This window comes from Jaculus jaculus, chromosome 6 (assembly GCF_020740685.1).
Source record: "Jaculus jaculus isolate mJacJac1 chromosome 6, mJacJac1.mat.Y.cur, whole genome shotgun sequence".
NCBI classification, from domain to species: domain Eukaryota; kingdom Metazoa; phylum Chordata; class Mammalia; order Rodentia; family Dipodidae; genus Jaculus; species Jaculus jaculus.
Genome location: NC_059107.1, coordinates 7,888,642 through 7,960,730, shown reverse-complemented (window position 1 = coordinate 7,960,730; position 72,089 = coordinate 7,888,642).

The window sequence follows — 72,089 nt, the reverse complement described above, 5'->3', positions numbered from 1 at the left end:
CATTTTCATACAAATGACATACTTTGGTATTTTTGTGCCTGAAAAAGTTCCAGTGTGTATATATATGTGATATATTATTTATCCAAATAAAGAACAGTTTATAACTATTAGAGATCAAATAATAAAACGAATACTTGGGCTGGAGAGATCATTTAGCAGTTAAGGCTCTTGCCTGCAAAGCCAAAGGACCCAGGTTCGATTCCCCAGGACCCATGTAAGCCAGGGGTGTAAAATGGCACATGCATCTGGAGTTTGTTTACAGTGGCTGGAGGCTCTGTCTTGCTCATTCTTTGTCTCTATCTGCCTCTTCTCTCAAATTAAAAAAAAAAAAAAAAACAACTAAATAAACATAATAAAAAAATGTTACTATGGCTTTGGGAAAAGGAAATTTATTTATGGCCGACTGGTTTGTCTAACAAAGATCACTTAGGAAAAGAGAATCCTCTGGCCTGTATGAGTGAGATAAGCCCACCAGATACCTCCATAATTGCATGTCCCTTCTCTTTGTGACCTTTTCCTACTAGCGGCCTCCTACAAGCTATGAGCATATTAGCAATATTGCCTCTGGGAATGATGGAAAGAGAGCTCTTCTCTGTTTTTTTTTTTTTTTTTTCATGAAGAGTTTTCTCAAGCTCTGACAACTTTTGCAAGAAGGCCTACCTTGAAAGGAGAAACTAGACATTTCAGACCACATTTGCTGGATTTCAACATTAATTTGTGCCCTGGGGGCACCAATTCCTACAGACAACTTTCATGCTATTTAAAAAGCCACAGGGAGTCCTTGTAAGAAAATCTTACAGACCAAAAAATCGTAATTGAGGTAGGTCATCGCTGGTAAGAGTTGTGATGAAGGAGGTGTCCTCTCATCTTCTCCTGCATGGAGGACAGACGTCTGCAAACAGCCTCAGCTGACATCTGTAGAGAGCCACCTCACCCAAGGTCACGCTCCTCCTTGGTGATGAGAACTGGGATATAAAACTCATTTGTTATCCATATCAGTGGCTCGTTCTGGTTCCTGTATGACTGTGGTGATGTTGCCTCTGCTTCCAGGTCCCTCTTCTCTCGGTCCAGTGTTTCCTACTCTTTTCTTTCCCAGGCAGGCTCATTCCAAAGGAACTCCCCAGTAAGTATCCCTCACGTCCAATAATTGGAATGTACATTCCAGAAAAATGCAACCTGTAGAAGATGTCTACTACGTGGTTAGTAGAAAATAAGTGCATGCTTGCACGCTTGCACATGCACATGCGTGCACACACACACACACACACACACACACACACACACACCCCATGGTACTCAATGGCAGAAAATTCTGAATTTCAGGACTATCTGGGCCTCAATCTCACATCTCTCAATGATAGTCCTTTTGCATACAAAATAAAATACAGATTTTATATCCTGATGTATGTGTAACATAAAATACGAAACTGCTTGTCTCATGGGGTAACATAAAAAAAGATGGTAAAAATGTTATGATCATGATAGGATGGTTAGTAAAGCCCAAGACATGGTGATGATGACAGTATTGGACCCTCCTGGTTTATTTCTTTAACCCCTGAGCAAGAACTCTGTAGATTGCCATTTATAAGTGTAACCCATGACACTCTTGAATACTCTGGAGAAACATTTGGAAGAAGCTCTTAATAATCACTGACCTTGGAAAATATGAAAGTGGCATCTCTTTCCAGATGCATCAGCATAAGCATGATTGTTGAAACTGTGGATGCCAGGGCCTTCATTGTAATCACTCTTCGTTTGCATTCATGGGCACAGCTTCGCACGTTTTCATCTCAAAATTGAGATTTCTCTGCAAAGAGAGAAATGCAGAGGGTTACTGTTCAATGTGCAGTTTTAATTTTGTATTTTCATTCTCTTCTCGAAGATGTCACAAAGAACAAAACCAGAGTTTGAAAAAAACTGGATAAACATGCACTTTATAGTTCTGTAAGGGAGTTGAAGGCCAGAGCAGAAGATTAGGCATTTCCATCTGGTTTAAGGGATCTTGAGTTTAGGACTAGACACAGCTAATGCAAAGAAGTCTGTCAGCTCACAGCCTTCCTCTCATGTTTGTTCTCCGTCCTTAGATCAGGCACAATGTAGAAAATACTTTGCTTATGAAAAGCAGAATTCAAGCCAGGTGTGGTGGCTCACACTTGTATTCCCAGCATTTGGATGGGGCAGGGGGAGTGATTTGAATTCCAGGCCATTCTGGGCTACAGAGTGAGTTCTAGGCCAGCCTGTTTTTTTTTTTTTATTTATTTTTTATTTATTTATTTTTTTTTTTTAAGGAAACAAAAACAAACAGTAAAAGTTGGCTTTATTTCCTATTTTCTGGGATGTACCCATAGTGTTTTTGTTAACATCATTGTCATGGTGTCAATACTCAATGCATTTGTTGACTAGCTCACACATAAATGAATAGATGCATGAATGAATGACTGAAAGCATTGCTCTGTGCTCTCTGGCTGACAGACAAACTGACTCAGGCATAGAGCGATGCTGGGACCTTGCACTTTTCAAATGCCTCCCCTGGGCATCGCCTCTTCTACCCAGGACATGTGTACTTCAGGTTCTTAGTGCTTTAACCCTGTCTTCCTTACCTGGATGCGTTCTTCAAACACATTTTATTTTTTTATAGTTAATTGAAAACCCACACTAGAGAATGAGGCATCCATCATTAGTGGTATCATGGATTTATAGAGCTGACTGCTCATGAAATCAGCATGTGACTCTGGTTGTAGGTGACAACCAGAAGTCTCCCACATCCATCCAGTCCTGTACCAGCCACTTCCCCCACTCTAGTCCTCACAGGAATCACGCTTTTTCTACTTTGAACTGTGCACACACATGGAAAAAGATCATGTATTCTTTTGTGCATGGCTTGTTTTACTCAGTATGCTTGTGAAATTCATCTCATTGTTGAGTATAGGAATAGCTATTCATTTTTCATTCCTGGATGCCTTCCATTCTATAAAGATACTGCAATATATTTATCCATTCAACTGTTGAGGAGTATTACACAGTTGTTTATTTTCCCCCATTTTTTTTTTTTACCCAGTAGAATTAACACTTTTTTTTATTAGTTTTCTATTCAGCAAATACAGACAGTTTGGTACCATTATTAGGCTCATCCATGGCCTACTACCTCCCCATTGTCCCCTCCTTGTTGATGTATATGGGTCATGCATTGTGGAGTTAGTCCACAGTTATTGGTATGATAAATGTCTCTGCACATCATGACCCAACATGTGGCTCTGATGTTCTTTCCTCCCCCTCTTCCGCAAAATTTCCCTGAGCCATGTTGGGTTCATTTTTGGTCTGTTTCAGTGATGAGGTGTTGGGGGCCTCTGAGGCTCTGGCTCTCTGGTTGGGTAGGACTTGATTTTTCTCTATGTTGGTCTCCTTCTTCCTTGTGCTGGTATCTGGTTCATCAGGAAAACAGCACCCTTTCTTGTTTCGCCAATCTTCCTTAGTTTCAGTCAGGGCCCTTTTGAGGTATGATGCAGTGGCTCTCTCTTTAGGATCTGCATCTATCTGAAAAAGAGAAGCAGATTCTCCAACGGAGAGTAAGTTAGCACCAGCACAAATGAGATAACCCTTACTTTTTTTATAGAGAGTTTAATAGGTATAGGCCCTCTTGTAGCCCATGGTTGATGGTAGCTTGATATTAGAGAGTGGGCTTATGTTTGGATATGGTTCTGACTTGTTTCCCAGTTCCAGCTATGGGTCCCGTACCATTGAGGGGATCAGTCAGCCAAATCAAGAGCAGTTGGTTCCCCACCATGGCTGTGTGCCACTATTGCACTTGTGTGGGCAGGAGGCCCTGGGGCACACATACTCACATTTTCCCCCTGTCTCTGCCTTGTTCTCCTTGCCTCTCAAATAAATAATAATATTTTTAAAAAATGTTTATTAGAGAATAATTAATATCAGGTTAGTACAAGATACAGTTGGAAGAAAACAGACACACTGTGGGGTTTGAAGACACAGAGCCTACGAGCTGAACTTGGAACATGAGGAGACATTTAATCCACAGACACAACAAATGCACCCTGAGTCATCTGAACATGTGCCTCACAGGAGGGCGGGCTGGGATATATGTAGTCACTACCTCAGTTGTTTGTGCGCATCACATCAGGATATGGCTTACAAATGCTGAGGAGACTGCTACAGGCACGCATTGTCAATCAAATCAGAAACCTATTTGCCACACTCAGGCGGCAAGGACTTCTGGGCTTCCATTTAATACTGCTTGCACTGACACAGCCCAATGGAGGAGCACAATGAGACACTTGCTAGCTTAGCGATGTGAGAAAAGTTGCCAATTGCAAATACTTTGTAGTTGCTCTCTTGAAATTTGAAGCTGTCCTCTCATCCTTCACATTAGTGTGACCCTTCAGAGCTTCCAAGAGCACTATGCATGGTTTCATGTCATCCTTTTACCAGGCCGCACCACTTGGGGCCAAACTCAAAGACTCCATGTCTCAGGCAACAGCGCTGACTGGCATGGTCACAGTCCCGAGCGAGCACATATCCGAGCTGAGTTCCAAGCCTTAGACACCTCATTCACAACTAGCTGAACTGGGGGCTGATTTCCCAGGCAGGTCTTACCCTCCTCCTCTACAATCCAATGCTTCTAATTATTCTCAACTTCAGCATAAGCACATGTTCCTTTGCTTTATTCTAATTCACATTCATCCTATTTAGTTCAGTTACTGAGCTGCAGAACCACCTTTGAGGAGAATAGATGCTTCACTAATCGCAGGTGCCTTTCTATCTTTTGTCTGAGGTGATGGTGAAATATTGAATTAATTGATCCCAGAATACCCAGTAATAGGAGAATAAAGATGTTTTGTCAACCTAAGCCACACACCGACAACCTCAGTTTATAAGTTAGCAATTTATGTCTTCTATTGCCTTGAATCCCTTAAACTGATTTTCCAGACTCTCATACAGAGGCTGGCTTGGGATTATTCTGCGTTCCTGCTGATTATAGTGTGTGTAGTGTGGCATTTTTAGAAAGGCACACTCAAGTTGGAATGGATTATGTTTAAAGGAAGAAATAAACATGGGGTGTCGTGCCTCCCTGCTGGAGGAATTGTCAGCCATCTCTGTCTTTGTTACAGATCCTAAACTACATCCCTTCCTGAGTTGGGACCAAGCTCCTTCAATCTCGAGCCACCTTCCTCTATCCCTGACATCCAATGAACACCACCCACTTCATCAGAAGCAGGTTTCCATCTTTCATTCTCTTCCCCCTTCAGTTCACTTAGCTCAACTATTGAGCTTCAAAATGATCTTTGAGAAGAACTGAAGCTGATTGGGTGCGGGCCATCTCCTGTCTTTCTTCTTGGGTGCCATCTGCGTGGGTGGCAGAGTAATGTGTGCAGCTATTCATCCAAATTCCACTTGTCAAATCTTTGAGGGAATATTTTAGTTGATCAAAGGTGACTAGTCCTTCCCCACAGAATTGAGAGCCCTTCTCTCTCCAGTCAGATGACTTACTTCTCAGGACCTTTTAGGTGCATTTTGACTTCTGATCATATTTTGTTTTACTTTGAGCCACACATTAAAATTTGCCTTTCTCAATTGTTTTCAACATAGAAAGCTTTCCTCTAAAAGTGGTTTTAAGCTATTGACACTGGGGATATAATAGATTTCAATTGCAGATCTCATAATGCCCTGTGTGGTGCTGGGCTTAGGTTTTTTTAATTCTTTGTTTCCAGTGAAGAAATTAAACCTAGTAAGTTTCTTATAGCTTGGCCACTTTGCCCTAAAACTCTTTGGATTCACTGTCTTGTCTCGGTTTCCTTGTCTAAAAAATGGGGATTATAATTGTACCTAACTCTGAGAAGATTTTTTTTTATGGCAGCCTGATTATATTAATTCATGCCAACTTCTAGGTAACATGGTGACTATCATAGACTAAGTCATCAGGAAAGATCATGTATAGTATATATGTTTAATATATGTGTAATTGTGATATAAGCATGCTATGATTAATATTTGAAAGAAAATCACCTCTATTGTGATGCTCACCCCAGAAAATAGCACGATAACTTCACTCTACATGAATTGGCTATAACTCGGCAATGACACCTTCACTTCTACTTTCTCTAGAATAGGGACCTTTATAATTACTCACAAGTCAGCTAGCTACTAAAGACTATAGAAGTTGTTCTCTTCCAAGGTGTTGGGCTAGGACTTAACCCTAGGATCACTGTGTTCTAATCCTGGAATTTCTTCATGCTTTGATGACTTCCCTTTAGAAAGAAAAAATCTTTTAATTTAGTTTTTTTTTGCCATGGAGGAAGAAGAAACATCAATTTTAGCAAATTTTGGATTTGCCATTTTTTGTAGACCAAACTGACTAAATAAATGAATACATATAAATAAACATTACGTGTTTACATGATAAGCATGAAAGGGGATGGGTAAATATATAATTGAGACAAGGCTCATTATTAAATGCAATTGTTTGAGTATTTTACTTACAGAGAGCGAGACTGATTAGGGCTAGGACTTGAATAGAAAGCCACTGTGCTGGTGCCGCTCTGGACCTCGCTGTGCTGCATGCGGCAGTGCAAATGTGTTTCTCATCTGAAAGTTGGTACAGTGGTGACATCTCCCTGCATCATCGTGGAGACGGTAAATGCAATGACGCATGAGGATACATCCAGAAAACAGTCACTGTCATTAGCAAAATAAGACCAAGGTCCAAGTCATTTAATCACCCAGAAAATTCGACTCCCTCAACATTGTACTGGCCTGTTGTTCAGGCTGAGCAGAAAGCAACATGCTCAATTTACAAAAACATGACCTAAGGGTCCAACAAATTCAAATCAATGACTTGAACTATATGTCTCTAAGGGTGGGGTTTTTGTGGGGGGGTTGTTTTGTTCTTGTTGCTTTTTAAAGGATTTTTTTTTTCATTTTGCCCATAAAAATAAGAAGAGCTTCTTTTGTATATATCTTGGTCTGTCTTCTGTGGAAATAACAACATATCATCAGCTGGTTCAGTTGTAAAGAAAAGAGGTTTATACTTAAGTGTGTTCCTGCAGCTGGAATGTTGAGGGACAGCATCTGGCCATGGTCTTCTTATGGGCAGAGGTGCAGAATGTGCAGGGTGTCACGTGGCAAAAGACGGAGAATGTGTGTCTCTGTTCATCGTCATCTCTCCTTCCAGTGGGACCGGGATTCAGTCATGAGGACTGCATACATATGACCCCGTCCGATCCTACGCCCTATCTTCTTCTGACTTCTAAACCAAATTCTTTTTTAAAAAACTTTTTTTGTTTGAGAGAGAGAGAGAGAACAAGTGTGCCAGGACCTCCAGCCACTGCAAACGAACTCCAGACGTGTGTGCCCCCTTGTGCATCTAGCTAACGTGGGTCCTGGGGAATTGAGCCTCGAACTGGGGTTCTTAGGCTTCACAGGCGAGCGCTTAACCTCTAAGCCATCTCTCCAGCCCTAAACCACATTCTTAAGTTTCCATCCTCTTAAGACCACAGAATGGGAATTGAGCTTTAGCATATGAAACCTTGAGGAATACCTTCAAACTATAACCAGACCATAGAAATACACAGGTAAGTGTGCTGAGGAAACTTGAAACTGAGCTCAATTGTTGTTTATTGAGGATCAGTCACAAACAATGATTAAAATAATAGCAAATTTCTGGTAATGATTTGGAAAATAGCATTTGATTTTCTAGCATTCATCAAGCTTCTCAACACTGGAGAATCAAATGGAGCCTGTGTAGAGTAGATAATAACTCAGACATTAGTTTAAGGCATAATCCCCTCTAGCCTCACCTTATCACTGTAATGGAATGCTTGTTTGTGTCTGTGGAATACACACACACACACACACACACACACACATACACACACATTTATATGAAGGCTGGGGGATGTATAACCCTTGTGTATTATTCTGACTGACCTAAAAATCTCCCACTAGACAATACCTATTAAAGATTCTCACCTCTTGCCCTCTCCACACTGAAAACCATGAGCCCTTGAGGGACATACTTCAACCACTTTAATCATAATATCATGATAATACTTGAAAGTTATGAAGCATTTAATAAGTTTTTGATAGTTTTCTTCTGTTACACCTAGGATATTATTTTATCTTATTTTTGCCATTACCTAGTGGATGGATATACAGCATGCTTAGTTTGTCCAATAAATCTGCTTGAGTTCTAAAGATTTACAGAAATGTGACATCTATTAAGACCATTATTAATCTTCCTCTTCCAAACCATCTATCTTAGTCAGTGATTTTTTTTTCTGCTGCTGCTGTAACACAGCACCTGAGATTGGACAATTTATAAAAGTGAAGTATTTGTTCAGCCTACAGTCTAGAAACATGGACATTTGAGACCAGACAGTTAAGTATAGTGATGGTCTCATGATATTTCTAAATATGATAGAAGTTCAAAGAAATGAGAGGTCATACAAGTGTGAGTGAAATTTTAGGGATAGGGGCACAGAGGTCAGGATTTCAGGCAGAATATCTAGTTTAGATATGGGTTATTCACACCAAGAGCTTTTTTGAGGTATTAACTTGTTTTCTGGGTATGTTTCCCAACATCCTTCATGTTGAAACATCAGCTCTTCACTGTGGCAAGTGTTGCAAGGGGAAGGTGCTTGGTCCACAGGGAAGGATGCTTATGAATGGATTATTGATTTTCCCAAAGGACTGGGTTACTGTCATGAGAATTTACAAAATGCAAGTTAATGTTTTCTCAGAAAAGCTCTTGGTGTGAATAACCTATATATAAACTAGATATTCTTCCTGAACCCCTGACCTCTGTGACCCCATCCCTAAAATTTCAATGTTTTCAATTCCCCTAAGGGATATTGGACAATACTTCTGAGAGTAATGAACCTAGAGACATGAGGAATGCAAAGTAGATGAGAGGAAATTAAACATATTAAGAAGAGAACTTGGGGCTGCAGAATTGGCTTAGTGGTTAAGGTGCTTGCTTGCAAAGCCAAAGGACCTAGGTTCGATTCTCCAGGACCTACGTAAGACAGATGCACAAGGGAACACACACATCTAGAGTTCATTTTCAATGGTTGGAGGCCCTGGCCCACACATTTTTCTCTCTCTATCTCTCCCTGCCTATTTCTGTATCTCTCTCTCAAATGAATAAGTAAATTTTTTTTTTTTAAAGAAGAGAACTTGGAAAAATCTTGGATGTGTGTGCTAAAGTAGAAAATATTTTTAAAATGGAGAGACTCATCTAATGAGTATCAGCTATGGTAGATTTATGCACAATAAAATGCAGCATTTGACAGAGTCTTGACAGAGTCTTGCTACTCTGCATTTCAAGTTTGTAAGAAACTAATAATTTTCTTCCCAAATTCATTTACTCATTGGTAAGAAAAGCATTATCCAGTACTCCAGCTTTTATAGTTTTGAGGTTTCTTTGTTCTATGTTTAAAATAAAATTGCTTTCTAGGGTAAAGGTTTCACAGATCTAGGGGATTCTTTGAGTGTGGTTCAATATTTGAGGATGTCAGGTCTGGAAGTATCCTTGGGGATCATACTAGAGGTCATTCCCAATATGGGGAACCTAGACACTGAAGTGACTTATAGCTAGAAACCAGGTTCTCTACAATTGTATTGTAAGCTTTCAGCTTATAAAGTCTTATGCTTGGGGGAGCAATGCAGGTATCCACGCACTTGTCATGACTGAGGGACCTAATCTGCACCCCTGTCAGTGTTTCTTTGATGTGTGGGACGTCAGTGTTCCTCCTGTCAGGTACTAGTTGGTCATGCAGAGTGATCTTGGTTATATGCATCAGCACCAAGCATGCGAAGGTAAGACACAACCTATTGTGAGAGAAAAGCAGAAGCAGTGGAGTGAGTACAGTCATCTGAACTCTCACTTCCCGAGACACAGGCCTGGCATGGTGCTAAAGAAGAGAGGGGATCCCAGTGAGAAATCGCAGCACTTGTAGAAGCCCATGGCTCAGAAAGTACTTTACATGCACACAGGAGGGCTTGCAATCATTATTCCCCTGCAACTGTGTAAAACCAACAGGTGGAGTGGCATGTGCTTGTGATCCCAGCCCTGGTGAGGTAGAGATGAGTGGATCTCTGGGAGTCACTGGCTAGCAGTCCAGTGTCATTGGAAAGCTTCGGTTTAATGACAGAACCTTTCACAAAAAAATAGTGGATGACACCCGTGGTTATCCTCTGACCTCCACACATATCCACACACATTTATGCCTGTAGCCACAAACAGACGTGAATGCATACATACAAAAATATGTTTTCAAAGAGATAAGAGTCACTGAAGGTGTGGTGAAGAATGTCACGTTACCCTTCGCTAAGCCTGATAGTTCACGGTAGAGAGAGAACTGTGCATCCGGGGAAGAGTACATGAGCGAGACACCTGTCTTCACCTCAGATGTCAGGACCAGGGTTCCTGCAGTGAGCTCAGCACGAGGTTGGATGACATAGACTCAGGCTCAAAGTCAAGGTGGCATACCCTGGACCCAGGGTTGAGGTCAAACTACAGATATAAGTTAGAGGCACTTTCCTATGGTCCTTGTGAAGCCAGACAGCTAGCCTATATTTCATACTACAGCAGGTACCTTCTCATTGGTTGGACAAAACCTCCAACTAGAAGCAGCTTGTGGGAACTAAGCGTTTATCTATTCCAGGCTTCAGCTTTGAGGGGAAATTTCCTCAAGAGATAGGAAGTATGGCAGCAGGGTATAGCAGTTTAAGTGAGCTACCACTGAAGAACTTGTAAGGCTGTATCAATGAACCTCAAGACCTGAACTAAGTAATGCACTTCCTCCAGCAAGGCTCCCCTTCCCAATATGAAGCTCAATCACAATGATTTGAGGCTATGAGGGACTTGCTGCATTCAAACCACCGCTCAGACTTTTTATTCTTACCTTAGAGGATTCAAACATCCCAACAACCACCCATCCCATGAGCCCTTCCACCTGACACATTCATATCTCCTCTATTACCAAAGCCCATCTGTGAAGAAGTGCTTGCATCTTCAAAGTTCTTACATAGCAAGAACTACTTCAATTTAAATGGGTTATTTGCAATCAAAGGGCTGAATGGGATAAAGAAAACAAAATCCAACTATATTCTGCCTATGGGAAACTCACTGTGGCTTTAGGTCATCCATAATAGGAGAATGAAGGGATGGAAAATACATTCTATGCCAGCAATAATTTTAAAAAAATTAAAAATAATTTTCAAAGGCAACAGAAAAGTTCCATGAATAAAGTTGTAGTGATAAATGTCTATATAAGAAAAAGGAAAAATCAACTCTCTCGAATAACAAGAAAGATCCGTAAAGCTAATTGTTGTCTTTCTTGTCCTCTTCTCATGCTCCATCCCTTTCTTCCTTCCTCCCTTCCCTTTCTTCTCTCTCTCTGTCTTCCTTTATTGTTTTATCATTATTATTTTTATTATCATTAACATATCTCATACGGATACCTCATGTGTTGGTGCCTTCTTTTCCCTCATACCTCTAGGAACCCTACTCAGTGGGGTCATGGGTATTCCCTATAGGCTTGTGGGTTATATGCTATGGGAACAGCAGTCATTTATTTTGGAAAGGAGAGGAAATACCTCTAGGCATAATGTCTCAACCTGTGACTCTTACAATCTTTCTGCCCCATCTTCTGCAAAAGATCCCTGGGCCGTGGTAGGTAAGTTTTATGTCTACTTCAGGGATGAGCTCTTAGGAGCCTCTGGATCTCTGCTTTGGTATGTGTTGAGTGTCCTCAGGGTCTGTCTGCTTCACTCTGGCACTGATTATCAGGTTCACATGGAAGCAGCGCTCTTGCTCGTCTCCCTAACTACTCTGTGGTTTCACCAGTGGCTTGGTTGAAGTGTGATGGGTATTTTAATTCCTCTGGTCTCTACCTTCTGAAAAAGAAGAACAGATTCTCCAATGGAGAGTAAAGTCAGCATAGTTTAAATGAGATAAGCATTATTAATTTAGGGAGAATCTGATGCATGCAAACCCTATTTTAGCCAAAGATTAGTGAGAGCTTGACACTGGAGAGCATAATCTTCGTCTCCAGATATGGGTTCCTTTACACTGAGAGAACCTCTTAGCCAATCAGAAAGCTATTGGTTACCCACTGAGGCTGTGTGCGACTATTGCACTGGTGTGTACATCCTGTTAGGGTGTTCTTTTTTCTCATTTCTTTGGTCACAAGCTGAGAGCATAGCTGAGGATAACTTTGAACTGACCTTGAACCTGATCCTCCTGCTTCTACCTTCTAGGTGCTGAGAACATAGATATATGGACCTAAGCCCTACCCATTTTGTTAGCTTAGTTTGAAAGATGAAGTGACTCAACCTATAGGTAGACTGAGGAAAAAGCAAGAAAGGGGGGTTGGGGGAAAGCAACTCAAATAAAAAGAGATAAATAAATAAATAAATAAATAAATAAATAAATAAATAAATAAATGGGAGACATTACAAATGATAACAGACAAGAACAAAGGACCATATTAGTGCACCATGAACAACTACATGTCAATATATTTGATACACTTACAAAACTGGATCCATTCTAAGGCATGAACCACCTACCAAGACTGACTCTTGAGGAAATAGACTCTAACAAATCAATGACAAGTCCGGATCCTGAACCAATTATCAAACGTCCAAGCAAAGAAAAGCCCAGGAGTTGATGACAACTCTGCAGGAAAGTTCTACAAAGTTTTTAAGCAAGAATTAAGTCCAGTGATTTGAAAGGTCTTCCAGAAATACTGAAGAGGAAAAGATAGACCCCGGCTCGTTTTACCAGACCAGATTCACCTTCTTCCCAAATAGAGAGAAAGATAAGATGAAAAGAACATTACAGGCCAGTGTCCCTTTTTTTATGGTAGTCAAAAACGAAGCAACACAGTAGTAACAAGATGAAAGGTAAAAACCATGTAATCATCTGAGGAGACACAGAAAGGCATTTGATAAAATTCACCACACTTTTGTTAGTAATAACCCAGAAGAATTAGAACAGAAAGAAAGGTAGTTTACCGCAACCAAATCCACAAGCCCACAGTGAGCATCATGCCTCCTGGAGGTGAGCTCTTCTAAGATCAGGAACAAGCCCAATACGCCCATTCTTAAAACCTGTAATAGAAATTTTAACCCGAACCCTTGGGTAAGAATTAAATTAAATTTTTAAAATTGGAAAGAAAAAATTATATGATTTATAAATAGAAAATTTTAGAGAAAAGGCCTTCAAAATCTCCACAAATTCATAGAATTTAAAGATATAGACTTCATAGAAACAGAGAGAACAGTGCTTTCCAGGGGACGGGCGTGACTGAGAGACTCACTGCTCGTACTGAACAGCGTCCCACGACACCGAGTGGACAAGCTCTGCAGGGCTAATGTCCAGTACAGTCGCCACGTGCAACGTCCCTATGTGGTGTGCTTGGCCAAGATGAGATTTTATACGTTTTCCATGTTCTCACCGCACACAACGTGGTGATGTGAGGTGAATACATAGTCTAAATATACATATTTTTGTCAATTATAATATCATGAAGTTGGGAAAAAATTAAAATAGGTTTCCTTATTATATTTCAGCCACTTTGCTAGGAATGCCACATAATTTAGTCCCCAAAGTAATAAGCCCCATAATTATTTTTCTGGATGAAAAAATCATTACCTACACGTACCATTTGGAGGAATTAAAGCTTTAGAGGCAATAACAAGTGTCTTTCATAGAGAAGACATGAAATATATGTCCCTGACTCAATTCTTTAAATGATCTTAAAACAGTGGTTTATGATGTAAGGGTTCTGGGACTCATAGGTATTAGGGCTGAGCTAGCAGATGGTCAAGGTTACATGCCCAGAAAGAATAGCTACCTGTACTGCCTGAGAACTGGCAAGCACAGAGATCTTATGTAAGTCCAGAAAGCAGAGTCTGGGAAATGAGATCAAAAAGTGCTGACTTCAAAAGGTCAGAAGCTCTGGTTTATGCTGCCTCACCAGGAGGTCCACTGACCCATACATATACAGTAACCAGTTCTTCCTCAGTCTATCAGAAGCCCACACATATTCAAAGTAACCAATCCACCTTGAATGGATACTTAATTTACATCTGTAAGGGTGTAATAACAAGAAAGAACCAAACAACAAAAAAACCCTGACCAGAGTCACTATGTGGGTGCCTGCTCTGGGCCCCTCCTAGCTTAGTAGCCCTTCGATTGACTTTCATTTTCTTTTGTAATAAGCGCTAGTTTAACTCGTTTTTCTGATGCATCAACTTTTCATTCTTCGTGGTCCCAAGACAATGAACTCCACACTCAGTGGCTCAGGTGCTATAGTGCCTGGTGCCCTAACCCTTAATCTAAGCTTATACAGAGCAGAGAAAGAGAACTCAGTTGCTCTCAAAATTGGTAACAGAATCATTGGAGGAGGTATATTTGCTGTGGCCTATAGTATGGCTTTGCCAGGTAGGTGCATACACGTTCACAAGACGGCTGTATGTAAACCTATGTATTCTGTCACATGTGATCATCATGCCATGTTCAAGTCTGTATGAACACTGCTGAGGTGACTCCTCATTTACTTAAATGTAGAATGGTACTTAGCAGCACATTAATTCCTTGCTGTTTTTTAACAGGCTACCATATACGAGGTATATGGAAGTGAAGTCAGTGAGCATTTCTTTAGGCTTCTATAACTTCATCACAAATGCTGAGGACAACTGACATGAAGGAGGAACATGTTTTCTGATATTAAGAGCACTGTTTTGGAAACTTCTGGAATCTCCTACCTCATCTTTTGCCTCCATGGTCTCTTCTCCATAGCTCCTTTCCTCTTGCCTACAACCTGCCTCTTCGGTGAAACCGCCATGGTGGTGCCCTGCAGTCCTAAGTACGCAGCATCTTCTGTTCTCTTCTGACCTCGCCAGCCCTGCCTCTCCTGCTGAGCGCCTCTTCGGTGCTCAGGTGTCCTGAGGTCGTTTTCTTGTTCTGAGAAATGGAGGCGGTCATCGGTCCTATTTTGGAAGGAGTCAATGTAAGTGAGCTAATTAATATTCCTGCCACTTGACTGTTCCATATCTAGTCACCATGCTGCTTCCACTCTTCATGACGACCTGCACATGTGCAGTAGAAGAAAAACAAAAACAGAACAACAAAGAAACAAAAAACATTTCTTCAAGCAGTTTGAACTCATGGGATTAGCAGGCAAGAGTCCTTGTAAACAACAGTTCAGGTAGCAGTGAGCATCCTCAGCAGGTTGCAAGCATCTCTGAACTCAGATCTCAAATCTGCATCATTGCCTCCTCCTTGAGCAGTTTCCTTTTCATTTAAATGATTTTGAAACATAATTGATGACTGAAAAATACCACAGTGTGAGCATCATGTACTGGATCTAGATAAATTACCTGCTTGTTACTCCTCATCTAAAATGCTTTTTAAAATCAACTGGTATTAAACTTGAGAAAACCAATTCTTTAATGAGAAAACTGTTCTGAGAACGTTCATTTGGAACACGTCCGTCACCCTTTTCCCCAGCAAGGGGAAGTGGTGCTTTGTATGTGGGCAATCAGAATCCGCAGAGGGAGGCTTGTTCATGTTTATCCTCTTAAGCTATTTGGAAGGACAGCACAGTCTGGCTTTAGGGAACGTGATCATGTGATCATCATACTACTTATGGTGGAGAAAATGCCAAAGCAAATCAAATGTAATTTGCTGGCTTTCTCATTTAGCTGCAACACCTAGACTGGTCTAATGATGGAATGCAAGGAACCCACATCTAAATGTCAGAGGCCAGCTCTGCGCGGTCCTGGCCGTCACAGCTTCAAAGTGCAGCGCTGCGGCTGAGTCCTTCCTGCCTTTCATCTCTCCTGTGAAGCCACGTGTCCAACACTCTATGGCTTCATTAACAAGAGGAGGATAATTGGGAGATCTCCATTAGATTTCAAAGCAAACATCTGGTTTGGAAAAAAAAAGTCTGTATCATTTTTCTTTTTTTTTTTTTTTCTCCTTGCTTTCAAAGAGAATCTCACATTCAGTACCAAGATGGGAGCATAATTGAGTCCTTCCCTGCTGACTGTGTAACTGCCTTTCATTGTGAAAGCACAAATAATTGCTTGTACAACAACAGGTGGTCTGCTTTAAAAAAAAAAATCCAGGTAAGTGTTCTAGGTATTTTTAGGCCTGCTTCCCTGGGAGGCATTCTCGTTCCTTCCTGGATCAAGTGGCCATTCTTCCGCGGTTCCGTCAGCACAGCGGCTTCCCTGACAGCTGTTTCAGTGTACATCTGGAACTTCATCTCTCCTTCGCTTTTCCTGTTGTAGAAGACTGACCTTGACCCTCCTCTAAGGTCATGTACATCTGAAACACACGGAGTTCTGTGTTTTTGTTTCTACACTTATTTCATGCAAGGACCCCACTGCAAACTTAACATATTCTTGTTGCCTGTTTTTGTTCTACCAGTAAACAGCCGGCAGCGAACCTAACAGGCTAGCTTGCCAAGAGAGAAGAATTGAGCTGAGAATTCTGCATATCAAAGTTGGAATGATGCAGAGTGCCAAATGCCTATCATGCCTCTGATTGATTTTCATATCCTTTTTATCTGTATCCATCTTTCATTCTGTATTGTCATCTCAAGAAGTTCCCATGGAGCTGGGCATGGTGGCACATGCCTTTAATCCCAGCACTCAGGAGGCAGAGGCAGGAGGATCACCGTGAGTTCGAGGCTGACCTGAATTCCAGGTCAGCCTGAGCTAACTTGAGACCCTACCTTGAAACAAAAAAAGAAGTTCCTGTGGCCTGGAGAGATAGCTTAGTGGTTAAGTCATTTGCCTACAAAGCCCAAGGACCCAAGCTTGATTTTCCAGATCCCATGTAAACCAGATGCACATGGTGGCACATGCAGCTGGAGTTCATTTGCAGTGGCCAGAGGTCCTGGTTCATCCATTCTCTTTCTCTCTTTTCCTCTCTGTCTCTAAATAATAAATACAAATTAAAAAAATAAATAAAAGAATTTCCCATCCTGAAGCAAAAGAAATGGAGCCAGACCAATTTAACCCCTAGGAAATTTATTTAGTCCATGTGGCAATATCTCTGATGGTAAAGAGCTTTCTGTATAATAGAAAGAACTGAGTTCAAATTCCTAGCACCAAGGCAACAAGTCGAATGGGCGCGTAATCGCAGCATTCAAGAGGCAGAGACAGGGGAATCTCAGGGCAAACTGGCTAGCTAGGCTGACAATCAGTGATCTCTGGGCTCAAATATGAGACCCTGTCATACTCAATAAATGAGGTGGAGAGTTATCAATGAAGATATGCAGTATCATACCCTAATCTCTCTCTCCCTCTCTCTCTCACACACACACCTGTAAATTAATTTAGCAAAAGGACATTAGCAACATGTGGAGGCAAAGGGAAGTCTAGCAGAACAACCACAAGAACATACCAGAGGCAAATCAAAGTTCATTTTTTCTCCCTAATATTCATTAAAAAAAAATGACCTGAAGTTCTACCCTAGGCCTTGCATGAAAGTACGCTACACCTTCCCCTGCACACTAACTACGCTAGTATGCACTGACCATGCTTGGCTGGGCCCGAAGTGGATAGCAGTGTTTCTCCAATGGGGTCCATTCTCTGTGTCACAGAACACAGAAAATGCCTTATGAGGCAGCTTTCTCAGTTTCTTTTTCCAAGAATGGCTCATGAGAAGTGCCATTCTGTATGTACAGGGAGAAGCGACTGCATGCACCTGGGTGGCATTGACATCCATGCTTAATTCTTAGACCATGCTGGCTCTGTTGTGTAAAGCCAGCCTCTTAGTTTTCTGGCCTGCTGACACTGCAGTCAAGGAGATACATGTGTCAGGTGTGGTGGCATCTGCGTGCTTCGGAAGCTGGGGCAGGAAGGTCGTAAGTCAAGGTTAGCTTGGGCTGAATAATGAGTTCCAGGCTACTCTGGGCTACATGAGAATCTGACTCTCAAAAATATAGTAAATGTAATTGATATAATTCTCAAAAAGGGAATCAGCAGAAGCAGAGCAGTCAGAAATGTGTACTTTGCTACTCACTATAGATTCTTTACATTCCCAGTACAGCAGTTTCAAACATATTTAATAGAGGAAATTAATCTTTCACACTACCAGTTGCCTTTCCTAGGCACAAAGGATCCTGAAGAATGAAACACTGAGGAAAAACTATATTCCTTATCCTTTTCTATGAAATTAACAATATAAATATGTCTCAGAAATCCACAATAGAACTTGGCATGGTGGTGCACGCCTTTAATCCCAGCACTCAAGAGGCAGAGGTAGGAGGATCTCCATGAGTTCGAGGCCACCCTGAAACTCCATAGTGAATTCCAGGTCAGCTTGGACTAGAGTGAACTCTACTTCAAAAAAAAAAAAAAAAAAAACAAAAAAAAAAAAAAAAAAAAACAAAACCATAATAAAAAGGAAGAAATCCAGTAGTGAGGATGATGAGACCTGTTAATTGTATTTCTGAAATACATGAATTTAAGAATTATAATTCAAATTATAGATTCTTTTAATAATATATCATACAGAATTAGCATTGCAAAGAACATATTGAGAAAATAGCCTTAAGAAATGTGTTGTAGGGCTGGGCTCTGTGTCTGTAACATTAGCACTTGAAAGGTAAGAGGATCTGGAGTTTAAGGCCAGCCTGGGCTACAAAGTGAGAGACTGACCTCAAGCCTGTTATGCTTTACCCCCAACCAAAAACTAACATGTTCTGACACTTCAATAATTCTCCAATTTACCCTTATAGCTGAATTTTGCTAACTAAAATTTCAGTAGTCAAAATGGAAAACTTTGACAGGATGAAATATATATATGAAATGGAAATATATATATTTCCATTTCTGTCTTGATTATACCATTTTCCCATATTCTTTGAGGTGACTCAACTCATGAAGAATGACCTTCGTTTCTGATCCATAAATCTTGACTGTGTATTGTTAATTATCTAGGGAGCTTTAGACTGTGGTCTTTCATCTTGACTGACATTGGACCTGTGTATAAATAGTTTGCTGAGAGAACAGCCAATGACAGTGGGAAGCCAGAATTATTAACAGGAATTTAAGACGGCATCACAGTGAGCATGAAGACATACCGCGTGATGGCTCTCAAACTTCAGCCTGCTGTGTCTTGCAACTGAGTCTCCATCTTTGGGGGCCTGGGAATTTGTTTTTCAACCAAGTTTCCAGGTGATTATGATCCAATGGCTCTCTGAGAATGCTTTGAGAACCATGAAGTTGAAGATGTACAAATCTAGGGTATTTTCTCTCACATATTCCAATTCATTTCTAAGGTTGTTATAATAAACTTGTTTGAGAACATGCTGTCTTTTGTCAAGTGTTATATAAACTTACATAAAAGATCACAATGAATTATAGACCAGTATTTTGTCACTCATGCATCTCCAAATTATGAGGGGGGAAATGGCAGCTGGTCATAGGGTTTAGAAAGAGAGTAGAGTGTTATGCTGGTACCAGTGATAACAGCTCATGTGTACCATGGTTGGTAGTGTTTGCTACTAAGATCTCCCAAAGAAAATCTCTATTTTCATATTTATAATCTCCATGTCTTTTTTTTCTCTGAATATATTTATTTATTTGCAAGGAGAGAGAGAGATTGATAGTTTAGGAGAGTACCTCTTGCCACTGCAAGTTAACTCCAGATGCATGCACCACTTTGTTCATCGGACTTTACTTGGGAACTGGGAAATTGAACCTGGACTGGAACACTCAGGAGCTGTAGGTTGTTGCTAGAAAATTTTCAGTGCCAGGGATGGAATCCCTTCCAGTGAGTTGTTGGCCAGGGAGGTCCCTGATGCCCCAAAACATTACAGGCCATTGTCAAGGCCCTTGGTTTCCCACAGGAATAGATGGTAAGACCCTATTGCTGAAGACTCCACATACTTGGGTTGCCAAGCCACTGAGAAATCCTGCTGGAACTTAGCTGATAACCTCCTCCATGTAGACCAGCTGACAGAAAGATGGAAGAAGCCATTCTACATGCAGTTCAATGGGAGAAAGAGAAATCACCAGTGAAGATACTCAAAAGTGGACACTGCAAGCCTTGTATTTGGCCAGCCAGGCCAAATGAGCCAATGGGTGCAACAGTGGTGCATCTGTTATGGGGGAAACCAACTGCCCTGTAAAGGACTGGAGGCCTGCTCCATGGGAGGGAATACATCACTGATACTGAAAACTTAAAACAGGGGTAGTCATGAGCCCTAGAAGTGTAACGTCTGCTATTTTCTGGCTAAATGTATATGCTATGCTTATAAAACTGCCCAGTAAGCACTCCTGTTAATGTTAATACCTATATATTAATGCTACTCTCACATTTGGTAAAGAATCTTCTCTTTTCAGATGGCAGTAACCTTAGGACAACTTACAAGGTATCATGGAGCTGGAAAGAAATGACCACAGTGCTCAGTACTGCAATATCTCTATCACATCTTCCAAGGTTCAGCGTGTAATGTGGAAGAAGTGGCAGAAAGAATGTAAGAGCCAAAAGAAGGGTAGGACTCCATACAATGTGCTCCCCCCAGACACAAAATGGCCTCACAGTGCCTGATACTACCTGCACAAGACCATCATAAGAGGAAAAGATCATGACAGTAAAATTAAAAGAGAGACTGATTGAGATGGGGAGGGGATATGATGGAGAGTAGAGTTTCAAAGGGGAAAGTGGGGGGAGGGAGGGTATTACCATGGGGTATTTTTTATAACCATGGAAGTTGTTAATAAAAATTTGGAAGAAAAAAAAGTTAAAATTAGAGTTTAAAATAATAGCATAGCAGTAGTCAATTTTATTTTATTCAGACAATCATGTATAGTTAAATCTTAGTTAACTGTTTTATTACTGTTTTAATACTATTTTAGTATCCAAAACATTAACAATATTCTATGGCATACAATTGAATAGTAGGGTCACAGGTAAGTATTTTCCTGATATGATCTTCAGTCAACATGCATAAAAACTGTTTTCCAGGAAGCTCCTTCTGCCCTGAGAGTGCTCCAAGAGAGTGAGATTCTCTTGTGTGCATACACATCTGTGCAGAGTGTGACAGAGAGCATGCCACCCCTGGTATTCATCAGTTAATTCCATGACATGTCTATATGTTCTCAATCAGAACACTTGCAATTAAGTGACTATTGGGTACTAAAATTGAGCTGTTTTCAGTGAAGAAATTGATTTCACCAGACCCTGCGGCTGGCTTTCTACCAATGAAGCCTGCAGTCCTAGACCAGTTGTGGCTCTACAGTGGCCATCAATGCAATAGCCGAGGCACTTCTTAACTGCTCAGCAAGGCTCTAATGAGAGGTTGGCAGCCACCTCCTTTGCCTAACTACCTGACTGTAAGCATAACTGGGTGGGAAACACATTATGCTTGTTAACTCTATGAAATGAAGACCTCTCCAGTATCCTGTATTAACACTTGACAATTTTCAGAATACTAGACTATCAGGTTGGAAAACCATTTAGGAAAGAAGAGTTTTTGTAACAGAACAGAGTGGCATCTTCCTATAGGTCATGCACTGTTCTGTTCGTGTATTATACTTTTAATTCTGACATATACTAAAATATACACATTTTTATTATGCCCATTTTTCTGGACAAAAGACATGAAAACATGAAGTATAGAAATGACTTGATTAAGCAGCAGCTCGGATAAGACTCACAGTGAGCTGAGCTCGTTCCAGAAAAGAGGTCTGTAATCACAGAACTGTGTTTTCTGGCTCTGGACCAAAGAGCAAATGTCAGAATCAGAGGAGAGCATTTTGAAAAGGAGATACTAGGGTTTTACCGCAGCTAGAGTGACATAAAATCCATTGGTAAATCTGGTATAACCATACTTTCCCCCTGCCTCAACCCACTTACAATGTTTAAGAGCCCAAGAATTCATTCAGGAGCTTTGCTTTATAATAGGAGCTAGAATTTCCTCAAACTCCACAGGTCTGATTTGACCAAACCCCACATATTGGAAGGGGCTTCAGGAACGGCTTTTGATAACTTAAGCCCTGGAAATATCCTGTCCACCGAAAGTACCTTTGTATACCTGCCAATGTGCCCAGAGGCTGATGTTTATGCTGAAATGTGAGTTGTGGAGAGTGCCTGCTTTTATTCACTTGAAGCTCTGGCTATGGTGTACGTGTGTGTGTGTGTGTGTGTGTGTGTGTGTGTGTGTGTGTGTGTGTTCATCCTCCATCCATGTGTGTGGGGATGCACATGTGAATGAATATACGCACGTGTATGTTGGTCAGAGGACAAACTCAGGTCTCTCATTGGCATGGAACTTCCCTAATTAGGCGAGACCAGTCAGCCCCAGGCATCTTCCTATCTCAAAATTTGTCTTAATTAACTATTTCTACCCATTTAACCCATTCTGTTCTCACTTTATGTTAGAGCTTCTGCTTTCTCTTTTACAGAAGGCAACCAAAACTGGGGAGAACCAAGGTCTACCAACAAGATAAGAAAAGTTAGCTGACTCCCTGTCATGAGATAAGCCACCTCTTTCACATGAGCCAGTGTGTCCAGGCAAAATGACAGAGGAACCGTCAAGTTAGGCATCAGGTCTGGTCTCCAGGTAAGCCTGGAAACCTGCACACTCAAAACGTATCGACGCAGAAACTCAGAAGCTGCGGAGAGCTTTGCACTAAAGTAGACTTACAACACACCTGCCAAGACCCAGGTCACCTTGTAGATGAGAGGGCGGAAGGACTGTAGGAGCCAGAGGGTTCCAAGGAGTGTACAGACGCGCGGCCCCGCCACAGTGACTGACCGTTGCTCTCATAGCTCATAGCCCTTAACCCTGTGGTGAACAACCCCACTGAGGAGGGCTCTAGTGGACTGAGGATGGAGAGGGGCGGGATTGGACCAACACACAATTTTTCCATAGAATAAAGCTTCTAATTAATTTTAAAAATGGTAAATATTGGTTTGTCATTAAAGGAATCGGGTAGTAAGGGTTGGAGAGATGGCTCAGCAAGTGTAAGCATGAAGAACCGAGTTCAATCCTCAGTGCCTTTGTATTAAAAAAAAAACAACACTAAAATCTACACTAAAGTTAAGGTAACTTTTCTGGTTTGGATACTCGGAGCATGTGAGTGCACACTGGGGCGGGTAAGTAAGTGCGGTCTTCGTGCCTACTCTGGAAGAATGGAGAAGCTAGCTTACTACTGCTTTCTTATTACCTGTGCTGATTTAATTTACATTCTTTGGAAGTAATCATGTCCAATTAGATATCTGATACCTTTTTGAAGTTGTGTGAATCTTCCAGAAAATTGTAAATCAGAACATGGTCTGGAAACTGTTGGTACTCCGCCCCCGTACTGGACCAAAACTGGATCCCCTTGAGCTCAAGGAAAACTCTCCCTCTCAGCTTGTTTCCTGCTAAACTGTTGTGGGCATCCTATAAATAATTTTTGTTTGCTTTTTGTTTTGTGTTTCAAGATAGGGTCTCACTCTATCTTAGACTGACCTGGAATTCAAACCCACAATGATCCTCCTACCTCTGCCTCCCGAGTACTGGGATTAAAGACGTGCCACCACATCATTAGGGAATACTTTTGACTAAATACATGATTTTCATCACTAGGAAAGGGACTCCACTGGCAAGCCTTCCATCTGTGGCTTATCATGTTTTGCTGTGGCTCCATCTTTCCATCCCGGGACTTGGATTCTTTAACTCCCACCCATAGACATCAGACTTTTACATCTCTGCCATTTTTCTCCAGGTCTGGGATAAATACTAAGTGGTGTTTATTTTCTGTGAAGTCTATGACCTCTAAGAAGTGGAGTTTTCTCTTAAACTCCCCATCACAAAAGTATTGAACACATGAAAGGACACCTGAGGAGTAATCGGGCAATACTTACTGAGGTTATCATAAAAACATGGAAAAGATGTAAGTCATTGGGTCTTAGAAGTTACATCAAACTTATATATTTTTTTAAAAAAGTTTTATTTATTTTAGAGAGAGAGAATGGGTGTGCCAGGGCCTCTAGCCACTGCAAACAAATTCCAGAAACATGTGTCACCTTGTGCATAAGGCTTATTGTGGGTACTGGGGGCTTGAACATGGGTCCTTAGGCTTTTTGGGCAAGTGCCTTCCTTAACCATTAAACAATCTCTCCAGCCTGAAATTAAATATTTAAGAGGTAGAGAAAGGGGCATTTATGACAGATATGAAAATATGTGTAACCATAAAATGTGATAATGGTCATAAGTTAAGGCTGTCAGAAACTTACTGTGGGTGAAGTCAGTATAGCATTATGTTAATAGTAACAGAAAACCCGGAAGCCGAGGTTAGGTCGCGAATGACTGCAAATGCCAAATTAAAATTTGTGAATTACATCCCTAACCACTAGGGGCTGTTTTGGCTTCAGAAGCAGAAAACCGAATGATGCCATTGTACTTTGAGAAGTTGAGAACTAGACAGTCTGCCAGGAGAAGGGAGCTACAGAAGGAGAGATCTGTCAGGAGGCCGTTGCCATGGGAGATGGAGGATGGGGTAATGAAGGGGAAAAGCAAAAACTGCCTTTTAGTCTTTAACTTACTTAACACCAGTTTGCAACAGAACTCTGAGTTCCTGAGTTATCAAAAGCAGCAGCATGCTCACTCTTTTGGAGCCTTGGAACTGGCTTCTGCTTCAAAGGAAGCATTTTGAGCCCATTATAAAATCATGCCTCAGTCGGAAACCGCAGAATTCCCCTGGCAATTTCCCAAGGTCATCAGAGGTAATAAGAGGGACTTAGGTAAAAAAAAAAATAAAATAAAATTCAGCATGAAATTCTCTCCATCTTGATGCGTGACAAAATAAGGAGGTTCCTTTCTCTACCATCCAGTCTGACGTCGTTCCACGTAGGTGGCTGAGTCACCTAGCTGGTTGTTTATCAGTTGAACTTTGCAGAGAAGATGTGGGCCAGAATGAAGGCAGTTACTAGGAAAACCCAAGCCACGGAACCCCTAGCATCCAACAAATTGATATTTGGAGTTAAATTTCCAAAGTTCAGCTGGTAATCAATAACTCAGGCTTCGTTTGTTTTTATTTCATGCAATCCTCTTGCCGGTGGTCACCCCCACCTCTTTTAGATCATTGCTTCAACTTATTGTCCCCCGTAATTATAAGATGATATCAGGGTCTCTGATCCATGCACCTCTCAGATTTTCTCAGCTCCTCCCTCTGACTCCCTCACTACCCTCTTTATCCTATGCAGGGGCATCCAGACTGCTGGCTTTGGGTAGAAGAGCTGCCTTGGGTCACACATTGCACTGGCTACAGTCAAGTACTTAAAAAACATTTCATTTATTTATTTAGATATGCACACAGAGAGAAACAGAGAGAAAAATGCAGACAGAGAAAGAGAGTGAAAATGGGTGTATCAGGGCCTCTTGCCACTTTAAATGAACTCCAGATGCAAGCACCACTCTGTGCCTTTGGCTTAATGTGGGTACTGGGGAATTGAACCTGGACCATCAGAGTTTACAAGCAAGTGCCTTTAACCACTGAGCAATCATCCAACCTCTACACAACCCATCTGTTGATTTGCCTATTCCCTTTATAAGGCTCAGCAAGACAAATTCCAAATTAAATCCTTCTTTCTTACTTGGGGGTATAGTTTTCTCCTCATTTAACTTAATACTTTTGCTACTCTTGCCCCTTCTTCTCATCATCTGAATGGTAGGATGCTCCTTCTCCATACCCGTGGCTCTTTCTAAATATACCTGTTTCTTTAGTGACCTCAGGGGAGCCTGGGTTTAAACAGGTTTGCTGTCTGCTTCATCTGTGACACTCCTGATTAGCATATCCTATGGCCCATTTGGCATACCCATTTGAATATTGTGATGCATGTCATTTTCCATCTTCCTTTTTGAAGCTCATTCATATCTCTGGTACCCTTACCATTGATTTTATTCTTTTAGATTCTGCCTGATGGGGTTGAGAGAGGGAGAGAGAGAGAGAGAGATGGAAGTAGCAAACCCTTTGTACAACCCTAGACATATGCCCTTGAGCTGCCACTGCCATCCATTCAACATGGTAAGATAACCATGCCTCATGGTAGGTAACCCGTGTGCTATGTCCTATCCCAAGACCACTGTCTCTCAGCTTCTATATGTGGGGTTTTCCTGTCAAGCTGCAGGAACCAGTGACCTTGAAAGTTTTGGCTTTCAGGAGTAGCACAGAAACTCGGATGACTTACGACCCCTGGAGAAAATCCTGAGCAATGGCACTGGCAAAGCCTTGTGGCCCTGAGGTGTTCAATTCTGTATTCTCATAGGGTAAAGGCATCACCTTCAGGAAACATCCAGATTGAGTTTTCTCCTTCTTTCCATTCCTTCATTCCTGTATCCTGAGATTATTTCCCTCCCACACAAACATAAACCACCTAAGAAATCACCATGCTCTACTTTTTAGGGAAGTCTAGAACAAGGGGTCTACCACCCCTTCCAGCCCCTCCCGCCTCTCTCCTTGCCCTCCAGGTCTTTCCACAGTGACTTCAATTGAGTCTGACTCTTGTTTCTTTCAGAGTCCCCATAACCTCTTATATTTTCCCTCCCCCTGTCTCTCTCTTTCTCTCTCTCTCTGAACTTGCCACCTTTCAATATTATTTGATTTACTTATTTGCTTATTACATGTGGCTTATTCATCACCATTCCAGTGCAACTCTTTGAGGATACCATTCTTTATTAATTGTAGTCCCTGACACGTCCATTACTTTCCTTGAAGCTAAGTCAGAAACATATGCTAAGCTTACTTCTGACCCACTGGGGTAACTCATTCCACTTTGCTAAAGTAATTTTGCTGGTATAATTTTAGCTATCTATCCACCTACCTGGAATATTTGATATTTTAAAATTCATATAAATACATGTCACAAGCTTTAAAAAGGAAGTATCTGAGCACATAATAAACAATAAATATTTATTGAATGAAAGAATTCAATGACTAGAGAATTAATCTGTATAACATAGTTTCAAAACTTTGTAGGCTTAGGCACAGATGAAGTGAGACAGCAAAGAGCCCTGGCATTGTGAGCCCTTGTCGAATATCAGCTGTAGTGGTTTCCCTGGGCATGTTTCTGTGCCTCCATGGAATCCAAAAAATTTAATAAGTGACCAAAATTGTATTTCCTCAGGCAAAACACAGAACTAGAAAGACATTGCTTACCCATAGATAATCAGCATGGTTTACGAGGGCCACCCAGCTCCATCACCTGTTTCGTCAGCTGGGCTATAGATTACTTAGGAAGACACTCTGGCTCCGGTAGACTTGAGTTGCAAATTTATCACTAAGAATATTAAGGTTTTTCATGATTAAAATTGAATGTCCAATTCACTACCTTCAGAAAAAAAATGGTTTATTAATAAAGGCCGTATGCCAAGCAGCAGATAAAAAGTTAATTAAATAAATGCTCAGTATATATTATGTGCAGAAATTCAATGTGTTATAGATTTTTTTTTCCTTTCGATTCAAACATTTTCCCCTTCCTAAACAGCTCTAGCCTGTTTTATTTCTCTGCAAAATCATAGAGTCACTGAATGTTCTAGGTTGACTTTAGAGGTATGTTGAGTCAAGCTTATCATGTACTGGTATGGAGCAGAAAAAAAGAAAGAAAGAAAGAAAGAAATACAGTTCCCAGAAGAGTCAGGCCCAGAGGGAAAAGATCCACAGGGTTTGGTGCTGCACATCCAACACCGGGTGCCTTAGGCCATGACGGGAGGATTACTTGAACCTAGGAGTCCAAGGTGAATCCTAGTAGCATAGCAAGACCCCATGGAAGAGAGAAGCAAAAGAAAAGGAAACAGGCCGTGAATAGTTACATAGACCCGTGAAGGCAGGGCTGGGGGCCCATGTACCTGAGCCATCGGACACATCATCCCGTCTCCTCATCGTATGGAATACCACAGGCAAGCCTGGAGAACTCAAAACCACTCAGGGACGGGAAGATGCTTTATCCTCTGGTCATAAACCTTCCCGACCTTTGCCTCAGTGACGTGAGGAGGAACAGGTTTTATCTTTCTCCTCCTTCTGCATTAGACTTGTTCTTTTATTACATCTTTCAAAGGTTGCAGACAGAACAGAAAAAAAAAAAAATGCCCAAATGGACCCCATACTGACGAGCTCCTGATGTTATCCAATGGAACTGGAGCGTTTTCTTTCAAAAGTTCCTGAATGAGAACCTTGTGCTCCACAGTGGGGCTTTCAGTGTGGGGGGACTGACTCGGTGTTCTCTGGGGGAGCTTGTGGGGGCAGAGAAGCAAGGCAGTGGCCAAATGGAATGAACCAACAGTCAAGGGTGTGCTACTGGGCAGCGGTGCCTTTGCTTACCTGGATATTAAGGAATCACAATCTAACTTGCAAATATTTTGAAGTGCTCAGTAGTCCTGCTCATTGAGAGTAGAAGGATGATTTTTCCAGGCACATCAGCAGATGGGACTCAGCATTACGCATCCCAGTGGCTGTTCCCATCTGATGGTGAAACTCTCCAAACACTTAGCTCCTGGTTTTGCACTCAGGTTGAATATCACACTGTTTCCTAACATAAGCTCCAGCATAGTATGGCAATTATTTCTATTCCTCTCATCGGACAGGCTGTCTCTGTACCTCCAAAGTCTTCACAAGTGAGCTTCCTTCCTCATAGAACATGAACCCTCCCTCCTCCAACATTCTTAGCATGACTTTATGTTTGGAATATGCCCTTTCTTGTTGTTGTTCATAAAGTATTCATGACACTGAACTTCTCTAAATTTCCTCACATTAAAAAAAAAAAAAAGAAAAGAAATGAACCAAACCATGTCATAAGACAGTGCTGAAGAGGAATCCCAGTGGTTAAAGGTGCTTGCTTAAAAAGCCTTATGGCCCAGGCTCAATTCCCCAGTACCCGTGTAACGCCAGATGCACAAAGTGATGCATCTGTCTGGAATTCATTTCCAGTGGCTGGAGGACCATGTGTGTCCATATCCCTTTTCTGTCTCACTCCTAAATAAACAAATACACAAATACTGAAATAAAAAAGAACATCCTGAGAAATAAGTAAGGACTCACCCAGTGTAGAACACATATGTGTTAACTACTAAATAAAAATTAATGTCATGGTTGTCATAATAAAGGCGCTTGGAATTTGGAGTTGGTCAGACTCAAAACAAATCTAATTTGCAAACCGGTGATGCCACTCATTTGCTATCTATCCAGACCAAGTTAGTTAAACTTTCTTTTGTATAAAATGACAATCACCATCAATCATTATCAGAATAAAAATCTCTCCACAGGATATTATAAAAATTCAATCAGTTAGCAGCATGCTTGGAATAGAAAACATACTTTATACTTTTAATATTTATGCATCTTTTTTTGAGGTAAGCTCTCACTCTATCCCAGGCTGACCTGGAATTCACTTTGTAGTTCCAGGCTGGCCTTGAATTCACAGTGATCCTCCTACCTCTGCCTCCCAAGTACTGGGAGTAAAGGTGTGTGCCATCAGGCTCAGCTTTCTAGTAGGTATAGTTAATAGTGTATTCAGTGTTTCAATACATCACCCCATTCTATTATGCCCTGTAAATTATCTGATTAGAAATCTTCTGTAAGTCTTATAGGAATTCCCTTTCATATAGCTTTACATTTTTGCTCTTGTCGTTTTTAGGATTCTGTCTTTATCTTGTACTTTTTGATATTTTGAATATAAAAATGCCTTGGTAAATGTCCTTTTTGGTTGACTGTTGTTGAGTTCTTTGGCCTTGTATTGGATGTTCATATCGTTTTAAGGACTTGGCAGAATTTTGCCTATAATGTCATGTGATGGATTTCCCATGCTTTCTTCCCTTTTGCCATTTCTATGCAAATATCTCTGTTCACTTCATAATATCTTATAAATATTACAGGCTTTCTTCATTCTTTATAAGTTTTATTCTCTTATTGTGTTAATTCAACAGATCACTCCTTGAATTTATAGATTCTTTCTCTTACTTTTTTCTAATGGATTATGGAAGATTTCCATTAAAAAAATAATTCCAAGCCAGGTATGGTGGTGCACTCCTTTAATCCCAGCACTCGGGAGATAGAGGTAGGAGTATCGCTGTGAGTTTGAGGTCACCCTGAGACTCTAGTGAATTCCATGCCATCCTGGGCTAGAGTGAAACCATACCTTGAAAAACAAACAAACAAAAAATTTCATTTGGTGAAACTCTTAGCTCCATGACATCTGCTTCTTTTTTTTGTATTTCTTTTTGACAAATCCTCATTCATATCCTGAGATGTTTTCCTCATTTATTTTGCATTATTTACTTATAATGTCTTCCATTGCGCTAGGTTTCTTCAGCAATATTATTCCATATTCTCTCTTTTTTTTCTGAAGTAGGGTCTCACTCTAGACCAGGCTGACTTGGAATTCACTATGTAATATCAGGGTGGCCTCAAACTCACAGTGATCCTCCTACCTCTGCCTCCTGAGTGCTGGGATTAAAGACGTGTGCTACCACACCCAGTTAATTCCATATTCTTTATCAGGAATTTCCCAAGTTTAATTCAATTTGCAAACTACTTCTAGAGATTAGTTCTTCTTGGATTTTTCATGTTTCATGTTTTTCCTCACATTAATGGATGCATGTCTAGTACAGCAGTTTTAATGTCATGGGGAAGGTTTTCAGGAATGGGTACAGAATGCTAGTTTGATGGACGTCTTGGGCTTGGTTGTGAGGGAGCTCAAACTTAGACTCTGATTAATTTTTTCATCCTTGATTGATACCAGCAGTATCTGCAAGTGCCTCAATGGTCCAGATGACAGCAGTTCAGGGAGGCAGTTGCACCATTTATAGTAGAGGTAGGCTTCCAATGGCACATGTCTCAAGCTCCTAAAGTCAAGCTGTGGTGGAATTTGGGCTTTTGGTAGCAACTGGTATGTCTTTCTGCAGGATATTGGGAGCAATGTCCCAAGATCCCTCAGAGCAAGCAGAAATGCCAAGTATAACAACAGTAACCACAGTTCCCCAACCACAGGGTGTGAAATGCTTTCCCAGAACCCCTAGGGACAGTGTTTGAGATGTTTGTGCTTCTGACACCAGAATTCACAGTTCTGAAGTCTCAGGATGGGTCTGCGGCCTTCTTGATGAGCACACATAACCATACTGGTCTGTCTGCTGCTCTCATAACCAGGGACTTGAGCTTTTAGAAGACAGAAGTCACTTAGCCTGGGTCCCGTGGCACAATTGTAGCCAGTGGTTTTACCTGTGGCACTTTAAGCTGAGTTTGTAGAGCTGTGGCATCCAGATGGCAACCTTCCCAGTCTCAAGCACAAGGGCAGTGACACCAGCACTTTTGGCACCAGCAGCTGTGAATTGCCATCTGTGAGTTGTGAAGACTACCTCCGTACGTCTTCTGGAATATATTCAGGTAAGGGTTAAGCTAGTACCAACTGGTGTCCAAACTCCTGGGAGTATAGGACATGGAGGACATGCCCTCTGGTTTCTTAAGTTTGACTGTGGGTGTTTGTGGACTCACTATCTGTGGTCCTAGAGCTTATAAGTATGGACAGGAAGGGTGTTACTAAGTGACCTGGAGAATATTATGGTGGAGACAAAGCTCATGGCACTGGCAGCTATAGTCCTGGGGCTACAAGATATTGGTGGAAACTTCTCTTTGTCACAGTGTAGAAGACAGGGATGTTACGGATTTTCTTTTTGTGCTCCAGCAGTGATGGTCTGCAGGTCATGGGGTAGGGTGGAAAACTGTGCCTAGTTCCCACTGGATAAGTATTAGATGTATAGGAATTGAGACCACTGGTCACTGTGATCCTAGAGCTGGATTTTGCTCTTGATGTCTAAGCTTGGTGAACTCGGGCTGCAACACCTGTTGTAAGATGTGTATGTAGAACCTTACAGCAGGAGCTACAGTTCCAAGCATGCGAGCTAACGAAGACACTTATCTCATTTTCACCAGGTGAGCACTTGTAGTCATAGAGGGTTTTGGCTACTGCTAGTCCTGTTTCAGAGTTGATGGACTCAGCCATAACCTTTCCCAGCTCCTGATGAAGTACAGATGAAGCCATAACTGTACAGCCATCTGGCAGTCCAAAGCTGTGGCTTGTAAAGGAGCCCTTCCTACTCCTCATAGAGCAAGTGTGAGTGGGACTTGGATCTATAGCCATGGTAACTGCTGGTCTTGAAATGATGGCATCCTCAGATGTTATCTCCCACCCAGTGAGGCCTAAGGTTGCAGTGGTTTTGGCCGCTGGGGCAGGATGAGAACTGACAGTAACTATTGTAATCACTTGGGTTCTAATGGTTAGGGGAATAAGGAAGGTATTTTCTTTGGAGCAAAAAGCTTGCTCATAGACATTATGTGAAATAAATTACTTAGAATGTGTAAAGCACTTAGGATAGCGTATAACATACCTGGATGCTTAACCTTTTGGGTTCCTATTACTGTGATTCTGGGCTTCAGATGAATCTGGTCTAGGCTGCTGTACCTGCAGGTACTGGGCAGAAAGTTGTAGAACTGATGAGCGCACGTAGGAATTCAATCGCTTCATTTACCTTGGACTCTTATTTGCTGTTCTGTTCTTTGTAATCTACTGTCTGCAAGCAAACTAGCCTGGAAAGGATGACTACAATTATTCTAGGATACAGAATAGGGACCTAAGTCCAATTTCTATCAGAAGCCACTTTTAAATCAACACAAATGCCTCACCAATAGAATAAACTTCCTAGAAGGCTGGAAAAGTATTATAATGTTACAGAAACATTTCTAAGAATATAAAATGCATAGGAATACAATGATACCAAATATTCTTGTAGCCTTAAGATTTCATCTTGAGAGTTACTTCCAACATTGACAAAAATGACCAGAAACTATACTGCTAGACAATTAAAATTTTTTTTGTTTATTTTTATTTATTTATTTGAGAGTGACAGAGAGAGAGAGGCAAATTGACAGAGAGAGGGAGAGAATGGGCACGCCAGGGCCTCCAGCCACTGCAAACGGACTCCAGACGCGTGCGCCCCCTTGTGCATCTGGCTAACGTGGGTCCTGGGGAATTGAGCCTCGAACAGGGGTCCTCAGGCTTCACAGGCAAGCGCTTAACTGCTAAGCCATCTCTCCAGCCCGACAATTTAAATTTTTACCATACAAAATAATCCCTATTGTGTCTTAAAAAAGTCTTCAAAAAACCCAGTATATTCAAAGTAACTCTTGTGGTTGGAAGGCAAAATGTTCCCCATAGGTTCATGTGTTTGAACATTTGGTCTCCAGCTGGCAGTGCAGTTTAAGAAGGTTGTGGAAAGTTTAGGTAATGGTGATGCAGGAATTTGGGGGTTTAAGATGGGTTCCTCAAGTTTATGAACCCCGATTTTTGTCCCCATTCTATTTTTAACAAAGAGTTGATAAAAAATGGACCCAGGAAGGAAAAACTATGAATTATTCAGTTTATTTATGGAGAAATAACAAGTTTTGGTTTAATTAAGAAAATTAGGATCTAGGAAGAAGGCTGGAGCAGAGTCATAGGCACATGGGAGGCAAGGAACACACTCTCATGTGGAAGATGCAGCCTAGTCCATGAGATTCATTTTAAAAAAATTGAGGATTTTTAGGGAAAAAACATGTGGAAGAGAGAATTTAGGTACTTATGTAGGAAGATTTAGAAAGAACACCAATAGCACCCACCCTGAGTTTCCCCATGGAAGAAAGTTAAAAAGGCAAATGGTGGTTACTTAAGGAAGAACAGCAGAGAAAAAAAAAATTCAGATGAAAACTGCGTAGTAAAGAGTGTTATACAGACGGTTACCCCGAGTCTAGAGTAATTAATTACACAGGCAACAGGCCTAGGGTTAGAGAAAGCAGCCACATGGTAGACCCAGAGCGTAAGGAAAATATGCATTTGGTAGATTCAGAGACCAGAGGAAAATCATACATGTAATTAAAGTTACCCCAAAGTATAAAGCAAAGGCCAGCAGAGAAATTATTCGAACAAAGAGGTGTATTCTGCTCCCACCCATAATCAGGTTGAGTGACAGGGAAGCCATGCACCTGTATCCAATCAGAGGTGAGAGGCAGTCCCTAAGAGGGAGCTGGAATTGCCTTTATAGTTTATTGAATTCTATTCAGGTATGCAAAGGGGACAACTCATTGGTTTGTAGATTTGGAGGGCAGACCCCAGGGCCAGACTACCTGGGTTGTCTATCTAGGTAGTGTGCCAGGCTACGGGCAGCAGGAGGAACTGAAGACCAGTCTCATTCATACATGAGCTCCATTCCTGCCACTTCCATTCCTGTGTCAGGGTGAGGTGGCATGTGGGAAGGAATCTCCTGGTGCTCTCTGGGTCTTAATTTCTAACTGAAGCTAGCTTTCTCCTATTCTTCTTCAATGAGATCTTGCTGGAGGAAGTGGGTCCCTATTGGTGGGCTTTGACATTTGATATCAAAACCCCAGTGCCTAGCACAATCTGCTTCCTGTGTGCAAACACAGTGTGGCCAGTGGCTTCTACTCCTGACACCGTGTCTTCCCTGCCATGGTGGACTGTATCCTACAAACTGTCAAAATAAGCAGTCTCTCCCTAAAGTTGTGTCCTGCCAGATATTTGGTCACAGTAACTATGGTGACACAACAGGACATTCGTCAATCATTGGAGCAATAAGCACAGGCATTCAGCAGCTTAACATCCTGTTCATGTCAGGCTCAGTGCTGAAGGGAGACATGGGATGCTGCATGACACTGTGACAGGATCATTCTTAAGTCACAGCTGGGTAGTGACTGGAAACAGTGTCAGATCCATTTAAGACCATCAGATTTCAGATGGGTTTTTAGTACTCTCTAATTGGGTGGCAGAGAGCATCAGATGGATGGTGAGGTTTGAGGAGAATATAAAACATGATAGGACCCCAAACTCCTCATACTGAGCAAGTTAAGTCCTTCCAGAAACATGCTTTCCATTTAGATGGGGGTAGCATCTAAAATAAACAAATGGGTATAATGGGAACAAACATGAAAAAAGACATGAATGGAAGAGAAGACAGAGAATGGAGAAAGATCTTAGAAAGCCTGAGTCTAAATGAAGGAGTGTGTTTGTGTGTGTGTGTGTGTGTGTGTGTGTGTGTGTGTGTGTGTGTGTGTGTGTGTGTGAATGAGCGTGCTTGCTGTCTGTGATGTTTTGTGTCTCTGTTGCAAAACAACGAAATGAAAGTAGCTGTCAGCCTGGTGTGATGAGTCATTCCTCTATCCCCAGCACTTTGGGAGTGGAGGCAGGAGAATGCTTATGAGTTTGGAGCTTATTTAAGATTCATAGTGATCTGCAGATCATTCTGCTTGTCAAAAACACTATTCCAAAGAGAAATAAAGAAAAAGAAGGAGAGAGAGAGAGAAAGGAAGAAGAAGGAGGAGGAGGAGGAGAAGAAGAAGAAAGGAAGGAAGGAAGGAAAGAAGGAAGGAAGGAAAGAAAGAAAGAAAGAAAAAGAAAACAAGGAAGGAAGAAACAAGAAGAAAATTAAAAGGTGCTTTACACCAATAATGTAAAGGGAGCATGTACTTGATCTTTCCACACACAAACTCAGGAAGATTAATTTTATGCAAAAATAAACATCAGAAAAGAATGACATTCAAATTTTCACCACATTCAAAGTGAAGATGGGTCATTTAATGTTTACATACAGCACTGTGATGACCTCATAAAGCAGGAATCACAGAAGATGTGAGATGAACTCTGTCTTCCACTGAGAAGATAGAACCTCCAAACCAAAAAAAAAAAAAAAAAAAAAAATGAGTAGGGATTTAGAAAACAAATAGCTGATGAAATCAACATAGTTATCAAACTATGAACTCACTGTACAACAAACCTAATCAGGTAGTCATAGAGTGATTTAGGAAACTGATCATATTATAGATCACAAAGGCAAACTTAATGTAACTAAGAACACAAAAAACAAAATCTATGGATCATTCTCTTGCTAGAATGAAATAAACAAGCAAAAGAAAAATCAAATTCACAACCTGTTCACCAGAAATTGTAAAAGAAAAACGAGGGCTGGAGAGATGGCTTAGCGGTTAAGCGCTTGCCTGTGAAGCCTAAGGACCCCGGTTCGAGGCTCGGTTCCCCAGGTCCCACGTTAGCCAGATGCACAAGGGGGCGCACGCGTCTGGAGTTCGTTTGCAGAGGCTGGAAGCCCTGGCACGCCCATTCTCTCTCTCTCCCTCTACCTGTCTTTCTCTCTGTGTCTGTCGCTCTCAAATAAATAAATAAATAAATAAATAAATAAATAAATAAATAAATAAGAAAAACGAATAGTTGGTGCACAACTTTTAGGTCACAAACCTGCTTAAAGAGTAAAAGTGACATAAAGACAAAAAATGAGAGAATTAAATATTATAACATTAAAATTAAATTCTGAAAGTGAGTTAATCTAGAATTCAAAATCTAACATTGGCAAACAAAGTAAACCACGAAATCACAGAAATCATGAAAGCTGAATCCAGTTAGAAAACAAAGATGAGACTCAATGAACAAGTTTAAAAGCTGTTTCCTTAAAACAAACAAACAGCATCCACACAGGGGCTGGGAAGTCGCTTAGTTGGTAAAGTACCGGCTTTGTCAACAGGAAGACCTGACTTGGATCCCCAGAACCTGCATAAAAATGCTGTGGGGCACTGGGAGAGAGGAGACCAGGGTCACTGGGACTAACGAACCAGGCAGTCTAACATAATTGGTGAGCTCCTGGCCGGAGAGAGTCCTTGTCTCAAAACAAAATGTGAGCCAGGTGTGGTGGCACACTTCGTTAATCCCAGCACTCAGGCGGCAGAGTAGGAACATTGCCATGAGTTCAAGGCCACCTTGAGACTACATAGTTAATTCCAGGTCAGCTTGGGCTAGAGTGAAACCCTACCTGGCAAAGCCAAAAACAACCACAAAAAAAGGTTGATAGGCCCTGAGGTATGACACCAAAGGCTATCCCCTGGACACTACGCATATGCACATATGCAGACACATGTGCCTGTACAACATACGAACACATGCAAAGTAGGAAGAAAAATGAGAAAGCTGCCAACCTTTGTAGATGGAAAAAAAGGAAAACACATCTATACATAGAATTAGAAATGATAAAGAGAAATAAGTACGCTTCAAATCAGGTCATTTGAAGTCACCAGAGACTGTTTTGAAGAAATCTATGCACTTAAACTTGAAGACCTGAATGAAATGAATAATAACATCAGATTTGATCTTGGTCAGTGCATAAAGTCTTAAAAGGCCAGATATCTATAAAAGAACTCAATGAAATCATTAAGTATTCACCCTCAAAGCATAGAAAAATACCCCCAAATAATAAAGAGGACCTCACTAGCCAAATATGACAGAAATAATTGCAGAGATCTGGAACACATCAAAAACAGCTAACATAGGTCATACAAAAATTAACCAGCCAAGCCTTAAATGGATGTTGTTCGAGGGTGATAGTAAAACAACCTATTGTTTTGAAAACTGGTATATAGCTAAGGAGAGTAGACTAGGCTTGTTTTTTGTGAGGTAAACTGCTCCTCTTGATGCCCAAACACAAGGAGAAGCTGACTTCGCCTATAGAAGTGTAATAGCTAATATGCAAATGTTACTTTGTAATCTGTAGCGAATCAAAGAATCAAGGTACATACCATAAAAAGTCATCTAGCATCACTTGAAAGAGACAACCAGATGTTTGCATCTCTCCATATAAAAATTTTCATCACTGATGAATTAATTTTGCCAAAATAATTCATCCTCAGTTTGAGAGTTGGAATTTTCCAAAAATCCCCTAGAAACTGCCCAAATCCAGATTCTTGATTTCAGAACAAGTGATCTTGATTCTTTACTAAATAAACTGGGAAGAAAGAAAGAGAAGAAATGTAAAGGAAGTTGAATGGAATTTATTTAGATCTTCAGTGGCATGGGGGAAAAGAGACTGACTGAAACAATTGGAAATTGATTGACACTCCTGTTGTATATCTGCTAACATTTAAGGATAGTTGTTGACTTTGAATGTGGTGTGATAATTCAATAATTTAATTGTACTTCTCTTAAACAACCTTTCTGCAATGAACACAAAAATATTTATAGATAAAACAATATGCTATTTGAGATTTGCTTTAAATTAAGAGAAGACAAGAGAAATAGATGAGAAGATGGGCCAAGGAATGAAAATTACTAAGGCTGTTTAATACAGTATTCTATTTTTACCTATACTTGAAACTTTTCGTGACATACAAATTGATGAAATTTATGTAGCTCAAACCAGGGCACATAACCCTCACTATTTCAGTTAGCTAAATTGGAAGCAAGAGCTTCTCTGCCCCCTTTATGTTTTTTAGCATGCTTGAGGTCACTCAAACTTCCTTAACAAAGGAACTACATTAACAAGGTGGTACATTTTCCTTCTTCGCCCCTTTAATTCTTTCTTCCTTTCGAGGCATTCATTCAACTAGGAGTCATAGAGCTGCTGACATTGTAAAAATGTTGCTTAGCAACATGTTAATGGGGAAAAACACTCCTTAAAACATTAGGGGTTTTGTCTTTTGAAATGTACTTGTTCAGCATATGACACCTCCCACTGCTCAATTTAACAGGAAGAGAAATACCAACTCTCTGAATATAGTTGTTTTTTTTTTTCTTCCATCTTCTTTACTGGGTCTGATTTAATGAGAATAAAAAATGGACTATGGTGATGATTCTGGGCTAACCACAGTTCTGTTGGCTTCTCTGTGGTCTGGATATGGAGGCGAGTAGTCCCCTGCCACAGAGAACCTGGATGTGGGATGCGGGGAGCAAGGGGGAGGAGACCAGAAGGATATGAAAGGGAACTGCTCTATCTTCACTGTCTCCTTAGCATTATCCAAAGAGTGTGCATTGTTTGTCAGGAAGTCTAGGCATTTGACCATGTTTTCCAATTCAATAGTCACTTCTCTGTGGAAAGTCCCTGGGGCCACAGCATCCCTGGCATGGAATGTGCTTGCAATGTCTCTTCTATGTGTGGTAGGAACATGTAGATTCTGCTGCTGGATGCCTGGGGTGGATGCTTGAATTTTAAACTTTGGACACACTCAGTTGGTGTTACTCCTGCTGGTAAGCAGAACCAAAGAGTTACAGCAAAACTCAAATATAACAGAAACAGTGATGTTCTCAGAGAATGTGACTGGCGAGATACTTCAGCTGGTAAGGTCTTCTTAAACACGTGGGGAGTTTGATCCTCAGAGCACCTGCCAAAAAATACCCCGGAAAGTTGTTGGTTGGGGAAATCCATAATGCTACTCCAAAATACCCCAGAAGGTTGCCCTAATATACCCCAAACATTAAAGGCTGTTGCCAAGACTTTTGGCTGCCCATCAGAACTAGTTGGTAAATACTCTATTGCTGATGATGGCACACACTTGGGCTGCAGGTCACTAAGAAATCAAGCTGGAGCTGAGCTGGAAGTCCCCTCCCCACTGATTATTTTTTCACCATGCCAGAAGCCCGTGTGGGGAATTATCAGTAAGCCATCAGGGAATGCTGCCAACTTTATGGCTGAACACCCAGACCAAATGTGCCAACTGGTGATGGCATGCTTGTTATGGGGGAAACCAAATACTCTGAGTAGACATGAAGCCTGCTCCATAGGAGATAATTAATTCCTGCTACTAAAAAGCTAATCAAAAGCCTATGGCTGTGGAGGTCCTACGTTCTAGACAGGGAAACTACTACTATTATCTGGCTATATGGATAAATTATGTCCACCAAACTACCCTCTAATACGCTTTTGCCCACACATTCATGTGACTGTCAATTTTGGTTAGAGGAGCTTCTCTTGTAGATGGTGACAAACTAGAAGGAAGACCAGTTGGAGAGAAGAAAGGTTCCAGCAGAGGGGGGGAGGGTAGAAAGGGGGAAAATAATGGGGGGTGGGAGGGGTTTAAGACCATAGTATATTGCCTACACTTATGGAGGCCGTCAATGAAATGTTTAAAGAACACCCAGGTGTGATGGCAAGACTTGTCATCCCAAAGCTGAGGGACGAAGACCAGAGGCTATCTGGGGCTCATGGAAAGCCAGGTCAGTCTACTTGGCAACTTGGCACATTCCAGGCCAGTGAGAAAACTGGTTCCCAAAAAAGGTGAATGGCATCATTCCTGAGGATGTTGTTCATGTGCACCTGTACACACACACACACACACACACACACACACACACACACATCCAGATCTAGGTCATAGCACTGTGTGTACTCATTGCATGCCATTGAGCAGACTACTGGAGCCTCCTGGGTTTCACTTCCTCACCTGTGAAGCAGAAGGAAGGTCACATTGAGAGGATGAAGTGATGCGATGATATCCCTTATAACAGTTTAGGATCTGAGGGCCTGGGATAAAGTAAGTTCCCAACATATAGCAATTGCCTTGGTATAAGGAAAGACAAACTGAGCTGTCATGATGGCTCATGATGTCTGCTTATTGAATCCATTCCAGAATGAGTGTGAAAATTTGGTGAAAGTGCTGAGCTCAGACTCAGGATATAGGTCATTGTCACTGCTGTGAATTTTGCATGGTCATGGCCACCGTATGCTTGCTTCTCCAGTAGGAATGTTTTTCCCATTCTTTCCTGCTCCCAGGGTCCCGGGATGCACTTTGCACCCCCACCCCACCCCATCCCGAGCACCAGCAAGTTTCAGTGCTGCCAGCTGCACCAGTGAGCACCAAAGAGTCAGCTCTGCTCGTGGACAGAGGAGGGTGAGGAGCAGTGGGTGGCAGGGAGCTTATCAGCACGGGATGAAAAGCCCAGGCTCACAAAAATCTGCCAGGCAGGGGATCTATTTTAAAATCCAGTCCTTTTTAGTGACAGAGAGCCAGGCCCTGATTTAATTACTGATGGCCTACATCAGAGGCAAAATTAGAGGCAGCGGGCTTGAGTGAGAACTGGAGCCGACTAGGCAGCAGGCTGGAGGGCATGCATGGGCAGACCGTCCCTTCCACCGTGCCCGTTTGTGCCTGTTGTCGGGCCTGTGTTGTAAAGAATGTTCAATTTGTCAACAATTGTGCTTGGGGCTCTATGATTTTGCCCATTTTTCTGAAGGACTTTCTAATCATTTTCCAGCTTCTGTCTGAATCATACACAGTCGAAAGTATGAATCACTTCCTTCTGGTTCATCTCGCTGTCGCCATCCCCCCCCCCACACACACACACTCAAATATCATTTTTAAAAGCAAACTGGAGATCTTATGGTGATTATCACATAAACTCTCTTCTATTGGATACCACAAGTGCTAAGAATTGCTACAGGAGTCATCATCCCCAGGAGAAAAGTGCTGGGGAACCCCTAAAGACTAGATGTGGCAATGGGAAAGAAGCTCGTTACAAAGTGGGTCCTGTCACTTACCTGGCCCTCCGGCCCAGTCATCAACTCGAAGAGATTATGATGCTAAGTACGGAAGTTAAGACATCTTGTCAGTTACTACATAGACCTAAGGAACTTGGTAAGCAGTGTAGGCCTTGGAGGGGTTAACTTGGACTGATTTCTACTTTATTGCTAATGGGTGGACATCTGACTAATCTTTGTGATCCCTGTGATGAAAATGGACAATGGCCTGTATTTTAAGGCTTTGTAACATTAAAATGAGAAAACTGTCAGGTTTAGCACAATAGTAGTACATCAGTCTCATGAAATGAGAAGGCGCATATTGAAAACATTGAGATGTTGCCGCAAACATCATCTTAGCTGTAACAGTGTTAATATGAATGAAGTGAATTTTCTCGCACCTGCTCACAGTGTCTTGTGTACGATGCAGAGCAAAGGTGTCCATCAGACGGTCTATGACCCATGTTCTATTGGCAGGTTTCATTCGTTTCCTGTACAGTTTTGGTCAAAGTGGAAGTTGTTGTTTCTTATCCGTGTGTAAAATGTAGCCATTATTTTAACAGTTTTGCATCATGATCTAGTTTCTGGGAACACTTTGACGAGCCAGGGCTGGCAACCTCACAGCCTACATCCCTGCATGGCACCTCTCAGCTATGGTCATCAGCAGCTGCCCTCACCTCTCTGCACTCCACTCTCTGATACTTCTCTTCAGGTGTCATGCCCTCTGTCCTCGAGCCAGCGTTGGAGTCAGGCACCCCTTGCCGTGACGACTGGCATGGAACATCCTGGCAACGGCGGCTCTGAAGACTGCTGGTGGAGCAGCATGTGCTCATGACATGAGACGCTGCCGCACACTGCACCTGCCAAAGCCAAGCTCTGCTATTTAGAATCACGTGCTCTTCCTATGAGACCGTAAGAGCTAATAGTTTTCTTGGCTAGGTACAAAGGGACAAGGACCATTGGCAGGTGGCTAGATTCTCTTTCTGAAGTGCTCCAATGTGGCAACCAAAGCTGGTGGAGAGGACGGCTCAGTTCTTGGCTCTCCTCCCATGAGAACAAAGGACACACGGGCACAGTCTCCCAGCGGCAGGCTCCAGTGGCGGGCTTGCGTGGAACACGCACGGCGCTGAATGCACATCATGGAGCAACGGAGGCTCCACTTTCGTTAAGCTGAACAATCATAGACTCTGGTGGGAGAGTTTCCCTCACTGTATAAAAAGCCGGCACCCAGAAGGTGGGGTGGATTTCCAGCTCTGGAATGCCTTCCTCATGTGAGGGGTCTGCTTCTCTCTGCCTCTTCACTTTAGCTTTTGGATAAACTCAGCTCTGATTTATCTTTAAGTAAATTAAAAGTGTCCATGAGGAGAGACATATCTTTGAGCCTGTAAGAGATAGTCAGGTCCTTCTCTCTCTCTCTTTCCCTAAAGGAGTTCTCCTTCCCCAGAAACCTGGAGAGATGCCTGGATACCTGGCGTGAGGCCATTGCTTTCTTTCCTTCTCAGGTGTGCCACCTCTAGAAACTCTAATAAACTTGTTCTAAGCTTCATCTTCTATGGTCTGTGGATTTCATTCATCAAAATTCCAAAGACGGGCTGGAGAGATGGCTTGGCCGTTAAGTGCTTGCCTGTGAAGCCTAAGGACCCCAGTTCGAGGCTTGGTTCCCCAGGTCCCATGTTAGCCCGATGCACAAGGGGGCGCACGCATCTGGAGTTCGTTTGGCCCATTCTCTCTCTCTCCCTCTATCATCTTTCTCTCTGTGTCTGTCGCTCTCAAATAAATAAATAAATAATTTAAAAAAATTCCAAAGACAAGACCCTGGAGACCACTGACTCTGGAAGTTTTCTGTGGCCATGAACTTCTGGTACTCTAAATTGTATCCCACTCTATAGTTGAGAAAAAGTACCATAACTCTCAAAGACACCCTCATTTTAACATCACTCCAACCTCCATGCAGAAGGGAGATGGGTTTTCCAGGCAGTGCCAGGCTCTATCTGAGGCCACCTTCACCCAGTTGACAGGTGAGCAGCCTAGAAGTCCAAACAGAGCCGAGGGAAAGCAGTCAGACTTTCAGAACGACCTTTCTGGATTGAAGCTGAGCGTGGCAGAGGGTGGGGCTAGGACGGAGCTTGGGCAGAGAGGGGCTGGAAGGAGGCGGCACAAGACAAAACCAAAAGGCTGCAACGTCTTACAGAGATGTGGCATTCAGAACAAACATTAGTGCACACACGGATAAATCAGTTAAGTAGCCATGTGTCTCCTGCCCAGCCCTAAACCAGCCCCCCCCCCCATGCTTTGTTCAAGCCCTGGTCACATTGGGTCCCTTTGTGATCCCTTGGTTGGTTAAGCTCTTTCCTGCTTTAACAGTTAGAAATGTGTATCCCCTTTGTGTACATTACATGTGTACATTTGATGGTACACTTTTTTGTTTTTCTTTCAGTTCAGCATGTGGTTAGCTGCGCTGTAGTCAGGTTTTTGGTTTGTTTGTTTTTTTTTTTCTCTCCACTATGATGTCAATTTCTTGAGGCAAGGGATTGCCTCATCTCAAGATGCGCATCCAGTAGTTTCTAGAACGGCTTAACTACCCCACCAATGTGCACTTAATGAACGAATGGTTGTCAATGGTGTGCTTTATTTTATTCTTTCCACAAGCCTCATTTTAACCCAAGCAGCTTGATTTCATCTTGGTGTCATGCAATCAAAGAGCTTTGATGATGCCAATTATGGTAACAAGCAGAAATTCAGACTTCGTAAATGCCATTACAATGATCTTATTGGTAGGCTTGGAAAACAATGATCTTCAGCAATGAGTGTGGGATGAAAAGAATCGTGACTTTCTGTAGTTGACAGGGTGTGTTGACATCTGTCCTCACAGTTCATTCTCACAGCAACTGTGCACAGCAAAGACAACGGTGACACGGATCAAACGGGCTAAGAGGAGCCAGGGTCCTAAAGACCCACATGTCCTGTGTGCGTGCACCTGCCACACCACACTGCACACTCCTTCTCCACACTGCTTCTGTTGTTGAAATCATATTGCAAAACAAATAAATTTAAAAATTCTCTCATTCTCCCACTCCTTTGTGCGCGCTCTCTCTCTCTCATAAAAAGAAAAAAATTAAAAAGTGGGTTGGAGAGATGGCTTAGTGGTTAGGTCAGTTGCCTATGAAGCCTGAGGACCCAAGTTCAACTCCCCAGAACCCACATAAACCAGATGCATAAAGTGACACATGTGCATGGTTGCAAAAGTTGGAACACATGTCTGCAGTTCATTTGCAGTGGCTAAGGTCTTGGCATGCCAATTTTTTCTCTCTCTCTCTCTCATTCTTTCTCTCTCTCTCTCTCTCTCTCTCTCTCTCTCTCTGATAAATAAAAAAGTAAAAATAAATTTAAAAATTTCAGGACTGGAGAGATGGTTGTGCCATTAAGGCACATGCCTGCAAACCCTAATAACTCTGGTTTGGTTGCCCAGTACGCACATGAAGCCCGATGCAAAAGTGGCACATGCACTTGAAGTTGATTTACAGTGGCCAGAGCCCTTTGTACCCCGTTCTTCCTCTCTCTCTCTCTTTCTCTATTTCTCTTACTCTCTGTCTTTCTCTGCTTGCAAATATATATGCATATATATGCGACTGCAGTCAGTGCTAGATATGCTTTGTGGCAGATGAAACCGAGGCAGAGTTATCTGAAAGCTAATAAGCGGGTACTCTGAAATGTGTACTTAGTTTTGTTCTGATCCATAAAACCAAATTATGAATAATTCTATTATTTTCCCCATGGCTCCAGAAAGAAACAGAAGAAATATATTTGGCACTGTGCAAGTCCTGCAGCATAACTGGGGGCCACACTTATTGGTGATAATCTGAAATCCTTTGAAGTACAGGGGAGAGTTACACAAAATCTAGTGTGCAAGGGCAGCCTAGACAGGTATGGCTGAGTGTGATCTGCATCACCAGTGCCCCCCCACCCATGTGGAAACTGAATTAATGAACTTTATTGTTGCATGGCAAGCAGTAATAGTACTCCACACCAGCCACACAGCTCCTCCTTTTGTCAACGGTGACAACTTTCCGTGGTGCCCAAGATGTTGACATGAAAACAGGCCGAGTGACAGCTCTATTTCTCAGAGGGAGAGAATGCAATCACAGTGCCTAACAATGTTAACACACTGGTGCCCTCACATTTTTTCTGATAATAATAATTATTATTATTACTATAATTATTATTTTATTAGTTATGGACACACTCAGTATAAACAGCACTTGTGGGCTGGAGAGATGGCCTAGCGGTTAAGCGCTTGCCTGTGAAGCCTAAGGACCCCGGTTTGAGGCTCGGTTCCCCAGGTCCCACGTTAGCCAGATGCACAAGGGGGCGCACGCATCTGGAGTTTGTTTGCAGAGGCTGGTAGCCCTGGCACGCCCATTCTCTCTCTCCCCCTCTATCTGTCTTTCTGTGTCTGTCGCTCTCAAATAAATAAAAAATAAAAATAAATAAAAAAAAAATTGAACAGCACTTGTTGGTGCCGTCATTATCTTCATCTGTGCTGCCCCTCCAAAGCGACCCTCTTCATCAGGAGTGCCTGTCACCCCCATGGGGGTTGTGGCTCATGAATTGCAGGGAGAACCATCAGTTACGGGGAAGAGGCAGCACATATACTAAAATTAGTTACTCACCAGAGATTAATGGTAAGACCATACTGCTGACGACACCAAATGCTGTTGCCATGGACTATGGAGAGACCTGGTTGGAATCTGGAGGACAGACAGACAGTTCTCAGAAAATTTGCCTATCTAGTTCTAGAAGACGCTATATGAGCTACCAGGGGAAAGTGGCAAACATCTGTCCAAGCAACTCAAAGTCTAAGTGACTCAGAAGTAAACAACCTGATGTGATGCTCACACAAGTGCATTAGTGGCACACAGACATGGTGGGTAACCAACTGCTGTTGGATGGGCTAACAGATCCACTCAGTGGAAAGGAAACCATATCTTGGAGCTGGGAAGCCAGTCTGAGTTATATCCACATAATGATTCTGCTTTCCATTGTCAAATTCCCACTAACCTTATAAAAGTGTTTAAACCCTTTAAATTTTTCTAAATTAATAATTGTTATCCCATTTACCTGAAGCTGACTTCACTCTCTGTTGGAGAATCTGCTTCTCTTTTTCAGATGAGAACAGGACTTGACTAGATAAGCGACCCAGCACATTCCACCCCGGCCCAGCTGAAACCACAGAGGAATTTGAAAAATAAACAAGAATTCTGCTCTCTTAGTTAAGAGCATATGAGCACAGGGGAGATGGAGGAAGATAGTGGTCACTCATTACCTGCCAAATGAGAGAGCCGGATGCTCCTAAGTGCCCCACACTGAAGGAGACTTAAAATGCTCCCAGCATGGCTCAGGGAATCTTGTAGAAGATGGGGTGGAAAGATTATTAGGGCCACAAGATGGGACGTTTTGCACAGAGACATTGGCTCTCCTCCATAACTGATTGCTGCCCCCATAATGTATGACTCACAATCTCCATGGGGTTGACCTGTATCCCTAATGAGGAAGGCCTCTTCAGAAAAGGGGCAGGGAGGAGGAAAACCAGCATGTGATGTTTATATAAAATGTATGTCCATATCTGATAATAAAAAAATGAAAGACAAAAAAGATACAATATCATACACATTTTCACTTTCAACAATGTTAGTATACTGTTAACATGTAAGTAGAATGATGTAGAAAATAGAAGGAACACACTGTTCACACCAGGATTTTAAAGGAGAAATCATAGCATTCTAAAGGCATAGTAAATGTTTACTTAGTTGTATTTTAGATTAGAAATAAATGAAAGAAATAAAAATGAAAACCTCGGTTTAATGCATGAATAGTCACATACTTATGAACTGTTCATTAAATAATTGTGTCAGTAATAGGAACACTTCCTGGAATTTGTTTGAATTCCATATCCTGGTTCCTGAAATGATGAATCTTTCTATCTGATAGAAAATGGAATATTAGTCATAGACAAAATTTTCAAGAATGTGTGGATGAGCAAATATTTTCCCCAAATATTTAATGAAGACCCTCATAAACTTTACCCAAGTTGAAAAGTACTGTAAAAGAAAGTTGAATATTTTATTTTTTTAACAAATGCAAAGACTGCCTACACAAGACCCTCATAATAGGAGAAAAAGATGATGACATCAAAATAAGAAACTGATTGAGAGAGGGAGGGGATGTGATGGAGAGTGGAGTTGTGAAGGAGAAAGTGAGGGAATGGAGGGAATTATCATCATTTATGGCCTGTAATCATGGAAGTTGTCAATAAAGAGGTTTTTAAAATGCAAATAAGTGAATTTAGAACAAGGGCTGGAGAAATAGCTAAGCGGTTAAGTGCTTGCCTGTGAAGCCCAAGGACCCCGATTCGAGGCTCGGTTCCCCAGAACCCACATTAGCCAGATGCACAAGGGGGTGCATGTGTCTGAGGTTCCTTTGCAGTGGCTGGAGGCCCTGGCATGTCCATTCTCTCTCTCTCTCTCTCTCTCTGTCTGTTGCTCTTAAATAAATAAATAAAACTAAACTAAAATTAGAATGATACAGAGAAGATTAGAGTGGCCCCTGCACCCCTCACATTTTAAGCACCCATATTCTTTCAACATAAGTAACAGCATGTGATCATTAGGTAGGAAAGCTCAGAATGCCATCCACCTCTCAGGCTCTTGTAATCACAGATCCACTTTCAGTTTCTCTGAGATCAACTTCAGCCTCAATGTTAAGTGAGACTACTCTGTCTTTCTGTGCCCAGTGCCCTGCAGATGAGCCCATATTGGGGGACGTGATGGGGAAAGGAGGGTGGGTAAGTCTGGGAGTGTAGCTGGACACGAGGAATGACTTGTACCGTTTGTTCTGCCACACGTTTGGTCAACTATGGGAAATGTTGATCGATTATTTCAAAATGACCACTCGAGAGAATTGCAAATATTGTCAACACAATGATATCATCAGTAACAGACACAATGGACATGCCAACCACCTGGGTGTGATTGGCACACATTGTAGGCACGCACTGCAATTTCTCACAGTACCCTGCACATGTGTGTGTTTATTTTATGCCATCTTAAAATTATTTTCAAAAGTCAGAAAAAAATAGAATTACAGAAAATATTTTCACACTACAGACAATTTAAAGATGGGTTGCAACAGTGAGACAAGGGGAAATTATTTCTCCACAGCACCTTACTATATTATCCTCTATCTAGATTTTCGAAAACTGCAAGGAGACAGAGAGAGAGAGAGAGAGAGAGAGAGAGAGAGAGAGAGAGAGAGAGAGAGATATGAAGAGACCTCATTCCAAAAATATGATTCTCTGGATGGCATTGAATTGGTGTGTGTCATCTCCACTAAGATATACAGTGTAATATATATATACATATACATATACACATATATGTGTGTGTGTGTGTGTGTGAGACAAAAAGAGATGAGACATGCTCGCTCTTTTTGAATGAAAGGTTAAAAAAGAGAAAAACTCAATTCCGGGAGGATTTCATTCCATTGGACGGCTAGTTGCTGAATCAGTCATTCTTGAGACCAAAAGAGCCAACAACCCTAGAAATCAGGGCTTCAATTTCTGCATTTGGTAAAAAGTCTCTAAACTTCCATTTCTTTAGGTTTCCCCTGGAAACTGTGCCATTTTAATATATTAGCCAATTAGGTAATAGTGTGCGGTGGAACTCCAGGCACAGAGCCCTGTGTTAGGGGGTTAAAGACGCAGCGGGCTCTGTGCTGACTGTGGGTTACTCTCCCGAAGGCAGCCATTCCCCTTCTGACGAAGTTCTCACTGCCTTGCAGATGCGCCTTCAATCTTGTGTTCATTTTCCGGTTCCTTTCTAAAAGTGGACACTTCCAAGGCAATGCCAAGAGCACTCCCAGGTCACCAAGGGAAGGATTCCATGACTTGACACCTCAAGTGACTGTAACTGACAGAACAGTTAAAAGTCCTACATCACACCTGGGAAGACACCAAGGGGCCATAATGAGAAATCTAGCCAGGCGTGGCGGCGCACACCTTTAATTCCAGCACTTGGGAGGCAGAGGTAGGAGGATCACTGTGAGTTTGAGGTCACCTTGAGAAGATAGAGTGAATTCCATGTCAGCCTGAGCTAGAGTGGGACCCTACCTTGAAAAACCAAACGGGGGGGGGGGGAGAAAGAATGAGGGAGAGGGAGAGAGATGTGGACAACAGCTGAGTGGAGTGTGAGGCGGTGGGGTTTGGGTTTGGCAGTATTCACATCAGAGAACTTGAGTATCTGTGTGCTCCAACTGGTGATGATGGAGTTGGTTAAAGAAATGCCCATGCCATTTGAAATGCGTTGTTTAATTAACCAAGCTCCTGGCAGTCGTCAGGGATGACAATAAACCTTACAGTTTTTAGTATAACATGTTACCTGTTTCTACAATTCATCTAACCATCACAGTACTTGCCCTTTTCCATCCCTCCAAATCTGAGGCCTGGCTGAAAGTAAATTGCCTTCATACGGAGCCCAGCCTTCTTGTCTCTGGACCTCAAAGAAAAGGGTTTTCAAGTCATTTTTGCTCAGTTCGTGTTCTGAGCCATAAAAGAGCTATGCTATGTGCCCCTCTGGGTTTCAGCCATATGAATATAAATCATGGTGTTTGTGATGTTTCTCAAGTCCTCATTCGTCGTCCACTTTAGCATTGTTCGGAGAGTCGCGGGTCAGATATCTTCACCTTCACAGGGCTGTGTGCGTCCGGGTAAGCCACCAAACGAGCACGGGGCACAATTATCTCCTCACGCTGAGGCTGCCTGCAAAGGTCTCCCCCATGGGGATCAGAAGATGCACCCCAGGAGCAAGTTCCATTCAGGCTTCAAGTGTGGCTCTTGGCCAAGGGCATAGCACCTCTTTCTTCCCTGTGGCCCAGGTTCAGCCTTTGTGTGGCAAGACAAAAGCAAACAATGGCCACCCTTTCTCTTGTGGAGGCAAAGAGGAGGGGGGAAGTAGAAAGTCGAACTCAGCTATTGAACTTCCTGCCACACTAAGAACCTGACCTGAATCCACTTTTCTGGCAACCTCAGGGGGGCAATTGTCCCTTTCTCTAAGAAGCTGGCAGCTTGGGCAAGAGGCCACCAAAAGGGAAAGGATGCCTTCACAAAGGGTCTTAGAGAATATCAAAGCTGGAAGATTCCCAGTGGTTACTGACTCCAGCCTTCTTAGTGTTTAAAGGAAGCCCTGAAGGCAGAAAGGTTTATTAAATCCTAAACCATGCAACCCATTGCCAGTTTTCCCACAAATGGTCACAACTACTTATAAATAAGTCAAATGTGGGTGATGTTCTCCCTCATGTGGGCAATCTTGATTACAAGGGTGGGCGGGTAAGAGATTGCATCGAGGTTGGGAGAATGGTCAAACTTAGGGTATTTATTGAGAGATTGCAATCTGATTTAGGGCACATATTTCAAGGGGTTATGGAGATCTTAACTACAATAAGATAAGATCATGAAACAATATTGTATAATTAGAATGCACAATAAACATGGACTTGGAAGCAAGGGTGACAAGAATATTGCGGGATATAAAGTACCTTGATGGGCTGGAGTGGTGGCTTAGCAACTAAGGTATTTGCCTAAAAAGCCAAAGGACCCAGGTTCGATTCCCCAGGACCCACATAAGCCAGATGCACAAGGGGATGCATGTGTCTGGAGTTCGTTTGCAGTGGCTGGAGACCCTGGTGCTTCCATCCTCCCTCTCTTTCTCTGTCAAATAAATAAATGAAAATTAAAAAAAAATTAAAAAGTGCCTTAATGGTTTCTTCTGAGCCTTTCATAGATCTTTCATTAAACCTCTTGAAATGAATGGTAAAGTTATCTTCAGCCTGGACAATGTGTTTTGGAATGACAAAGCCATGCAAATGAAAGGTATGGGTGAATAAAGTCATGTCTATGCAGACAGTGAGATGTGAAAGGGGGATCATTTCTTTTCTAGAGTGCAGTCTATGACTGCATCTATGACTAGAGCCTTGAATCAATATGAAGAGACCCTTTACTGTGAAGACGAACAGGAAACCAGGTCCCAATTCCCCACCTCCTTGTGTTTGATGCTTCAGGGCTGTGTTGCCAGGACCACATGAATAAAACCATCCTTGAACTTCAAACAAATAAAATCATGCTCCTTGTTTTGTTTCAAAAAAAATTTTTTTTTTGGCTTTTGCTACCCTGTTTTATTGCAACTCACATATAAGTTCAAGCATTTGTAGCTAGGATCCGCATATGCAAGAGAACATGCCCTAGCAGAGGCCAGTCAACCAGAAAGGGGCTGTAAGGGAGGGAGGAGAGGTGAGCTCTTACGGGGATGGTATTGTGTGTATGCAAACAGTTGAGCAGATTATTGGGGGATTATTGGGGGGGGGTGAAATGGCCTCAGTGAGACCAGGGGGAGAGAATGAGTAAAGGAAGAGTGGGGGGAGGGTTAATCAAAATCTAAGAGGGTATGAATAAGTCATATGGGGACCTACTTTTTCTTGACAATGGCTCACCCAGAAGCCATAGATTGTTACTAGAAAAGTTTCAGAGCCAGTGATGAGATACCTTCAAATGAGTTGTTGGCTAGGGAGTTTGTTGATGTTCCCAAAACATAACAGGCCATTGCCAAGGCTCTTAGTTTCCCACCAAGAATAGATGGCAAGACCCTGTTGCTGAAGACTCCACATGCTTGGGCTGCAAGGTCACTGAGAAACACTGCTGGAGCTGAGCTGAAAACCTCCTCCACGTAGACCAGCTGAGAGAAAGCTATGCTGCATGCAGCTTTGGGAGAGACAGAGAGAGCGATGTCATCAGTGGAGATAATCAACAGTGGATGCTGCTATCCTTAAATATGGCCATCCAGGTCAAGTGAACCAACAGGTCCAATCGTGGCACATCTGTTATAGGAGAAACCAACTGCGCTCTAATTGGGCTGGAGGCCCACTCCCAGGGAGGCAATATGTGCCTGATACTGAAAACCTATGCTGGAGAGGTCATGAGCCTTAGGGGTGTGATACCTGATGATCTGACTAAATGCATATGTTACATTCCTCCAAACTACCCGGTAAGCACTTCTCTTAATGTGCATACCCATATATTAAGATTACTTTTACTTTTGGTTAGAGAAGCTTCTCTTTTCAGATGGCAGTGAATTCTAGGATGATTGTAAAGGCATCATGGTGATGAGAAGAAGTGACAGAGGAGTGCTCAGCACTGAGACATCTCTATCATAGCTTCCAGTGCTCAGGGTCCACTGCAGAAGAGGTGACAGAAAGAATGTCAGAGCCAAAGGAAGGGTAGGACTCTTTTTTTTTTTTAAATTTTTATTAACATTTTCCATGATTATAAAATATATCCCATGGTAATTCCCTCCCTCCCCACCCCCACACTTTCCCGTTTGAAATTCCATTCTCAATCATATTACCTCCCCATTACAATCATTGTAATTACATATATACAATATCAACCTATTAAGTATCCTCCTCCCTTCCTTTCTCCACCCTTTATGTCTCCTTTTCAACTTACTGGCCTCTGCTACTAAGTATTTTCATTCTCACACAGAAGCCCAGTCATCTGTAGCTAGGATCCCCATATGAGGGAGAACATGTGGCGCTTGGCTTTCTGGGCCTGGGTTACCTGACTTAGTATAATACTTTCCAGGTCCATCCATTTTTCTGCAAATTTCATAACTTCATTTTTCTTTACCGCTGAGTAGAACTCCATTGTATAAATGTACCACATCTTCATTATCCACTCATCTGTTGAGGGACATCTAGGCTGGTTCCATTTCCCAGCTATTATAAATTGAGCAGCAATAAACATGGTTGAGCATGTACTTCTAAGGAAATGAGATGAGTCCTTTGGATATATGCCTAGGAGCGCTATAGCTGGGTCATATGGTAGATCAATCTCTAGCTGCTTTAGGAACCTCCACACTGTTTTCCACAATGGCTGGACCAGATTGCATTCCCACCAGCAGTGCAGAAGGGTTCCTTTTTTTCCACATCCCCGCCAACATTTATGATCATTTGTTTTCATGATGGTGGCCAATCTGACAGGAGTGAGATGGAATCTCAATGTAGTTTTAATCTGCATTTCCCTGATGACTAGTGACGTAGAACATTTTTTTAGGTGCTTATATGCCATTCGTATTTCTTCCTTTGAGAACTCTCTATTTAGCTCCTTAGCCCATTTTTTGATTGGCCTGTTTGATTCCTTATTAGTTAACTTTTTGAGTTCTTTGTATATCCTAGATATTAATCCTTTATCAGATATATAGCTGGCGAAGATTTTTTCCCATTCTGTAGGTTGCCTCTTTGCTTTTTTCACTGTGTCCTTTGCGGTGCAAAATCTTTGTAATTTCATTAGGTCCCAGTGGTTAATCTGTGGTTTTATTGCCTGAGCAATTGGGGTTGTATTCAGAAAGTCTTTGCCAAGACCAATATGTTGAAGGGTTTCCCCTACTTTTTCCTCTAGCAGTTTCAAAGTTTCCGGTCTGATGTTAAGGTCTTTAATCCATTTGGACTTAATTCTTGTGCATGGCGAGAGAGAAGAATCTATTTTCATCCTTCTGCAGATATTTATCCAGTTTTCAAAACACCATTTGCTGAAGAGGCTGTCTCTTCTCCAATGAGTATTTTTGGCATTTTTATCGAATATCAGGTGGCTATAGCTACTTGGGCTTACATCTGGGTCCTCTATTCTGTTCCACTGATCTACATGTCTGTTTTTGTGCCAGTACCATGCTGTTTTTGTTACTATGGCTCTGTAGTATAGGTTAAAATCAGGTATGGTGATACCACCAGCCTCTTTTTTGTTGCTCAGTATTATTTTAGATATTCGAGGTTTTTTATGATTCCAAATGAATTTTTGGATTGTTTTTTCTATTTCCATGAAGAAAGCCTTTGGAATTTTGATAGGGATTGCATTAAATGTGTAGATTGCTTTAGGTAAGATTGCCATTTTCACGATATTGATTCTTCCAAGCCAGGAACAAGGGATGTTTCTCCACTTTCTAGTGTCTTCTGCAATTTCTAGCTTGAGTGTCTTAAAGTTCTCATTGTATAGATTCTTTACTTCCTTAGTTAGGTTTATTCCAAGGTATTTTATTTTTTTTGATGCAATTGTGAATGGGAGTGATTCTCTGATTTCATCCTCTGTGTGTTTGTTGTTAGCATATACGAAGGCTACTGATTTCTGTGTATTTATTTTGTATCCTGCTACATTGCTGTAGGTTTTGATCAGCTCTAACAGCTTGCTAGTAGAGTCTTTAGGGTCCTTTATGTATAGAATCATGTCATCTGCAAATAGTGATAACTTGATTTCTTCCTTTCCAATTTGTATCCCTTTTATGTGTGTCTCTTGCCTTATTGTTATGGCTAAGACTTCCAAAACTATATTAAATAGAAGTGGGGACAGTGGACACCCTTGTCTTGTTCCTGATTTTAGTGGAAAAGCTTCCAGTTTTTCCCCATTTAGTAATATGTTGGCTGTAGGCTTGTCATAAATAGCCTTTATTATATTGAGATATGTTCCTTCTATTCCCAGTCTCTGTAGGACTTTTATCATGAAGGGATGTTGGATTTTGTCAAATGCTTTCTCTGCATCTAATGAGATGATCATGTGATTTTTGTCCTTCAACCCATTTATGTAATGTATTACATTTATAGATTTGCGTATGTTGAACCATCCCTGCATCTCTGGGATAAAGCCTACTTGGTCAGGGTGAATGATCTTTTTGATATACTCTTGTATTCTGTTTGCCAATATTTTGTTGAGAATTTTTGCATCTATGTTCATGAGGGAGATTGGTCTGTAATTTTCTTTTTTTGTTCTATCTTTGCCTGGTTTTGGTATCAGGGTGATGCTGGCCTCATAGAAGGAGTTTGGTAGGATTCCTTCTTTTTCTATTTCCTGGAAAAGCTTAAGAAGCAATGGTGTTAGCTCTTCCTTAAAAGTCTGGTAAAATTCAGCAGTGAATCCATCTGGGCCTGGGCTTTTTTTAGTTGGGAGATTATTGATAACTGCTCGGATCTCCATGTTTGTTATAGGTCTATTTAAGTGATTAATCTCATTTTGATTTAATTTAGGTAGGTCATATAGATCAAGGAAATCATCCATTTCTTTCAGATTTTCATACTTTGTGGAGTATATGCTTTTATAGTATGTCCCTATAATTTTTTGAATTTCTCTGGAATCTGTTGTGATGTTACCTTGTTCATCTCTGATTTTATTAATTTGTGTCTCTTCTCTCTTTCTTTTGGTCAGATTTGCTAAGGGTTTATCAATCTTGTTTATCCTTTCAAAGAACCAACTCTTTGTTTCATTAATTCTTTGGATTGTTCTTTTTGTTTCTATTTCATTAATTTCTGCCCTAATCTTTATTATTTCTTCCCGTCTACTACTTTTTGGTTTGCCTTGTTCTTCTTTTTCCAAGGCTTTAAGGCGAAGCATTAGGTCGTTTACTTGCGACCTTTCTAATTTCTTAATATAGGCACTTAAGGCTATAAATTTACCTCTTAGAACTGCCTTCATTGTGTCCCAGAGATTTTGGTATGTTGTGTTCTCATTATCATTTGACTCTATAAATTTTTTGATTTCCTTTTTGATTTCTTCATTGACCCACTCATCATTTAGTAGTGTATTGTTTAGCTTCCATGATTTTGTGTATGCTCTATAGCCTTTCTTGCTACTGATTTGTAGTTTAATTCCATTGTGGTCAGATAGAATGCAAGGAATTATTTCAATTTTCCTGAATTTGTTAAGATTTGCTTTGTGTCCTAATATATGGTCTATTTTAGAGAATGTTCCATGTGCTGCTGAAAAGAATGTATATTCTGCAGCCTTTGGATGAAATGTCCTGTATATATCTGTTAGGTCCATGTCTTCTATGACCTCATTTAGTCCAGATGCCTCTCTGTTTATTCTTTCCCTGGATGACCTGTCAATTGATGAGAGTGGGGTGTTAAAGTCACCCACCACCACCGTGTTTGGTGTTATCTGTGACCTTAGTTCTAATAGTGTTTGTTTGACGAATTTGGGAGCCCCCATGTTAGGTGCATATATGTTTAGGATTGTAATGTCCTCCTGTTGGAGTGTGCCCTTAATCAATATAAAGTGACCTTCCTTATCTTTTTTGACTAACTTCGGACTAAAGTCCACCCTGTCTGATATTAGGATAGCAACCCCTGCTTGTTTTCTAGGCCCATTTGCTTGAAACACCGTCTTCCAACCTTTCACCCTAAGATAATGTCTATCCTTTGTAGAAAGGTGAGTTTCTTGAAGACAACAAATTGTAGGATCCTGCTTTTTAACCCAGTCTGCAAATCTATGTCTTTTCGTTGGGGCATTGAGACCGTTGATATTAAGAGATATTATTGAAAGGTGTGTATTTATGTTTGCCATTTGTGTGTGTGTGTGTGTGTGTGTTACTTGTTCTACCTGTGCTCTCTTCTGTTAACTGGTATTTGAGTATGGCTGGTTTTTTCTAGGTTCCTTATATGTGTGCTTTTCCTTTTGTTCAGCATGGAGATTCTATCAAGTATTTTCTGTAGAGCTGGTTTTGTCTTCAGATATTCCTTTAACCTGCTTTTGTCATGGAATGTCTTTATTTCTCCATCTATTTGGATGGATAACTTTGCAGGATAAAGTAACCTTGGTTGACAGTTGTTATCTTTCAGAACTTGGAATATATCACTCCAGGCCCTTCTGGCTTTAAAAGTTTGTGTTGAATAATCTGCTGTAATCCTGATGGGCTTGCTTTTGTAGGTAACTTGATTTTTCTCTCTAACTGCTTTCAATATTTTTTCTTTGGTTTGTGTGTTTGGAAGTTTGAGTATAATGTGGCGAGCAGAGTTTCTTTCTGGGTTTTGTCTGGCTGGGGTTCTAAAGGCTTCCTGTATCTGTATTGGCACCTCTTTCCCAATTTGGGGAAAATTTTCCTCTATGATTTTGTTGAAGATGCCTACTATGCCTCTGGAGTGGAATTCTTCTCCTTCTACTATGCCCTGAATTCTTATATTGGATCTTTTCATAGTGTCCCGAATATCTTGAAATTCCCACTCATACTTTTCTATAAGTTTGTCTTTCTCTTTGTTGGACTGCATTAGGTCTGCCACCTGATCTTCTAGCTTAGATATTCTGTCCTCTCCCTCATCCATCCTACTGGTGAGATTTTCTACAGAGTTTTTTATTTCATTAACTGTGTTCTTCATTGCTAGTAATTCTGACTGGTTTTTCTTTATTATTTCTATTTCTCTATTTATGTCTTGTATTGCCTTCTTTATTTCATTAAATTGGTGTCCTGCCTCTTCTTTGATTCCTTTGATTTCCTCTTTGATTTCTTCTTTGATTGTTTTCATGTGTTCTTTGACCTCTTTGAACATATTTATAATTATTCTTTTGAACTCTTTCTCAGGCATTTCCTCTAACTCTTTCTCACTGGAGGACATTTCTGATGCATTAATACTTTTAGGTGGATTTATATCGTCTTGCTTTTTAGTGTTTCTTGTGTTATAATGTATATATTTTTGCATCTTGGATTAAGTTAATGCTTGGATTTTCTAGCTAGCTGTGTATTCTTAGCTGTATCAATTGATTTGGTGTAATATATTTTCAGGGTAGGACCTTAAGGTATTAGGTGTGGCTCTTAAGACTCTCAGAGTATCTACAAAGATGTTCTTAGGGGTTGAATTTCCCTGCTATAGGAGTATTCAAGCAGGCTGAGTGGAATAATATACTGGTAGATTCTAAAATTTAGCTAAACACTGTACCCATTCCATCAAAAACAGCCCCGAGTATGTATGCAAGAGTAGTTATTATAATGACCAGATCCTCTATCAACAAAGAGGTTTAGATTTCTGGTCTGTTGAGGTATCCAAGTCAGCTTGTGACCAGGTGAGACCCTTCCCTGGTGCAATCACAGTTACCTTGGGTGATTGTGGTCTCAGTCAAGTTGCTGCCTGGGTCGTCGGGCTGCTGTTCTGATTTCTGGAGCTGGGCACTTGCTTTTCCTACGGGGCAAACTGAGCCGCTGCTGCCGCCGCCTCTGCAGCTGTTGTAGGTGCCACCCCCGGAGCCCCCACCGCTGCTGAAGCTGCCGTTGCCGTGTCCACCGCTGCTGCTCACCCCGAAGCCGCTGCTGCGGGATCTGTCACCGCTGCCGCTCCTGGGTCCACTGCTGCTGGGGCCACTGGTACCGGTGCTGGAGCCGCTGAAGTTGCTGCCGAATTCTGCTCCTGCTTGGGTCCCGCCGTCAGCCCAAGCTGTGTTCGCTGGAGCTGGGTTCAGGCGGCAGGGGAGGGGAGGGAGCCGCGGCTGTTCTGGTTGTATTGTTTCTCCACGTGTGCTTTTACCTCGCGGTCTGCTCCTCCCTCCGGTGCTCGCTGCCGCTCTCCCCTCACGTTTCCCGAGTTGCGGAGAGCGCGGTGTGAGGGGAAAATCCCGCACCTGGCTTGTCCTGCGGCTCGAGCCGAGAGTCCGGCGGTTTTCTGCCGCTCCGCGGTTGCGGCGGGTAGCTGAGCCGCCCCGGAGCCGCTGTTCCCGCCTGTGCCGGCTCTGGATGCTCTATAACTCTTCCACTTCTCCGCTGCCGCCTCAACTTCCTATACACCTCACTTTTTAGTAAAAGTGTGTATTTTGCTGAGTTTTGTTTGGTCTTTCCCCCCCCAGGCTGTTTTGGCGTGGTACCTACGCTGCCATCTTAACCGGAAGCCCGGGTAGGACTCTTTACAATGCAATCTTCTAGACACAAAATGGCCTGGATATCCATGACCTCACGGTGCCTGGCACTATCTACACAAGACCCTCATAATAGGAGGATAAGGTGATGACATCAAAATAAAAGAGAGATCAATTGAGAGGGAAAGGGGAAATGATGGAGAGTGGAGTTGCAAAGGGAAAAGTTGGGAGGGGAGGGAATTAACATGGTTTATTGTCTATAACTATGAAAGTTATCTATACAAAAAAATTAAAAAGATTTGGGGGAGGAAAACCTGGGAAGAGATAGCATTTGTATGCGGGAGAGGTTTTATCTCAGAAATGGATCTTGGAATCTGTGAGGAAGTAACATTTGAGAGGTAGAATTAAGCAGAGCATGGGGAAGGCTCTCTGCAGGCTGATGGGAAACAATTGCTAAAGAGACAGCTGGGATCTGAGGCAATGAAAGATGGATGGCCAGAGCCTAGTGGACTACGAGGAGCAGAAAGAGATGTGGATAAGCAGGGAAGCTGGGTAAGCAGAGCTGAGCCGCTGCCTGCAACCGGCGGATCCCCGCCCCACTTCCTGTATCTGGAAACTTCCACAACTAGCCCCCTGGAAATCCACCCCCAACCAGAGTCCCATGAGGGTGAGGCAGAATGAAAAGTCTGGAGACAAAAGCAGGTGTCAAGTGTTACTTACACGATTGGTTATTAATTTTTTATTTTTTCTTTACCCAAGCAAAGTGAACAACACATGAAACTATCAGTCCAGGGGGTTTGCAGAATAGTCAACTGACTTAAATATATATATATATATATATATTTGTAAGAATGACCTGTGATTCCAGAGGATTCTTGTCATGCTCTTAGCTGTTATGACACCCCACGATCCATTGTCAACTCCAGTGTTGAGCTGGGAGAGTTTTTATAGCATCCCAGCAAAAGAGAAATGACAATGAAAGGTAAGATTTATTTTCTTCTTTTGAGTATGAAAGTGAACTTTTCAATGTTTTTCCTAAGCCAGCGAAGAACATCTTAGTGGGATTTAATGAGGCTCTCCGCTTTCTTCCTTTGAGACATGCACACAGCACTAATTGGGCACTTTGTATTACGTACTCCAGTATTAGCCACAGACGATGAAAAACTTTTTTAAGAGCATGGTTTTGTGCTTACATGAAACTACTCAGTAGCTTATATGCCAGCTTACAGAGGCTGTGTAACAGACCTAATACATCAAAAAGCCAGTGACTAATTGAAAATGGCAAGGCACTCCCTCAATTCATTGACTCAAATGCTCATTTTTATAGCACGAATTTAAACACAGGAAGGCATTTGGGAGCCTTGTGAGTATTTTACATCTCATTTTGTCTTCATCTAGCTCAAGAAGCGAACTCCATCATCACAGATAAACTCGGAGGCAAGATCTGCTGGTTTTACAACAGGCTTCCCCTGAAGACCAGCTGGGCCACCCTCAGTCATCTGAGAGGCACTACTGCCCTGCCATCAGCCTAGGCTGTTACACGCCAATCCACAGCTAGGAGCTTGCTGACATTGAGAATTGTCTAACCTCTATTAGCCTGGCTTCCCAGCTTATCTATAGGTAGTAATAGGAGCTAACCCAGAGGGTATCTGTGAGGATTAAATCAGACCCTTTGAAGCTATTAACTCAGAACATGACAGTTTTAAAAATCTTAGTTGTTATTGTTGGATAGATGGATTGAGAATATGTCACAATTAATTCCAGAAGAAAAGGTTGCTGTTTGTGTGTGCATATACATGTATGTGTACAGATACTGTAAAAGGCCAGCAAAACCAAACAACAAAAAAAATAGTATGGTGGAGAAAATCAAATGGTATACAAAACAAATACTATGCAGGAAGTAAGAAACAGGAATTTATGTTGCAAAGTTAGTTTTTCTCTTCTTGTATTTATTATTACTAGCATTATTATTGTTGTTGTTATTCCTTACTGCATTCCTAAGGCAAAAACCTCTCAACTATGTCTAGTTTTTCAGCTGTACCTCATATTTCTAAATAATATGTTGGCATAGCATTTATTGATCCATCAACTTTAGGTAATTTACTTTTCTTTTTCATTTATTATATAGACTGAGCATTTATTTATTCCATAAGCTTTCTTTCTCATGTGTTTGTCTGACTTCAGTGTTTGATGACTGCATTACTAGTCTATTTCTCCCAGGGCTCATATTGTGTGTTTTTTGTTCCAATAATTTTCAGCGTTCTATAGGCTTACCCTTATAACCTGAAGTCCTTCCTCCCCGCCTCCCTTCCTCCTTCACTTCTGAATGCCATCTCTGTGCATTTAGAATTTATGTTAACGTCCCTAAAAGCTGATGCAAGATGGGGGTTTGATTTACACTGGGTCACTCCAAATGAGAATACGCAAAGGAATGCGGTAGGCCGTGGTTCCATGTGTAGTCTAACTCCTAGCCGCTTGCAGCCCAGTTCCTAGACATTCTCAGAGAAGAGGTAGACACCAGAGCCTAGCTCTGGGACGCTCTCCGAGGGGAGCTGAAGTTGGACTCCAGACCCTGGCTGCTCTCAGAGGGGAACTGAAGCTAGAATCTAGCTCCTGGCTGCTCTCAGAAGGTAGCTTCTGCCTGCCCAGACTGGAGCTGGACAGGAGTCTAGCTCTTGGAGACTCTCAGTGGGGAACCAGGTTCCTGGCTTCTTTCAGAGGGGAGTTGATGCTGGAGTCTAGCTCCAGGCTGCTCTCAGAGGGGAGCCCAGGGGGTCCTGGACTGAAGTCTAGCTTTGGCTGCTCAGTGGGGAGCTGGAGCTGCCTTGCAGCTTTGCAGTCTTAGGCAATAATGCGGCCTGACTGCAGAGGGGAGGAGCACAACCGGCCCTACTCCAGCCCAGAAAGATGCTGTAGGAAGCTGGCTGCATTGGAGGGGGGGGGCACTTCCAGCCCTGCAGCCGGGTTAGATGTTCGAGGAAAGTGAGCAGCTTTGAGCTGAGCTGGGAGATGGGCATAAGTGAGGGGGTTGGGAAAAACACCCTTCAACTTCTCCGCACAAGGCAGAGAGGAGAAGGTGAAGAGGACACTGTGGAGACCAAGACTGAGAGCCCCTCACTCCGCAGGCAGCACTTTTCCCTTCTGTTTCCTCATCATCAGCTTTTCTGTTGACCTGAGATCTGCTGCTTACCCTCTCCTTTGACCTGCATTCCCTCATCTGACCTTCAGCTAAATGTGACACACACACACACACACACACACACACATACACACCCCTTCTGGCTTTTTTTTTGGGGGGGCTGGCATAAACCAATATCTATTCATCCAAAAGATGGACCAAAGGAACCATTCTACACAAGTCTAGCTTGGTGAACTGTTAGGTTTATTTGGCTTATATATAGGACCATGAGTGACTCAAAGGCAGATGCATCCCCGAAAAGACCACCCAGAATGGATGACAACTTGGGAAAGCTGCATTCCTACATGTCCCTGCACAATTTGCAGGGAACTCCACCAGAGAGTTTCCACTCCTTCGCAATTGTTTACTGCTTTTATAACCTTGGGGAGGAAGCTTGACGACTTATTGTTTATTTTATTTTTTTATTTTTAACTTTCTGAGTCTTCTAAGTTTTGCTAGCTTTCTGAATCTTATGAGCTTCTCTCTTCCCTTTAGGAGTGAATGTTTCAATTCCAAGGAAATAGCCACGCCACACACACACTGCCAACACCACAAAAAAAAAAAAAAAAAAAAAAAAAATCAATGAAACAGTGGGAGGTCGTGTTGCTGTTATTCTCTGTGCTTTCAAAATTAAATCCATGACCCCAGATGGCTCGGAGTGTCCAATACTGCACAGTCACTGTGAAGAATGGGGCTTAAACCAGATGATTTCTCAAATCCAGTGTTCTGGGGAAACACCCTGGGTTTGTTTCCTCGTGGTGCTTTGCATGAAATCAGTCTGCATCCAACTACATTCCCCCATGATTTGTCTGAATTTGCTGATCTACTTTCCTCCCTCAAATCATCTTTATTTTTCCTCCTTTTTTTTTTTTTTTTGAGCAGTTTATTTGGTATCTTAGTGATTTGATTCATTTCCACCATTTTCTCTTTGTGCACACGACTCCTCCATAAGTCCAGGTAAGTTGAGGTCACAGAGCACAGGTGCAGTGCGGCACCACAGCAGGGCGTCTCTTCTCCCACGGTCGTCCCGGCGCTGTCCCTTCAGCCACCAGAGCAGCCAGGCTGGCCTTCTCCCCCTCTGCCTCGTCCGCTTTGGCTGTCCTCCTCTGGCCCCGCACTCACGGCAGCATCGTGTGGAAGCTGCTGATATTCCAACCTACACATTCCTGCAAGGGGCCCATATGCAGAGTGGGGTCAGCCAGCCTTTGTTTTTCTCTTAAGAAGAGAGAGAATCAGTCCTAAGAACCCCCGATTTTCCTCAGTAACTATAAGGAAAGCTGATGAGTTGAGTCTCTCTCTCTCTCCCTCTCGTATGTGTATGCAGGCGATCTTTGATAGGCAGAAGGGACAGGGAATGGTTTGTGGATAGTCGACTAACGGTCTTTCTCTCAAGCATTTCTTCTCTTCATAAATAAACGCAACATGCACGCGATAGGCAGATGGTATATTACTTCCTTTTCCTCATTTTCTTTTTTTTTAAATTTTGTTTTTATTTACTTATTTGAGAGACAGATAGAGAAAGAGAGATAGAGGGAGAGAGAGAGGAGAGGGAGAGAGAGAATGTTCATGCCAGGACCTTCAGCCACTATAAATGAATTCCGGATGCATGTGCTCACCATGTGCATCTGTCTTACATGGTTCCTGGAGAATCAAACCTGGATCTTTTGGCTTTCCAGGCAAGCACCTTAACTTCTAAGCCATCTCTCCAGCCTCCTCTTTCCTCATTTTCATTTCAAAATACCTACAACTTAAGGAGGGAAGTGTTATTTTGTTTCTCAGTTGGAGGGTACAGTTCATCACAGCAGGAAAGGCATGGCGGCAGGAACAGAAGGCTGCTCGTTACATGGCGTCCACCGACAAGAAGCAGAGGGAGAGGAGCGTGGACATTCAGTTCACTTTTTTCCTTTACATATAGCTTGGGAACCCAGTCTGCAATCAGAATGAGTCTTCCCTGCTCAGGTAAGCCTTTCTGGAAACACACGCAGGGACACAAATCCCAAGGTGTATTTTCATGCTGACTCTATCCAGTCAAACACATGATGAACAAGAATCATCACACCTGGATGGATGGGGAGATAGATAGAAAGATGGGGAGACCCATATGAGTGAAGTACTAATTAAACAAAACATCATTTATCTGGAGGTTGTCATATAACACAAAACAATCTCATAGTAATTTAGCCATTTTATTTAATGAGCAGAGTACAAAATGCTGCTCTGAAATCTCTATAGTAACACGTGTGCCTGGGAATTGATTTCTTTGGAAGACTTGGGTGATAGATCAAGCATGACTTATCTGGAAGATTCTCTTCAGAGAACTAATAGGCTGGTATTGGGTACATTTGGAGCAGAGCTATGGAGGTTAGCAGAAGCAAGCATAGGCAGGCAATCAGTTCTAGGATGATAAGACCCAATGCATAGGTTTCCAAAGTAAACTCACTGTGCATCCCCCAGAGGTTGGTAGATATTACCTCCAGGGCAGAATGGGGCTACTGGGAGTCTTTGGGATGATGTGTGCATTATACGTGTAAGAAAAGTGAACCGGCTGTTGATTATGCTAAAAATGCACCTGGTGACTCAGAGAAGCAGGAGCAATGAGTGAAACTGCCTTCAGCCTGCGGAAGTGCTGGCGGCTCACAGTCCACAGGATGTGGGAGTGCTTCCAGGTCCAAATATTGGCATTTACTTTTTCAGATTTGTCTCAGGGGGAGATGGTGGCCAAAGACCCCATTTCACACGCCTTTATACTCACTCATGTTATGTAGAGAGTGGGAGACTGGATTTTCAGCAGCTGCTTCACGAGGTCAGAGATTCATTGTGTTTGGCCGGTTTAGGTTGACCTAAGGGAAGGAAAGAGCAGGCTTAGCTAAAATCTAAGCCATGTTCAAGGGATTGCTCATGTTTTTCCAGACAAGAATTAAAGTTGAGGGTCATTTGTGGGAGAAATATGAAGTTTGAAGACTGCTCATGGACTTTATAATGCCTGATGCCCACTACCGTGAGGGGAGGGCCTTGCGTGTGGGTGGGCGTGCACAATGTGCCTGTGCACACACAGTGTGTGGGTATGTATGCACGAATGATGTGTAGGTACGTATGTGCGAATGTGTGTGCATAAGTGTGGGGAATGCATGTGTATACATGTGTGTATAAGTGTGTGTGTCTTTGTGTATGAATGCATGTGTGAGGGTACATGTGAATAAATGTGTGTGTGTAAGTGTCTGGTGTGTGCATGCAGGTGGTGGCAGGAGGTTGGCGTTCTGTGTCTTCTGTCACTACCGCATTTTATTGTTAGAGGACAGAGTCTCTCACTCAGCCAAAACTCACTGATTGGCTACACTAGCTACCCAGTAAGCCCTAAGCATCCCCTTGTTCCCACCTCCCCAGCGCTGAATTTAGGCTGGTAGATTTTGAAAGCAAGCACCTTCAACTGCTAGGCCATCCATTAAGAACACCTGACCTCACCTGGTCTTTTATGTGGGTGCTGGGGATCTGAACTCAGGTTCTCATGCTTACATGGAAATTTATTTTACTCACTATGTTATCTACACACACACACACACACACACACACATACACACACACACACACACACACACCATGATATTTTAAAGGAAAGAGTGACTACATGCTCAGAAGGCTCAAGGTCACCTGGTTTAAACTTCTACGGAAGGAATTTCATCAGCCAAGGAGAAGTCCCCAGCACTGGCTTGGACACTGGGGTTCCCACAAGCTGAGCACATTTGTCCCCGTAACCCTGACAGCCTGGCACATGAACGATGGCAGTGCGCTTTCCCACTGCAGCCTGCAAGTCTCGAGAAAGTGAATGCTGTTCCCCTCAGCTGCATCTTCCCGTAGGAACAAGCGGTAAATAAAACATAAGCCACTTTTGTGCCAGTTTCAAATTTTGGTGTGTATAAAAGGCAAATTGCTTTGGGCTAGAAACAAGATTCCTGGCAAAAAAAAAAAAAAAAGTAATGCCTCGTAACAAATGGAACAGCCCCCTGGTGACAACAGGGGGCTGTGAGACTGGGTGACTGGGCGCATTTGTCATTTTAACTCCAGGGGCCGACATGAGTTATTTTAATCATGCGAAAGTGAATTACAGGTGGAAGCAGCGGCGTGTGTCTCTGATGTAAAGAAGAATTTCAGCAGAAGTCCTTCAAACACGTGACTTTTGACATGTGAGTCATTGGATGAGAGAAGCAAATGCTCTGTATTTACTTGATTCATTTTTATGTACCTGTGAATCATCAATGGCTGTCTCTTTTCGAGTTTATCTTCTCATCCCTCTCCCTGCAAATCTCTTCTTGAAGGTGGTGGTAGAACTAAACTCTCGCTCTCTCTCTTTCCTTAAATGCTTTCAAAGGCTCTTTGTGCTGACAGTAAAGCTCTTTAAGGCCTTCTGAAAGGGTCTGGGATACTTTTCCAGACTTCATTCCACTGGCCTGGGAGTCTAGTTTATGCCGCGTGTCTGCGCTTTCTATGACGTATGACCAAAACACTGCAACTTCAGCAATATGGACGTCTTCTCCTAGTTTCTAAGGTTAGCCATGTGGGCATGGTTCGGTTGGGTCTTTGGCACGGGGTCTCACACCTGCACTCGTGGGTGCATGGGCCATCCTCTGGGGATCTTGGGACTATCTTCCAAGCCTGTTGACAAAAATCCTGTCTTCATCATGGTGGTCAGTCAGTGGTCACTTAGAGCTCCTAAAGGCTCCATCATTCCTCATGGGCATTGCAATCACACGGATAAACTCTACTGCTTCTTCAAAGCCAGCTTGAGAATGATGTGCTTTTGTTTTTGAAGCCTGGGGAATTGAACACTGGCAGACTTCAGGTTTAGCAAGCCAACACCTTTAATTTCCAAGCCTATGTCCCCAGCCTAGTTTGTAAAGTCTTTCTTCATTTAAGACTGTGGAGTAGAAACAGGTCACCACTCAAACAGAGGATGCTGGGTATGGGGACAGGTACATAACAGGGGCCATCTTGGAACTTAGTCTGTCTCACTCTGGCAGCAATCTGTAAGTTTCATAGCAAGCTACATGGCTTATATGTCCACCATGGCTCTGTTGAGCATGGAAGCCGTTTGGAAGACACATTTAGTTCATACTCCACTATTACAAAAGTAGGAAAACAATTAAAAGCAGGACATCTTGTTTCTACTCTCATCTCTGCGGTGGAAGACAGCAGAGATGACTACCTTGCACTTTAACAAGCCAGAGAAGGGCTGGCCTATGTGGAATTCTATGGAGAATGAGGCATTTTGGGAAAAGAGCACAAGATGCTGGGATTTTCTCTAATTAAAGTTCTTAACATGCTGTGAGGAGAGCAGCTGTCTCTCGGGTTCTGCTGTCATAATGGGTTCACTCTGTTTTGTTGACTTTAAAAGACTATCTTCAAGGTCCTTGTTCCCAAATCAGTCCTGTGCTCTAAGATATAGCAGAAAAGCTACTTTCTCAGTATTTCCTGATCTTTCCCATCAAAATAACATCTCCTAGACTGAGAACAGTGGTGCATGCTTATCTTCTTAGCATTCAGGAGGCAGGCAAGCGGACCTTTGGAAGTTCAAGCCCTGACTGGTCTACATAGTAAGATCCAGACAGGCCAGGACCACATGGTACAAACCTGTCTCATAAAAAGAGGAAATAATGGAAATTGTTGGCTTTTTATGTTTCACATGATTACTCCTTGTAACTAATACAGAATTTATAATTTTACCTCAGTTAGCTGTGGAGATTGCTCATTGGCTTGTGAGCCTCTTGAGGACAGAAGTCCCATCTGCATTTCAGTTATATTCTTCCAAGGGTGCAATTCAAGTCAGTGCTCAATGTGGGACTGGCGTGAACTATTCCTAACAGTGTCTGCTGACCAAGACAGGGTTTTTCTTTCTGTTGTTGTTTTGCATTCTGCTAACGGTGGGGTTGTCAGATGGGTTAATGGATGGCCTAGCAGTTGAAGGTGCTTGCTTTCAAAATCTACCAGCCTAAATTCAAGTCCCCAGTGCCTGTGTACAGCTGGATGCAGACAGTGGTGCATGCATTTGGCATTTCTTGCAGCTACAAGAGACCCTGGTGCATGCACGCAGATACACACACACACACACACACACACACACACACACACACACACACAATAAATAAATAAGTAAATAGAATATAAAGAATTTGTGAATACATATTTTTAAACGAGAGAATGGTCTATCCCCTTAGAGAAAGTTCCCCTGTGCTCCCAGGAAAGCTGTTTTCTGAATATAATCTAAATACCTCAGGAAGGACTTTATTTCTGTTTTGACATTTTTCATTGTTTGTCCACAATGAAGATCAAGACTACATAGGCAGTTGGGGATGGTCAGTGAATCAGAAGCTTTTGTGGTGATTTGAATTAGGTGGACTCTTTTATTTTGACTGCTTGCTTCGCAGTTGATGGCATTTGGGGAGGTTGGAGCCGGTGTGTTGTTGAGAGCAGGCTTAGGGGTGTTCTAGCCAGCTCCCCCTTGCCAGAACAGGCTCCCTCTCCTGCGGCTGGTTTCCACCTGCTGTGGCAGGGGGGATGCCATGCTTTCCCGGCCATCATGGAGCTTCCCTCAAGTCTGAGAGCCAAAATGAACAACTTTCCTCTCATCCGCTGCTTTTGGTCTGTTGCTTAGTGTCTGCAATGAGCAGGTAACTACAACAGGTCTGGTTTCTCTTAAGAAGGCATCTTCCTTCTGCAAAATGGAAGCTTAAGCAGGAGACAACACTGTAAAATAGCAATGGCAACAGAAACAGGCAACTGCTCTGACTGAAGTGGGAACCAGGGTTCTGGCTACTCTGAGCCTCTTGACCCTTCCCCAGGCACTGGAGTGGACCTGCAGACACTGCTTTCAGATGCCAACCTTTAGTCTGTGATGACCTGATACTGATTTAATATTTTCATATTCTCAAGATAGATATCTCTGTGTTGAGACAGGTGTGCTGATGCATGCCTTTAATCCCAGCTCTAGGTAGCAGGATCACCGTGGGTTTGGGCCCACCCTGAGACTACATAGTGAATCCCAGGTCAGCCTGGGCTAGAGTGAGACCCTACCTTGGAAAACTAAAAATAAATAAAATAAAATAATAAATAAATGAAAAAACAAATACATAAAAAAGAAAGAAAGAAAATAAAATTTCCATATTCTAACAAGGAACACTGAAGCCAGAAAGAAAAGCTACACAGACAGCTCCCTGGGGAATCTAGTTTAGTGTGCTTATTAGGCATCTGCTATGTCAGAGTGTGGCCAACATCACCGTAGTAGAGAGATCTTCATATACATAAAAGCAGAGGTCACATTGTCCCTGATAGATTGACATTGTCCGGGGATGCCATTTCATTTGTGTTCATGTCTGTGGCCTAGAGAAGTCAAGGTGAAAGAACCAATGGATAATTCTTGAGTCTGGGTTTCTGTCATATATCTGAGATTGGACTTCCCACTGAGATCAAAGCCAGAGGCAGTCAGGGCTCACAGCTAGCGCCTCCTGTGAAGGTGTGGGGTAGCCTGATTTGTGCACCTTGAGTTCCTGGAAGTCTTAGTCTCGTCAAACATGGGGGAAAATGCCAGTCTGTCAGATGAGCTCACACTCTGGCCCTGGCCGGGAACTCATCTATATTTCATAGAGATTGCCACCTCTGTGCATAAAAAGATCAGAAAGGATAAGCTGGTCTCACCACCCAGTGTGCTTGCACAGGGTGGTCCTGTGCTGGCCTCCCTATCATTAGAAGTTGATGGCCTCCACCCACGTGTAAATGATGTCAGCCTGTTGGCATCCCCTCAACAGTCCCTGCTGGCCACCATGATAGAAGAGGCCCATAGCCGACTTAACACCTGCAAGGAACGCCGTGCAAAGAGAAGACAAGTGGAAACTGTCAGTACCCGACAAAGGGCACAATTATGTAAGATGAGCTGTAACTGGGGTTTGGAAATGGCCTTAATCAGCATGTATTGGAATCACTGGTGGTAATCTCTGGCAAGGATGTGCCAACAGGTCATAAAAGGTGAGTTCAAGCTGGATGTGGCAGCACACACCTTTAATCCCAGCACTCGTGGGGGGGGGGGGGCAGGGGTAGGGGACAGCTGTGTGTTCAAGGCCAGCCTGAGAATACACAGTGAATTCTGGGTCAGCCTGGGCTAGAGTAAAACCCTACCTCAAAAAAAAGAAAAAGAAAAAGAAAAAGAAAAAAATGAGTTAAATTTGACTTGGTTGGGCAGATAGCCAAGCAAGTGGCTGTCATTTTAGACCATGGGTATGCTACAGGTAAAGAGATGAAGGATAACAGGAAAAAGTTTTCAGCATAAAAAAACCCACACCAAACCACTAAATGCGTTCAGTGTGGTAGGCAGCACTTAGTGCTGGTGTTCAGCATGGTCTCACTGAGGGGAGTTGACACCACCCTTGTTTCACGGAAGACCACCCAGTGGGAGCCTTGTGGAGCTAGGATTTATTTTCACTACAACTCAGGGTCTTGTGTAACCCAGGCTGGCCTCAAACGTACTAAGTATCTGAAGATGACCTTGAACTTCTGATCCTTCTTCCCCCGCTTCTGAAGTACTGGGGTCACAGGCATGCGCCACCACATTGGCTTATAGAGTGCTGGTAGCCAAACTCAGGCCCTCGTGAATGCTCAGCAAACATGCATGTGCTGTAGCCTTAGCCCCTGAGCGAGGACGTACGACTGCTTTTCAGGGAGACCAGACCCGACACGGCATTATCACTTCAAGCTACTTGTGCTTTTTTGACAGCAGTGTGAAGTAATGAAAATAATGGGTTAGTAGTTGTCACCAGGGGTAATTTCCTCTTGGAGGCATGTGGCACTGTCTGTGGACATATGTGGAGGTAGCACAGCTTGGTGATGGGGCCGCATCTCAGATTTAGTGACTAATGATGGGGCAGGCTGGTAATCATCCTGTAACGCACTGGATGCAACTGGCAGGCAACAGTATTTGGCCCCAGATGTCAACTATGACGAGAAACATCAGCATTGATGGATTGGGGAGGCTGGGTTTGTGCCTGTGGGCAGTAGACTGAAGAGAATGGATTTGTATCTGTAGGTTCTGGGTCTTTAATTATGGGTTTGTTTTGTTTTTTTTTTTTTAAAAAAAAAAAAAAAAGAAAACACTCAGAGTGGCAGCCATGCCTTTAACCCCAGCACTTGGGTGGCAGGAGGATCTCTGTGAGTTCAAGGCCACCCCCAGACTACATAGTTAATTCCAGGTCAGCCTCCACCACAGTGAGACCCTGCCTCAAAAAACAAATAAACAAATAAATCCTCAGGGTGGCCTTCTAGGTGTGATGTCTGTCAGCTGCCTCCTGCTTCTCCCGAGCAGTCCTGTCATCCCTCGGGATGGGTCAGGTTCCACTTCGTTCCTGTCCCTGCACAACTCTAGTTCTGCCTACAGCATTCCACCCAGCTCCCCTTTGCCCCCCCCCCCCGGAGTACAGTGAGGGGTAAGTAAGCTCTCACTCTTCCTCGTCCTCCCAACCTTTGATGGTTTAGAAGTTCTCTGCAGCCTAAGTGAAATTCCCATGAAAGTACATCTGACCTCACCTTTGTTTTATTCTTTAAATATTGTACTAGCATGTATTAATTATGCATAATAATAAGATTCATGAGATAATTTTCATACATGAATATAATGTATTTCAATCGCATCCATTCTTATCTTCGTCTCATTCTTGCTAATCCCCCTCCTCTTCCCAAGTAGCCTCCCTTCTACTTTCCTGCCTTTAATCTTTGCTTACCCACTGAGTTTCAGTAGGGTTTGCTTATAGGATCCTGGACACCTTACCAGTGGTTATTCTACTGAAGGGTCTTTCCTTCACCCATCAACTAA